Below are 72,089 nucleotides of genomic sequence, written 5' to 3'. Positions count from 1 at the left end.
TCAGAAGTTAAGTCCCATAGTGCTCAGAGCCATTTTTTTATTCCCCTTTTCATAAAATTTGATCCATGAATGAACAAAGCAATGTGACTCGACTACTGTTAACGAAAGACATGGTAGTGAAATTTGGATGTGGTGTTGTCCTCATCATCGACTCGTCATCATCGACGCGCAAGTCGCCCAGTATGGTCTTACCTGAAGTAAGACTTGTACCCAGCCATCAGAGCCACACCATCATTTAATTCCTCCTTTTTCTTCTTCTATCACATTATCAGGCAAGTCCTCCGTTACTGTACTTACACCCATCCGCTCTCTGCTCTGCATTTAACGGTGGAATACCCATTGCACTCTTAATGTTACCACCCTTGTTTTTACTTCTGGCGTTCATTTCTTTTTAGATTTCTTCACAGTGAAATGTGGTTGTAAGGGAAGGAATAGAAGAAAGGATTGTGGGATAATATGGGCTTGGTAGTAAAATTGAGAGAGGTGGGAGACTAATTGTTATGCAACAAATTTCATCTAGTAATAGCGAATTGTTGAAGAATGACGAGAGAAGAAGGTAAACTTGGTAAATTCCGGGAGATACGGGAAGAGTCCACTTACATTACATCATGATTAGGCAGAGATTCCGAAATCAGTTATTGGATTGTAAGGCGTACCCAGGAGCAGATATAGACTCAGATCACAATTTAGGAATGATGAAGAGTCGGCCGAAGTTTGAGAGACTAGTCAGGAAGAATAAGTATCCGCAGAAGTGGGATACCGAAATTCTAAGGCATGAAGAGGTTCGCTTGAAATTCTCTGAGGCTATAAATACTGATATAGTGAATAGCTCAGTAGGTAGTTTAGTAGAAGACGAGCGGACATGGCTGAAACGGGCAATTACAGAAGCTGCGAAGTAAAGCGTAAGTATTAGCAGGTAACTTCGAAGAAACCGTGGCAAACAAAAGAAATACTTCAGTTGATCGACGAAAGTATGAAGCTCAAAAATGTGCAGGAAATCCAGGAATACAGAACTACAAGTCGTTTAGGAACGGAATGAATAGGAAGTGCAAAGAAGAAAAGGCGCAATGGCTGCTTGGAAAATGTGAGAAAAGCAAGTAAAACTATACAAAATTGAAAATCGATAAATAAGCCTATGGCAACTGGAGTGCAAACACGTGAAATGAAAATTTATCTCCTTAGGCAGCTGTCTCTCTGTAAACAGTAAAAATCTGAAGCATCATATACAGGGCTATTACAAATGATTGAAGCGATTTCATAAATTCACTGTAGCTCCATTCATTGACATATGGTCACGACACACTACAGACACGTAGAAAAACTCATAAAGTTTTGTTCGGGTGAAGCCGCACTTCAGGTTTCTGCCGCCAGAGCGCTCGAGAGCGCAGTGAGACAAAATAGCGACAGGAGCCGAGAAAGCGTATGTCGTGCTTGAAATGCACTCACATCAGTCAGTCATAACAGTGCAACGACACTTCAGGACGAAGTTCAACAAAGATCCACCAACTGCTAACTCCATTCGGCGATGGTATGCGCAGTTTAAAGCTTCTGGATGCCTCTGTAAGGGGAAATCAACGGGTCGGCCTGCAGTGAGCGAAGAAACGGTTGAACGCGTGCGGGCAAGTTTCACGCGTAGCCCGCGGAAGTCGACGAATAAAGCAAGCAGAGAGCTAAATGTACCACAGCCGACGGTTTGGAAAATCTTACGGAAAAGGCTAAAGCAGAAGCCTTACCGTTTACAATTGCTACTAGCCCTGACACCCGATGACAAAGTCAAACGCTTTGAATTTTCGGCGCGGTTGCAACAGCTCATGGAAGAGGATGCGTTCAGTGCGGAACTTGTTTTCAGTGATGAAGCAACATTTTTTCTTAATGGTGAAGTGAACAGACACAATGTGCGAATCTGGGCGGTAGAGAATCCTCACGCATTCGTGCAGCAAATTCGCAATTCACCAAAAGTTAACGTGTTTTGTGCAATCTCACGGTTTAAAGTTTACGGCCCCTTTTTCTTCTGCGAAAAAAACGTTACAGGACACGTGTATCTGGACTTGCTGGAAAATTGGCTCATGCCACAACTGGAGACCGACAGCGCCGACTTCATCTTTCAACAGGATGGTGCTCCACCACATTTCTTAAACAGGAGATTGAAAAACGGATGGATCGGTCGTGGTGGAGATCATGATCAGCAATTCATGTCATGGCCTCCACGCTCTCCCGACTTAACCCCATGCGATTTCTTTGTGTGGGGTTATGTGAAAGATTCAGTGTTTAAACCTCCTCTACCAAGAAACGTGCCAGAACTGCGAGCTCGAGTCAACGATGTTTCCGAACTCATTGATGGGGACATGCTGCGCCGAGTGTGGGAGGAACTTGATTATCGGCTTGATGTCTGCCGAATCACTAAAGGGGCACATATCGAACATTTGTGAATTCCTAAAAAAACTTTTTGAGTTTTTGTATGTGTGTGCAAAGCATTGTGAAAATATCTCAAATAATAAAGTTATTGTAGAGCTGTGAAATCGCTTCAATCATTTGTAATAACCCTGTATGTAATGTGTTATTAGAATTATTATGTGCGCCCTGGAACAGCCTGTACACAAGAGTAGTATGTTCACTGTTCATTGATTAGAGAAAATAGCAACCATGTAAGCTGAATAGGTAAAGGTCACTTGGGATTATAGTAGGTCAGCTAAGGCAGGTACCTGGCTTGGACGATATGCTTCAGGTAGATGCGTTTTAGGATATGGGTCAGTGAAATTATTAACTGTGTCATTATACTTGCTGATAGTGTACTATGTACTGTTCAAAAGAATCGCTGTACGTTTAAAAGAAGCCTACGCGTGCTCCAAAAATCGAACCAATATTGTATCGGAAAATTAGCTGAAGCACTGAGTTTCAGTTCAGTGGTTGTCAACAGTATAATTTCATTGTCACAACACATGTGAGTGAGAAGCACTAATATGGTAACCTTCGTAGTATGATAAACACAGGCGTTGTTCTGAATACTCTTAAGTACACTGTGTAATAAAGTAGACTTCAATGTGATCCAATCTTATCTGTCGATGACTGATCTCTTCAGTAACTAGCAAAATTTTTCCGTAAAAGTCAAAATTAACTTTCTTAACTTTTATTGCTACTGGATGTTAATGCTGTAATAAACAAATAATCAATTTGTGGTCTTGCGGTAGCGTTGTCGCTTCCCGCGCACGGGGTCCAGGGCTCGATTCCAGGCGGGGTCAGGGGTTTCTCTGCCTCCTGATGACTGGGTGTTGTGTGTCTTTCATCATCATTGACTCACAAGTCGCCGAAGTGGCGTCAACTATAAACACTTGCAATAAGGCGGCCGAACTTCCCCGCATGGAGTCTCCCGGCCAACAATGCCATACGATCATTTCATTTCAATCAAATTTCAAGGCGTCTTGCCCAATTAATATCGTATTTCAGGTCACTAAGCTGTTTTTTTTCTTTTTTTTAAAAAAAAAGAAGAAGTGCACAAACTTTACGCTTCTCTCTAATTCTCGGACTCGCAACGGTCTATATTACAGCTCACTAGACACCATACGCAATAACAGTCCTTCATATATCCCACTTTAATGCGTTACTTTCTATCACTGTGTGCTGGTTTAGCATTATTCATCTCTGTGCATTTCAATATGCAAAATGCTATATGATCTTTTCAAACTGATACAGGAACATATGACAACGCGTTACGACATTAGTTGTTGAGCGCCTGTTAAGAGGGTGGAACTGTTCAGGCTGCTAGTGTTGTGAAGGATGGTATGGTGTTTCCTATAATATTTTATTATGAGTAACCAGTCAAAGTATTGCAATAAATTTTGGTAAATTCTGTAGCAAAAAATAAAAATTAAAAAAAACTGAGAAATATACAGGGTGATTCAAAAAGAATACCACAACTTTAGGAGTTTAAAACTCTGCAACGACAAAAGGCAGAGCTAAGCACTATCTGTCGGCGAATTAAGGGAGCTATAAAGTTTCATTTAGTTGTACATTTGTTCCCTTGAGGCGCTGTTGACTAGGCGTCAGCGTCAGTTGATGCTAAGATGGCGACCGCTCAACAGAAAGCTTTTTGTGTTATTGAGTACGGCAGAAGTGAATCGACGACAGTTGTTCAGCGTGCATTTCGAACGAAGTATGGTGTTAAACCTCCTGATAGGTGGTGTATTAAACGTTGGTATAAACAGTTTACAGAGAATGGGTGTTTGTGCAAAGGGAAAAGTTCTGGACGGCCGAGAAAGAGTAATGAAAATGTGATGGAGATGTTAGAGAATTGGCTGTTCCCTCAGCTCGAACAAGAAGCACAACAATTCATATTTCAGCAGGATGGAGCGCCACCACATTGGCACTTATCTGTCCGTAACTACCTGAACGTCAACTACCCGAGGCGATGGATCGGCCGCCAGGCAGCCCGTGACAGAACACTTCATCACTGGCCTCCAAGAAGCCCTGATCTTACCCCCTGCGATTTTTTCTTGTGGGGGTATGTTAAGGATATGGTGTTTCGGCCACCTCTCCCAGCCACCATTGATGATTTGAAACGAGAAATAACAGCAGCTATCCAAACTGTTACGCCTGATATGCTACAGACAGTGTGGAACGAGTTGGAGTATCGGGTTGATATTGCTCGAGTGTCTGGAGGGGGCCATATTGAACATCTCTGAACTTGTTTTTGAGTGAAAAAAAAACCTTTTTAAATACTCTTTGTAATGATGTATAACAGAAGGTTATATTATGTTTCTTTCATTAAATACACATTTTTAAAGTTGTGGTAGTCTTTTTGAATCACCCTGTATATTAAAGACTGAAAATGCTATAACCATAATTCGAATTTTCTCATATGCTTCATTATAATGTCGTATAGAGTTAAGTACTGCAAGAGTTTGTAAGATGAATATAAATAAAAGTAAAACAACAAAAAATTGATTGTACATATTCGAAATAAATCAGATGATGTTAATAGAATTCGATTACGAAACGAGTCACTGGAAGTAGTGGTATTATCTTTGCCGCAGATGTAAATAGAAGTACGTTAAAGGAGGACCAGTTACTTCACATAGGTATGTACAACAAATGGTTCAAATGGCTCTGAGCACTATGTGACTTAACATCTGAGGTCATCAGTCCCGTAGACTTAGAACTACTTAAACCTAACTAACCTAAGGACATCACACACATCCATGCCCGAGGCAGGATTCGAACCTGCGACCGTAGCGGTCACGCGGTTGCAGACTGTAGCGCCTAGAACCGCTCGGCCACCACGGCCGGCTGTACAACAAATGCATCATTGTAAATGTCATATTGTTACGAGACACTTATGTGTTAATCTCGAAACACGTTATTATGAAGTCTGCTATTACAGACATAATTTCTGCAATTGTGTGGCCATGTGTTTACGAGACAAGTTGGGTGGTTGTTTTGACGGAGGAGACCAGACAGCGAGGTCATCGGTCTCATCAGATTAGGGGAGGACGGGAAAGGAAGTCGTCCGTGCCCTTTCAAAGGAACCATCCCGGCATTTGCCTGGAGCGATTTAGGGAAATCACGGAAAACCTAAATCAGAATTACCGGACGTGGGATTGAACCGTCGTCCTCCCGAATGCGAGTCCAGTGTGCTAACCACTGCGCCACCTCGCTCGGTTTTACGAGACAAGTGCTAGATAAAGTTGCCAGTATGTCTGAGTACACTGCCAGGATTGTGTACATACTGATGCTTTGTTCGTAAGCTTATAAGATTTATACATGACAGTCTGATTAACTTCTTCCATCCTATGCAGGTTCTCAAACCCTTGTGTCTACCTAAGTATTTCTATGCAGTGTCATTTAACGTAATTAATTAGAACAGATTCGACAATATGATCTTTTCTTTTTTTGGAACTGAGACAAGGGTCGGGGGCAAAAAGGGCAGGGTTCGTCTTCCGAGGCCTGGCCTCAATGTTCCTTTCCTGCCCTTCTAGAGCCAAGGAAGGATAGGGGTTCGACAGGATCAATAGAACTTTATCTTTATTGGATCAAATGCATTTATTTATGAGTATACACACAAACAAACAAACACACACACACACACACACACACACACATATATATATATATATATATATATATATATATATATATATATATATATACTCCTGGAAATTGAAATAAGAACACCGTGAATTCATTGTCCCAGGAAGGGGAAACTTTATTGACACATTCCTGGGGTCAGATACATCACATGATCACACTGACAGAACCACAGGCACATAGACACAGGCAACAGAGCATGCACAATGTACCGGTTTGGATGTATCGTGCACTATTCAGTGTCCCCTCGACGATCACCAGTGGTGTACGGCCAGTGTAGGAGATCGCTCCCCACACCATGATGCTGGGTGTTGGCCCTGTGTGCCTCGGTCGTATGCAGTCCTGATTGTGGCGCTCACCTGCACGGCGCCAAACACGCATACGACCATCATTGGCACCAAGGCAGAAGCGACTCTCATCGCTGAAGACGACACGTCTCCATTCGTCCCTCCATTCACGCCTGTCGCGACACCACTGGAGGCGGGCTGCACGATGTTGGGGCGTGAGCGGAAGACGGCCTAACGCTGTGCGGGGCCGTAGCCCAGCTTCATGGAGACGGTTGCGAATGGTCCTCGCCGATACCCCAGGAGCAACAGTGTCCCTAATTTGCTGGGAAGTGGCGGTGCGGTCCCCTACGGCACTGCGTAGGATCCTACGGTCTTGGCGTGCATCCGTGCGTCGCTGCGGTCCGGTCCCAGGTCGACGGGCACGTGCACCTTCCGCCGACCACTGGCGACAACATCGATGTACTGTGGAGACCTCACGCCCCACGTGTTGAGCAATTCGGCGGTACGTCCACCCGGCCTCCCGCATGCCCACTATACGCCCTCGCTCAAAGTCCGTCAACTGCACATACGGTCCACGCCCACGCTGTCGCGGCATGCTACCAGTGTTAAAGACTGCGATGGAGCTCCGTATGCCACGGCAAACTGGCTGACACTGACGGCGGCGGTGCACAAATGCTGCGCAGCTAGCGCCATTCGACGGCCAACACCGCGGTTCCTGGTGTGTCCGCTGTGCCGTGCGTGTGATCATTGCTTGTACAGCCCTCTCGCAGTGTCCGGAGCAAGTATGGTGGGTCTGACACACCGGTGTCAATGTGTTCTTTTTTCCATTTCCAGGAGTGTATATATATTGCTTTTGTTATATTTAACTGGATCCTACAACCGCCACCAGAAGCTTCTGAGTCGTGTTCGTGGGATGAATATAAGGGGGACTCCCTCTAAATTGAAACTTCCTGGCAGATTAAAACTGTGTGCCCGACCGAGACTCGAACTCGGGACCTTTGCCTTTCGCGGGCAAGTGCTCTACCATCTGAGCCACCGAAGCACGACTCACACCCGGTACTCACAGCTTTACTTCTGCCAGTATCTCGTCTCCTATATTCCAAACTTTACAGAAGCTCTCCCGCGAAAGGCAAAGGTCCCGAGTTCGAATCTCGGTCCGGCACACAGTTTTAATCTGCCAGGAAGTTTCATATCAGCGCACACTCCGCTGCAGAGTGAAAGTCTCATTCTGGAGACATCCCCCAGGCTGTGGCTAAGCCATGTCTCCGCAGGATCCTTTCTTTCAGGAGTGCTAATTCTGCTAGGTTCGCAGGAGAGCTTCTGTAAAGTTTGGAAGGTAGGAGACGAGGTACTGGCAGAAGTAAAGCTGTGAGTACCGGGCGTGAGTCGTGCTTCGGTAGCTCAGATGGTAGAGCACTTGCCCGCGAAAGGCAAAGGTCCCGAGTTCGAGTCTCGGTCGGGCACACAGTTTTAATCTGTCAGGAAGTTTCATATCAGCGTACACTCCGCTGCAGAGTGAAAGTCTCATTCCCTCTACATTATTTTCACTGAGGATTAGCCGTGTACCGTGATTCATTTTCAAGTGTGCCTTCTAGTTCTCGGAATGGGCAGTAGGATCCTCGAGTAATGTGCCTAAATAATTCGTTAGCGTGTGCGGTACAGTGTACGCTGACGGAACGCCTGATGAGTCTTCCGCAGGCGGACCCAAAGACCAGAGCGTTTTCGGGCGCGTCTTGCAAACTGTAATACAGCACCATGGCCTTCACCTAGTTGACGGCGTTCGTTCTGGTAGTGGGAACGTAAGCGGTATCTGGGTGTAGGAGTTCGTCCGGCTGTCGTCGCAACAGGAGCGCCTGCGTACGTTGTACGAGGTGCATTCAAGTTCTAAGGCCTCCGATTTTTTTTTCTAACTAACTACTCACCCGAAATCGATGAAACTGGCGTTACTTCTCGACGTAATCGCCCTGCAGACGTACACATATTTCACAACGCTGACGCCATGATTCCATGGCAGCGGCGAAGGCTTCTTTAGGAGTCTGTTTTGACCACTGGAAAATCGCTGAGGCAATAGCAGCACGGCTGGTGAATGTGCGGCCACGGAGAGTGTCTTTCATTGTTGGAAAAAGCCAAAAGTCACTAGGAGCCAGGTCAGGTGAGTGGGGAGCATGAGGAATCACTTCAAAGCTGTTATCACGAAGAAACTGTTGCGTAACGTTAGCTCGATGTGCGGGTGCGTTGTCTTGGTGAAACAGCACACGCGCAGCCCTTCCCGGACGTTTTTGTTGCACTGCAGGAAGGAATTTGTTCTTCAAAACATTTTCGTAGGATGCACCTGTTACCGTAGTGCCCTTTGGAACGCAATGGGTAAGGATTACGCCCTCGCTGTCCCAGAACATGGACACCATAATTTTTTCAGCACTGGCGGTTACCAGAAATTTTTTTGGTGGCGGTAAATCTGTGTGCTTCCATTGAGCTGACTGGCGCTTTGTTTCTGGATTGAAAAATGGCATCTATGTCTCATCCATCGTCACAACCGACGAAAAGAAAGTCCCATTCATGCTGTCGTTGCGCGTCAACATTGCTTGGCAATATGCCACACGGGCAGCCATGTCATCGTCCGTCAGCATTCGCGGCACCCACCTGGATGACACTTTTCGCATTTTCAGGTCGTCATGCAGGATTGTGTGCACAGAACCCACAGAAATGCCAACTCTGGAGACGATCTGTTCAACAGTCATTCGGTGATCCCCCAAAACAATTCTCTCCACTTTCTCGATCACGTCGTCAGACCGGCTTGTGTGAGCCCAAGGTTGTTTCGGTTTGTTGTCACATGATGTTCTGCCTTCATTAAACTGTCGCACCCACGAACGCACTTTCGACACATCCATAACTCCATCACCACATGTCTCCTTCACCTGTCGATGAATTTCAATTGGTTTCACACCACGCAAAATCAGAAAACGAATGATTGCACGCTGTTCAAGTAAGGGAAACGTCGCCGTTTTAAATACTTAAAACAGTTCTCATTCTCGCCGCTGGCGGTAAAATTCCATCTGCTGTACGGTGCTGCCATCTCTGGGATGTATTGACAATGAACGCGGCCTCATTTTAAAACAATGCGCATGTTTCTATCTGTTTCCAGTCCGGAGAAAAAAAAAATCGGAGGCCTTAGAACTTAAATGCACCTCGTACAGGATCCCAGCATCTGCCTGTCACAGCACGTGTCAGGCGGTGCGCGTCCGAATCGACGACTGCACATTGCGGACGTAATGGGTCGTCATTGAGACGCCGTGTGGCTAACTTGCCGTTCACCACCACATACCACAAGGGACGATCGTATGTGGGCAGGTATGAGATGTGGTCGACTCACCACTTATCCTATTACGCTAGTCTAAATTCGGACACCGATTGCGGTTTCTTTAATTTTTTTATGCGTCGTGTATGGTTTTACTTTTCTGATGAGATAGTGAAAAAATGTTATAGGCATTTTACTTGTCTATAAAAACAGAAGGGTAAATAAAGAAAAATTGAAAATAGTAGTGGATAAGCAGTTAATACACTTACCATATTTGCTGTAACTATTTCATGTTTCCAAATTCGTTTTTTTTTTTTCGTGACACTTCAGCGTCGTCTACACTGTTATTAATTAGAACAGAGGTTAGATAATATGAATAAGTACAATAGGAAGCGCAAAAAATATTGTCTGTACTTCTTACCCCTTTAACGAAAAACCCAACTGAAGCAGAATCTTAGCTGTGATATTGTGGCGAAAAAGCACGATACCATTGCTCTTAATATCTTTAAGGGGCTCCGGAAAGGCTCAAAATCATGAAAACTTCAATTTTTACTTTTTTGCGTTTTCTGAATCTGCAGACTATTGCCTTTTAATAGATATATAATTTATTCAATTCCGAAGACTACAACTATTTTTAAATTTTTTTTGAAATGTGTTCCACATGGGCGTGACCCACTGTGGCGCTGTTAAACTGCTGTTAAATGGTGTTATTATTAACGTCCGTGTCCATCAGGTGCATTTTAGTGATGTGAGATAAAGTATGTGTTGTGGCTAACCTGTGATGGTTCAATATATATCGCTGGTGTGATTGTCGATTGTTTCATGTTTATTTACTCTGTCGTTATCTCGAAAATATTCGTAATTAATTCTGTTTCTTGAGTCTCTGTTTTGTTGAAGTATAATAATGAGTAAAGGTAAAGTTATTAGAAATCCTCTGAAGGCTTTTAAGATAAGGAGAAATGTTGGAAAGCCAAAGGTATGTGTTATTACTGTAAACAATAAAGACGATAACCAAGTGAGTGAACCTAACCTCTCAAGTACACCTGCCCATAGCAGTCAAAGTGGGAAAGAAAATACTTCACAGAAGAAGCTTGGTTCAATGAGTGAAAACTATGAATGTTTTATGGCGAATCGGATGTGAATGAAATATTTGATATGTCGGTTCTCAAAGGAATTTTTTCAAACTGTGTAAGATGTATTCATTGTAGTGAAGTTGGTCTGGAACTCTCCATAATAAAGCACGTAGGACTTGCTAGTGAAATACAACTGAAATGTGATAAGTGTTCATACATGACCACCTTTTGGAACAGTGTTGCAGTAACTGCAACTGAAGAGAATGGTAGCAAAATCTACGAACACAACAACGAGCGATGCTTGCTTTAGACAAGGAACGCCTTCGGGCTGCAGACAGAGCTGTAAAGAGTCTAGAAATACAAGCAAGAGTAAACAGGAGGAGGAACAAGAGGAAGCTGGAGGAGGAGTTTGCAGAGGATGAAGATAATCCATCCTATGGACCTGGAATGCACTAAAAAGTTAATCCAATCTTTGTCGCTCGATTCCCAAAACTTTTATTTTCTCATACTAATTACAGGTTTTCTAAGGATCTTCCAAACATATTTGTTTCAAACTTTCAGTAAATGTTACACAGTACCTTCTGCATAATTTAACACAGCCTTTTTCCAAAAAACTGTATATTTTTGAATATATAAATAAAAAATTGCAAAAAAATGTTGTGATTTTCATTACAATTGAAAAAAAAATCATCTTTAATAACTGAACTAAAATTTTGTAAAATTCCTGTGTTAAGTTGTAGCCCATATTCCAATAAATAATCTGTAAAAAGTTCAACTTCCTACCTCAAGTACTTTGTGAGGAAAGATGTAATTTATAAGCGTTATTTAAATACATTGCAAGTATAGGGCGTTCCGGAGCCCCTTAAGCCAACTTCAGTTCCTGATATCTAACTGTTAAGTATGTAAAACTTGTATATAATTGAAAGGTGGCTACACTGAGCCACAGCGCCAGAGATTGCGCCAAAGAGCATTATTCAGCCGCCTCCACTGGCAGTGCTTGTTGAGAAGTAGCAGTAGTCGGTCGTTGTTGAGATGTGGTGGTAGTTAGTGCTTTGGAGAGAGGATGTTGATACCTGTAATATTTGAGGCCATGTTGTGTGCAGATGTTTTGATGGGCTAGACACCAGATGCTGTTCGAATGGAGATATTGTAATGATCAGAGTACTTTTCGTCAAGATATATAAAGGTAAAATAAATTTTCTTATTTTTTTTTGTTTCAAATTTGTTAAACAATAATGCCCCTTGGTCACAGGTTCAGTCAACAAAGCATTTGGCTCGTGTTCTTGTATTAGACTGTATTTCTGGTTTCGATGTGCAATTATAGTATTTATGTTTATTTTTTTAATTTCTTCATGGTAAATGGCTTGTCGTATTGAGGAAGAACCGTGCCAGATGTGTACGTTGAATCACACTTCCACACACAGAACAGGTACACTTGTGCTTTGGTTTCGTACGTTTTATAGTTGCTAGGGACTTAATTAATTAATTGTTTTAACGGAAATTTTCTTTCAATCTTTGTTGTTGTTCTATGCAGTCAGTTTGCGTACAAATACCAGACAGGGCCAACCGTTTACGAGACTGCGTAACCGGACATACAGAGACTAAAAATTAAAAAGTATTTGCATTCATATTATATAAATAAGCCCCCATGCACGATTAACGAACAATTGAAATTTTCATAATTGCACAAAATTGTCAAACCCGTATACAAGACAACAAAAATTAAATTCTGCAAAAAATACCATTAGAAGAATGACATTTACCAAATCTACACATGCAATATAGACTACAATTACTAAACTACAAATTACTACAACAATACTACTGTCTGCTATTTTTACAATCAGAATAATTCCAAGGGACGATCCGAAGCAGCGGTCGCCATCGTGCATGGGGGCTTATTTATATAATATGAATGCAAAGTACTCTGATCATTACAACATCTCCATTCGAACAGCATCTGGTGTCTAGCCCATAAAAACATCTGCACACAACATGGCCTCAAATATTACAGGCATCAACATCCTCTCTCCAAAGAACTAACTACCACCACATCTCAACAACGACCGACTACTGCTGCTTCTCAACAAGCACTGCCAGTGGAGGCGGCTGAATAATGCTCTTTGGCGCAATCTCTGGCGCTGTGGTTCAGGGTATCCACCTTTCATAATGTTTCACGGTGCTTCTGAAGGTGACATACCTGTGGAGCGAAGTAATAAACTCAAATACGCTAAGTGCTATACGGGTTAAATGCGACGTACCAAAATCACGTGACTTAAATGATAATTAATTGAAACCCTCAGCTGCCGATAGCTGTTCTCCAGCTTGGGTGGTGGGAAACCTGTAATAGCCGCAAGCCTTTCTGCATCAGGCGGTATGCGTTCCTTGTTAATCCTGTGACCCACAAATGAAATTTCCTTATTTACAAATTCAGATTTACTGAGTTTAGTTTCATACCTCCTCTATACACAGCTTTCAATACTTCATTCAGAATCTTACAGTGATTCAACAATTCTGCACTCACTACGAGGATATCATCTACATAGGCCGTTTCAATTAATTATCATTTATTCTAGAGAAGCTGCACGGTCATCAATGGTATCTTTTCTTTCGATAACAGTTACTATCTTCATATATAGTTAAAGGCTACGCGGCCATTGACCGTCGTCTGTGCGAATGCGCACAGGTACGAGTACATTACGTATGTAGATTGTGGACAGTTGGGGATGTGAGTCTCACGGGAAGCGTGCAAGGGATAAGTCCCAGCAGTAGCGTTATTCATCTCGGTAGCTCAGATTGATAGAGCGTCAGCCATGTAAGCAGGAGATCCCGGGTTCGAGTCCCGATCGGGGCACGCATTTTCAGCTGTCCCCATCGAGGTATATCAACACCACCTGTTGAAAGCTGAGGGTTTCAATTAATAATCATTTATTCTAGAGAAGCTACACGGTCATCAATGGTATCTGTTCTTTCGAGAGCAGGTACTATCTTCATATTCGTGGCTTGAGCTGCAGGAGAGGACGGAATTATCGGTCTGCGCATCCGAATGCTCACTCCAAAGATATTTACACTCTGTGATACATTTAAGTGTCAGGAAGTAATTTATGACAGAATTTGTATTCAGTGAAGCGTTATACTGAAGTTAAACTTGGACGATAAGAATTACACACAAGAAGACAGAAGAAGCTTTTGAAATGTGGGGCTGCAGATGAGTGCTGAATATTAGATGAGTAGAGCGAATAACTAATGTATTGGCACTGAACATTTTTGTGGCACAATTTGACTTAAAGAAATGATCAGCTTACAGCATCCTGAGGCAGCAAGGAATCTTCGATTCGGTAGTGGAGTGATATTGGTAGGGGGCTAAAAAATATATAGGAAGACCTAGGCTTGAATACAGTAATCAGGTTAATATGGATATAGTTTGCAGTAGAAGAGGAAGATGCATGAGCAGGATAGACTAACATGGAAAGGTGCATCAGACTAGTCTTCAGACTGAAGACCGCAACAACAACAAAAACAGCTAGAGTCGTAAACCTAGCGTGGGGCACCTAGTCTACCACTAGTAGGTGTGTAGACTACAGTACTAGCTTTCGTGAGTTAGGTCATACTGCATTACCTGTATGTTGGATGTGTTGCATACCTATCCGGCGTTACTTCATAACGATCTTTTTCTTTACATATGCTATCCGTCTCTTCCTAGGTTCCCCTAAAAACCGAAGGTGCTGAGTGAGGATATACTGTATAAAGAGTCTATGGAACATTTTTGTTCTACATTACTACCCTCCTGTCTTTTATTTAAGAATAAACAGTATTTATAGCGAAATTGATACTGTCACTGTTCAGGTTTTATTCGCAAATGATTAGTATATAATGTGAAACAGAGGTGTGTCTAATAAAAATAAAGCAAACGATACTGATTTATAATATGGCGCTGGGAAACACAATTTATTCAACAAAACGGTAAAATCAAAAAATTGATAAACGAAATGATACCAAACATGGCTTCACCACTTTGTCGGTCTTATTAAAATATATTTCTGTTATTCACCCACCAACTTTCGCATTCATCGAAAACAACGGGAAACTCTTGCTTTTGATAATGATGAATAACTTTCTGCTGAGTAGAAAATAATAATAATTATTATATACATTTTTTTATGTTTGTGCATGTAAACTGTACTAGCATCAAAAGTAATTGCTCTGGTTACATAAAAGCGGAGAAATTATATGATCAGCCAGTTTTCATGTCTTACGAAACGCAAATTATACCCTGTGAGGATAAAAATACACAAATGAATAACACCGATGTGCAGTTCTAATTATGTGCAAAAAAAGAAAAAGAAAGAAAAGCAGAGATAAGTCGACGGCTTCCAAATCCTCTCTTACACATTCATGTATGTTTCTTTCCCTTCCAGTTCTCCCAATACTCCGGTAATCCCACCGTTTACTACATCATTTATGTAGTGTACTAAAACAAACTCTAACAACAGCTTATTGTGTGACAATATGAACGAAATATGTTTCCTGATTTCTCGATCATCCTGTGTATTAGCATTGTAACCTGATATACTTACCCTGTCATCCTTATCACGTTGCACCTCATAACGAAATGGCTTTCTTATTATCCTTAGAACAAGCAACGCAGTAAATTAAATTTTAAAAAAATGTTTTGAGAAAGGTTCAAAGATGAAACAATGAGTGAAGACCGTAAGCTAAAACTTTGTGTAATTTTATTTCTGTTACGCCACAGAACGAGTGGCGTATTTTTCATTTATAGAGCTGTACATAATAATCATAAAGGAATAGTAATTATTGATTAGTAATAATAAAGTTCATTATTGTGGTATTTACATTAAACAACAAAGGAACAACAACATTAATATCAGCTAGTAATAAGCTATCGTGTAATATTAAAGAACAGATTTGTTCAAATATTGCCCCTTCTTTCTTTTTTTTATTTCAATCTCCTTTAACAAAGTTTTGATTAACTCTTACAAAGTTTTCACTTGTTTCTCTTAGACGATTCTCTCCTACATTCACCACAATGGACTGAAAAAAGCACTATACATCTAAAACGATAGTACGAGGAAAAGTTGTAGTCAGTTTTGTTGTAGCAATAAATTACACAAGAATCATTTGGGCAGCAATTCTGCAACAGTTCTCAAGCCCTTTTATTGCAAACTGTCGATCGCAGAATAGTTCCACGTAATAACATTTTTCGTTCTTTGATTCCCACATTTTATTTCGTTGCGTTTTCATTTTCTTGCTGCAAACGACGGCCCAAATCTGCGTTCGCGTATCACACGCCGTCACAGAAACTCATGTTTTGCTTTACACATCACATACACACGAGATTTCAGGCTCCTCGCTTATAAACTTTTGAAATGACTCCGTTTACGTTTTATAGTTTATCAGCACCAGGGAATTTCTTCCGCGGTGCATGACGGGATGGTGTCCATTATTTTACCAAAGTCTTTTCCCTCCCTGGAGGACCGCATTACAAGCTGTTACCTTCATTATGAACTAGCGACAATGTGTCCGCTGCGTTGGCGGCGATGAATCTTGCCACTCTGTGGGCGACAGAAAGGACGGCAATTTGGCTGGGGAGAGGAAACAAAAGACTCTCACGCCGCGATGGACACTTGAATACCGTACGCTATGAGTGCGGACGCGGCGACAGGGGAATTTGAGGGCCTTTCACCGACGTGATTCATGGGGCCACCGCATCTGAACCCTACCTGGTCGAGCCTTCATTAAAATCTGCTCTCGATAACAATAGGCGTCCATCAGTGAATTTTCCGCTTTCGTACAAATAGTAAGTTGGTGTAAGCTTAAGAGCACAGTAGGCGGAATACACAGCTGCCGTCAACATGTTCAGATTAGGCATCAAACTATCAGCGTACCTAATTTAACTTAGAACCGGATAAGCAGTAACTTTAAATGAATTTAGAAAAATTGTAATTTTACGGGTCAGGTAATGCACGTGAAAGCTGTCGAACGAAATGACCATTAATTTTTTTTATTTACATTTATTTTTAGGGAAGGTGTTGAACAATTTTTTTTTTTTTTAAATTTAGGGAAGCCCATATATTTTCGATCTGTTCATTGTGAAACACGTATGTATTCAGTGTATTCAGTACCAGCGATGGCGAGGCATGACAGAATCTCTGACCAGAGAGTTATTTATCGTTGCTAATCTGCGCTTGACCGTGTTCAGTTGTGAGTTGGACTCAGTAGTTGCGTGTAGCGAGTCGGCAGGAACAGTAGTTGTGTGTGAGGAGTCGGCGGGCGTCGACATGGGTCTCTGGTCACGGTTCTGGACGAGGTATATTGTTAACGAAGGTAATGAAGCAGCATTGCGCTCAGCTAATGACAGATGTTAATTGTAATTAATTTGTTCAAGAATTGCCCCAATAATAATTTTCATTTAAAGTAACTGTTTTAAAGAAAAAGATTCATTTCAAGTTAAATAATATTTCCTATGCATTCCCTCCAAGAATCAAAATTAAACATGGGCCACCATTGCACGGAGCTGTGCCGAAAAATAAGAGCAGATATAGATGCAGTTTACTGAGGTAAACATTTTGGTTTTTGTGTTCAGGTTCAATTATTGCACAGGGCCGAAGGTCAGCGCAGCTGCCCTTATAAAATTTATCAGCTTCATCTTAACGTTAATTTTGTGGGGAGTTTACATTTGGGCCATTATTATTCTTTAATTTTTCAAGCAGGTTACGCTTGGCTCATTTTTAATTATTCAGTTTTGTGGGGACTTAACATTTTTGCACATTTTTATTATCATTGAGTTTTATTACTGTGGGAAGCTAACATTCGGCTCAATTTCATTATCATTGTCTTCATATTCTTGCTGGGAGGTTACAGTTTCACTAATATTGACTTCTAAAATTTTCACGGGGAGGTTACAATTGAAATAGTATCAGATGGTGCTAGAGAGCAAGCGCGTTGGTTTGACGTTGGAAAATGGTACACCGCTATGTGGCACCAGCGGGGATGAGCTGGATATGACATGGAAGAGTTGAAGAAAATCTTTGAAAGACAGGGAACAAGGGGAGCAAACAATCCAGTTGGGTGGACAAGTCGTAAAGAAAGCTCTGTTTGTTGACATTCGAAGGGGCGGACAATCTATCTGTCGTATATATATATATATATATATATATATATATATATATATATATATATATATATATATATATATAAGTCAAGATTACAAACAAATTACATATATATGTATATATATAAATATATATATATATATATATATCCTCGAAGTCAAGATTACTTTATTGTGATTACTAGTTTCAGCTACAAAAGAGAGACATCTTCAGATCATAAACACAGCCTTGATTACAGTAACTGCCATAACGGCTTAACATATCGTCATAAAAATTCTGGGTGACTGTGCTGATACAGAATGTGTAGGTGGAATGACGTGAGACATGGCTCGTATACAACCAGCTATAACTAAGGTCTTAAAACTAAGGCATGAAGCTTAGGAACTGACACATTTAATCAATATTTGTGTCGTCTGTAGCACAAATACTGGTTAAATGTGTCAGTCACTAAGCTTTAACGATGTGGTGTATTAGTTTTACGACCTTCCCTCCATCTGACTGTATACGACCGATTTGTCACATTATTCCACCTACACAGTCTGTATGAATGTTATCACACTAATATTTATGACAATGTGTTAAGCTGTTATGGCAGTTACACTAATCAAGATTATATTTATGGTCTGAACGTGGCTCATGTAAGGCTGCAACTAATAATCACAATGAAATTTGTTTGCGCTCTAGGGTTCGATGATATAAAATCCTTAATACGTAGAAAAATTGAAGAAAGTCGACAGCTTTGACTACTTAGGATGGAAGTATTCTCTGATAATTCAGATTTCACAATAGACCGTAGAATGCAGATAAGTTGGATGAACAGGAAAAGGTCGTCAGGTGTATTGTGCGATAGATGAGCAAATCTAGAGACTAAAGGAATGGTGTATAGGTCAGTAGTGAGATGTGCAATGCTGTGTTGATCCGAGACATGAGCATCAACTTACGCACAGGTTAAGGCAGTGGAATGGCTGAAATGATGAAAGTGAAGAAAACTTTGTAGCGGCACCAGAGGCAGTAGGATCAGAAGCGCGAGAGTAAGAGGCAGTGTTAAAGTGACGAAGATTTCGAAGAAAGTTCAAGAGAAGATTGACATGTTGTGGACGTGACGTGAGAAGTGACGTCACCTACATTGACAAGAGAATTGTGGAAATGTTAGTGGAACGCGACCCAGGAGGAGTAATAGCAAGAACAAGGTAGATTGAATGTGTACCAGAGGACTTGTGAGAGAAAAGTCCAAGGAAAAGGGAAGTATGGTGCCGAAGAAAATGGAGAAGTCTTTCCCAGAACGTCGACCCGACTAATTTTAGTACAAGATAATTTTCATATTATTTTGTGGGTTAAAGATGCAGATTACGGGTGTGAAACCTGCATGTCCTGGCGGGCATCAAACGTGGGCCTTCGCATTTCGTGGGATATAGTTTTCCGTTCGAAGTTGTGATGGGAGGAAGCCTTTTATGTCGGTTCCTGAGACACCTTGCGGTTGATAACAAGGCTGAAAATCCAGGTTCGCGTTTTGCCTCAGGACACAGTTTAGATTTGTCGGTAGTGTTCACAGCATTAAAATATTTTTATTCATTTAACTGTGGCATCGTGACAGATGAGTAAGTTGGGAAATGATGAGACGGTCGAAGTACGGAGTGAAGTTCGGATCAGTTGCGTTAGAATGTTCACTTTTGAGCACAGAAACCGGCCTAGATCTATACGAAGCAACGAAAGTTCCGTAAAAAAGTCATGGATCAGAGTTTCACTGAGTACTTAAGTGTTGAGGGTTGGTTCACAATTAAATGAAAAGATTGGTTTTCATTGCTTTTGTGCGAGAAATTGAAAGTGAGAGATTATCGAACAACATCACGAATAGCGTGGAGCAGTAATTTTATTGGTTCGGCATGCGGAGCGTTGACGGGAAAATTACACACGCCACGGAGGTAATTTCTCCCGCCGAGTGACGTAACGGGTAATAAGGGACGCTACAAGCGAAGCTCGACTTCAGTCTTGCAGCGAGATGATAGTTTTCCGTGAGAGGCAATAATTTATGGGAAATGGACTTGACTACATTTGGTTAATCCTGAACGTTAACTTGAAGGTGCGTTCTTAGCTCTCTGGCGTCAGTAACATCTAGGAAAAGAATGTAAGCGGTGGTTTCTGCTAGAAATATAGTGAATATCTAATTTATTTATGCTCAAGATATCAGTAAGCGTATTCTAAGTGTGTAACTGATGGTAATATGTATTCCGTAGCCTTCTTCAGAATTATAATAATTCTGAAAACGCCACGTACAACAGTATCGAGAAGTTACGCTCTATGGTAATTGCTAAAGCAGTTGTACACTGAAAATAATTTTATAGATTCTGATTCTGGTGATATTTTACAGAATTAAAAAAAAAGTTTAATGTCATGCTAAATACGGTAAGCAATATACTGATGGATGATTCTCGTTATTAAATGGTAACGCACATTCGCACGTTGTAAATAGTAATTATGTCTCCCTTGAGTAAATCATTGTAAAATGTGTTTCTAATTCTGTCTTTATTCCACGATATCTTCTATGTAATATTGGTCTTTTCCACTGTTAAACAGTTTTCTGGAAAGCATTTAAAGTAGAGAACGTTCGTGGAGGACTCGAAGCAACTGGTAGAAATGCTATACGTGAAATGGGCACTACATTGATTACAGCACATCATGATTCTGTGAATGTGTAAAGGTATGTTCCAAAAAAAAAAATTATTGATCATTTTCGTTGGACAGCTTTGGTACAGGCGAGGTTTAGGAAATGTGATCAAATCCGCATCTACAATATCCGTGTAACTGGTCACAAATTAGAAAGTATACGAGAAACTGGTTAGCATATTGCGAAACCGTGCTTTGTCAACGCAGGGAATAGGCCGTTACAGAATGCATGTGATGCACGTGACGATTTTCTGGAAGAAAACTGTGCCCGCGATCAAAACTACGACGGCATAAGAAATCCAAGCAAACCTGCAGCTATCAGTGCTCAATAGGTTAATACGGTGACGTATATTCGGTTAAATGAATAATAGTTCCTAGTATACACTAATTACTTGCTCTATGTAGACGAAATCTACGGAAGAGTTTAAGAGACTTGCGAAGTAGCTTATCAATACATTTCATGTCATGAATATTTCCTTCCCGGCACGTTCTAGAGTACTTCGCCGCGGTTCTTTACTATCCTGCACAAATGACGAGTTAGAATAAAAGGACTAGCGCTGTAAGTTCCACACTGCGTTACATTTTGAGGAAAACGCGCTTCCGTCATGCCCAGAGTTGCTTTCTGACAGAAACGACGGAAAAAAAGAGAGATCCTGATTACGGTCTACTATCTGGTTACGGAGTAGCGCCTCGGTGTTATGTTTAATTACCTACCGGAAGCGAGCAATTTTAATTATACGGAAGCATGAGGTGTGGAAAACCGGAGAGATAGCGCACTATATGAAGATAATATGTCCACTTTAATATAGCGTCGATTATTAACTCTGGCACGCCAACGAAGCAATTTGTGAGAATGGAATGCGCGGTCGTATCTGCATAAAGTCGAGGGAAAAAGTGAGCTGCTGTAAAAAAATCTGGATAAGTTTGAGGCGAAATGCAGTACGTACAACGGATGTGTTTATACCATTAAAAAGTGGAGTCGAGACCAAATAATTACTTGGAACAGACTGTCACCTTGAAATCCGCCCTCTTTCCCTTATAAATGAAAAATATTCGTAGCAAGTGTGATTCCCATATTCCTTCATTCAGGAATGTAATTTGTGACGATCAAGCGCGTAAAAAAAGGGCAAGTTAATGTGTTTGACGGAAGGCAGATACGAAGAAAAAAGTGATTTCATTCACGAACGATATATAGAACAACTTTAACGGAGAGATGATTTTCTTCAAGTGACCAAAATTTCAGATGTTTGGTATAATCTCGCTCGACCAAATTTTCGAGATATTCAAAAAAAAAAAAAAATAATATTAAGGAATGAGTGAGACAGCTTGCCATGTGAAGCGGAAGTAATATAGCTCTTTGGTTCTTCTCATACGTTTGCCATCTATGCCAGCAAATAAACAGCGTCCTACGATAAAATATAGCAAAGTAATTTGACAGCATGACCAGGAGGAAGGAAACCGATTTACTGGGGACATTCTAGCTCAGTGATTAAAACCCTGTGTATCAAAGGTTCATTTTGAAACACTAAAGTGTGTCAAAATTGTCCATACTTAAACTGAGTCATACTCCTTTTTTTTATTGAGAAAGTGGAATGGCAGTCCGGAGAGGTACAGGAAAGAGGAGATCCGTGTGTGTGTGTGTGTGTGTGCGTGTGTGTGTGTGTGTGTGTGTGTGCTTGTGTGTGTGCATCGGAATCTCGACGTTCAGTTCTAAAACGCTGGTCAATTTGAGGTCAGGTAAAGAAAATTTGCGACTGTTGAACTTTTTGACACCTTTGCATTGATTTTAAAAGCATGCTTCACACACGCTAATAATTCAACTTCGTTTACATGACATGTAAAATTCTGAAAAACGCGAGGAGCCCTCTAGTTCGTTAAGGCAATGGGAAAACAACTCCATGTCCAGTTTAGTAGTGTTCATCTAAAAAGCGTGTCGGGTTCGTAACAATTTCTGAGTGATTAACGACTGTAGTGGCATCATCAATGCGTAATTAAAGCTATTCGTCACTGGGCAGTTAAGGCAACCACCGACACACAGCCTCGTAACTTCAGTAGAGCATAACCTTCAGCTTTGCTGGAAATGCTCTGGGGCGAAGTTGGGGAAGCTGCTGGATCAGCTGCCGTTTTCCAGTTATTGAAGCTGTCCGCCGTACGGCAGCTGGAGAAATATTCGGCACACGGTGTCTTCAGTCCACAGAGCATAGGCTTCAGCTCAGTTGGTAGTATTCGGGGGCAAAGTCATTGGCGAGGTTGCTCAAGAAGTTGAAATCGGCCGAGCTGTTGCTGCTCTCCGGAGGCGGTTCGCTGTAGAAATGGTGGAAGCCGCCTCCGCCACCCCCAGTGCCGAAGCCGCCACTCTCTCCGGAGCCCTCCGAGGGGTGGACGCTGGTGGGCGGCGTCATGATCGTCGCGGAAGACGCCGACGCCGGCGTCGGGGGCGCGCCGTTGGGCGTCGTCTGGTTGCTGCCGCCGTTGTTGCTGTTGTTGTTGGGTGTACCGGGGTTGTTGTTGTTGTTGTTGGTGCCGTTGACAGTGCCGTTGGAATTGGCGTTGGTCAAGGGGAAAGGGTCAGGCGACGAGACGAAATTGGACGGGATGGTGGAAGCGTCGCCCCCCTGGTGCACGAGGTGGTGCCCTTGGTGCTGGTGGTGCTCGTAGTAGTGGTGGTGCTGCTGCTGGTGCTTGGCGTACTCGAGCTGCTGCTGCCCGTGGTTCAGCTGGTGGTGCTGGTGGTGGGGATGCTGCACAAAGGATTGGTGCTGCGCCACGATGGGGCCGGCCTGGTGCTGCTGTTGCTGTTGCTGCGGCTGGTGGTGCTGGTGCGGGTGGGCGTGGTGGTGGTGATGGTGGTGGTGCATGCCGTCGTGGTAGTACTCCGGCCCAGTCTGGTGGTGCACCAGGTGCTGGTGGTGAACGCTCTCTGGGTTGTAGGCCCCGCCCCCGTCAGCGTAGACCCCGGCGGCGTACGCGGCCGCCGTGTACTGGTCGTGGTGGGGGTAGTTGTGGTGGTGCTGCTGGTAGCCGGCGGCCACCATCTGCTGCGGCTGGTGCTGCTGGTGGTGCGCGGGTGGCTGCTGGTGCTGCTGGTGCTGGTGCTGGTGCTGGCGGTAGCCCCCGTAGCCGGCAGCGGCCTCTGGCTGGTAGCCATTGTAGCTGGTGTAGCCGCCGCCGGACTGGTGTGCGGGCAGAGCGTGGTACTGATGGTGAGGCAGGCCCTGCTGCGGCTGCATCGGCGGGGGAGCCTGCTGTTGTGGGGGCGGCTGGGGAGGTGGCTGGGGGGCCTGGTAGGCTGGGTTCACAACCACGCCCCCGCCACTGCCTACCGCCCTCACGCCCCCAGACGTGGTTCCCCGTGGCGACGGATGCATGCCGTTTGGTCGAGGGTATTGCCTGCAGAAAGACGTACAAGGTTACTGATAACTGATCAAATGTGCACTTTATTGTGGTCATATCTATGCGAGATGCTTTTAAGGGGGGTAGGACGTCAAACGGGCCGACTTGGAGCTGGAGAGGCACCACATGACATTTTAATTTCCACTGTCTATGGCCCTGAGCAAAAAAAATGGTTCAAATGGCTCTGAGCACTATGGGACTCAACTTCATTGTCGCCTAGAACTTAGAGCTACTTAAACCTAACAAACCTAAGGACATCACACACATCTACGCCCGAGGCAGGATTCGAACGTGCGACTGTAGCGGTCGCTCGGTTCCAGAATGTAGCGCCTAGAACCGCACGGCCTCCACTGTCTATACTTTTACAAATAAATTCATAAAACTTTGTCAGCATGACCAGGAAGGATTCAGGATTCGCACTCGTAGCAGCTGAAGTTCAAAAATGTAACAAAATAATTCTTTTTACTTGTGAAATTTCATAATTTTTTCACTTACTATTGGCTGCATTTGTTGCTATAGGTACACTTTGCTTCATAAGTAAGAGAGACTGTTCGATGAGCGGACAAAGATTCTGGTCACTCTCTTGTCCTAGGGTTGGAAAACTGCTACTAAAGGCAGAAGAATTCATAACGATAAACGGCATAAGGATGCAGAAGGCAATGAAAACCACTGCATCAGAGATACATAATCAGTATCCTCAGGACATACGGCCCGCGGCTGAAAAAGTATAATGATGGTCTCTTTATTGGCAAAAGATTCCGGAATACTCCCCCATTCTGATGTCCGGGAGGAGATTGCCAAGGGGGACGTGACCATAAGGAAAATACTGAATAACCCACGAAACGATAACGTTCTAGTATGGGGGGGGGGGGGGGGCATGGAATGTCAGAAGTATGAATGTCGTAGGGAAGCCAGAATATCTGTTAAGCGAACTGCTAAGTCTCAATCTAGATAGAATGGCAGTCAGTGATGTGAAATGGAAAGAGGCCAAGGATTTCTGGTCAGACGAGTATAGAATAGTATAAACAATTGCAGAAAATGGTTTAACGGGCGTCGGATTCATTACGAATAGCAAGGAAGGGCAGAGAGTGTGTTACTGTGAACAGTTCAGTGATAGGGTTGTTATCAGCAAGCCTAACCGACGACGACTGTTCAGATATACGTGCCCACTTCGCGGTCAGAAGATGAAGGGATAGAGAAAGTATATGAGTAGATTGAATGGGTAATTCAGTATGTAAAGGGAGATAAAAATCTAATAGCCATAACTGGAATGCGGGTGTAGGGACAGGAGAAGAAGAAAGGGTTACGGGAGTATGTAAGCTTGGTAGTACGAATGAGAGAGGAGAACGGCTGAGTTCTGAAGTAAATTTCAGCTACCGAATATTCTGTTCAAGAATCATAAGAGGAGGAGCTATACTTGGAAAAGACCGGGAGATACAGGAAGATTTCAGATAGATCACATGATGGTCAGACAGAAATTCCGAAATCAGATACAGAATTGTATGGCGTACACGGGAGAAGATATAGACTCTGATGACAATTTAGTATTGATTAAGCGTAGGTTCAAGTTTAAGAGACTAGTAAGAGTGAATCAATGCCAAGGACGTGGGAGGCGTAAGTACTAGGGAATGAAGAGAAACGCTTCTGTAAAGTTATAAATACTGCAATAAGGAACAGCTCAGATGGCAGTGCATTTGGGGAGGAACAAACATGTGTAAAAAGGGTAATCACGGAATTTGCGAAGAAAAACATTGGTATAAAGAAGGGAGCTGCTAAGAAACCATGGGTCACAGAAGAAACAGCAAGTACAAAAAAGTTCAGGGAAATTAGGGAATACAGAAATACAAGTAGCTGAAGAAAGAAAGAACTAGGAAAAACAGGGAAGCTGACGAAATGGCTTCATGAAAAATTGTAGAAGTCGAAAAAGAAATGATTGTCCGAAGGACTCACTCAGGATACAGAAAAGTCAAAACAACCTTCAGCGAAATTAAAAAAGCAAGGGTAGTACCATAAAGAGTGCAATGGAAATTACTGCAAGAGCTGACAAGTGAGAGAATTATTGCACAATCAGCTCAACACATACATCCAAGTTGCTGACAAGAATAATATACAGAAGAATGGAAAAGGAAATTGAGGATGCGCTAGATGACGATCAGTTTGTCTTTAGAAAAGTAAGGCACCAGAGAGCCTGTTCTGACGTTACGGTTAATAATAGAAGGAAGACTAAAGAAAAATCAAGACACGTTCTGAGGATTTGTTGACCTGGAAAAAGCGTTCGGCAATGTAAAATGGTGCAAGATGTTGGAAATTCTGAGGAAAATAGGGACAAGCTACAGGCAGAGACGGATAATACACAATATGTACAAGAGCCAAGAGTGAAAGACCAAGAGCCAAATGCTCGAATTAAAAACCGTGTAAGACAGGGATGCAATCTTTCGCTCCTACCGTTCAGTGTCTACGTCGAAGAAGTAAAGAAGGAAATAAAAGGAAGGTTTGAGAGTTTGATTAAAATTCAAGGTGAAATGATATCAGTGATAAGATTCGCTGATGACATCGCTATCCTCTGTGAAAGTGAAGAAGAATTACAGGACCTGCTGAACGTGCTGAGTACGGAATATGGACCGAGAGCAAATCGAAGAAAGATGAAAGTAATGAGAAGTAGAGAAAATGAGAACAGCGAGGAACTGAACATCAGAATTGATGGTCACGAATTAGATGAAGTTAAGCAATTTTACTTGCTAGGCAGCAAAATACCAATGACGGACAAAGCAAGGAGGACATCAAAAGCAGATTAGCACTGGCAGGACAGGTATTCCTGGCCAGGAGAAGTCTACAAGTATCAAACATGGGCGTTATTCTGAGGAAGAAATTTCTTAAACTGTATGTTGCGAGCATAGCTGTGGTCCGATAAGGTAAGGAATGAAGAGGTTCTCTGTAGAGTCGGCAATGAAAGGAGTACATGGAAAACACTGACAAGCAGAAGGTACAGGATAGTAGGACATCTGTTAAGACATCAGGGAATAACTTGCATAGTACTAGAGGGAGTTGCAGACGGTAGAGACTGCAGAAGAAGACAGAAATTGGAATACATGCAGCAAATAAATCCTGATGTAGGTTGCAAGTGCTACTCTGAGATGAAGAGTTTGGAGCAGGAGAGTAATTCGTGGCGTACCGTGTCAAACCAGCCAGAATATAGAGAGCGGTAAATGTATGAATCTGAGGTAAGAGGCCGGCCGGTGTGGCTGAGCGGTTCTAGGCGCTACAGACTGGAACCGCGCGACCGCTACGGTCGCAGGTTCGAATCCTGCCTCGGCCATGGATGTGTGTGATGTTCTTATGTTAGTTAGGTTTAAGTAGTTCTAAGTTCTAGGGGACTGATGACCTCAGATGTTAAGTCCCATAGTGCTCAGAGCCATTTGAACCATTTTTTGAGGTAAGAGACCCTGGTCCGGAAAACGACAGAGTCGAAAGTATATTTACAAATTTGAAGAACATCACGAGTGATTATTAGTATTATTATTTCTACGTGCCCCGATAGCCGAGTGGTAAGCGCGGCGGACTGTCACGCCAAGGCGCTGCAGTCTGGAGCCGCGAGACCGCTACGGTCGCAGGTTCGAATCCTGCCTCGGGCATGGATGTTTGTGATGTCCTTAGGTTAGTTAGGTTTAACTAGTTCTAAGTTCTAGGGGACTAATGACCTCAGCAGTTGAGTCCCATAGTGCTCAGAGCCGTTTGAACCATTTTTTTGTCACGCCAAGGCGCCCGGGTTCGGTTCCCGGCTGGGTCGGAGATTTTCTCTGCTCAGGGACTGGGTGTTGCGTTGACCGCATTATCATTTCATCATCACCAGTGGAAGGCGACGGGAAACCACCACAGGAACCACTTCCCTAGACGCTCATGCGATGGACCTCTCTGACGAGGCTTCCCCCATGACAAGACCTGCCGTAAGGCAGAACGCAAAGTAAAGTTTATTATTTCTACAGTTTCTATGAGCATTTAAAAATTATTACGTCAATTATCAAAAATACTAGTTACACATACATTTGTTTACATTTCTGTAGATCAATGTTAAATAACATTTGTGTATAGCGAAATACAACACTGAGCTCTTAGTTTTTTTTAGCGCTTTTTCGGAAGCTCTTGTTCAAAATGGATTGACGTTGAATGCCAGTGTCTTACACACATTTTTATGGCATGGTATTGTTATCCAATATTTCGTCGAATACGATGTGTTGTTCAAAACAACATTATGAATGACGAAAATATTCGAGCGAAAAAACTTTGCAACTTCTCATGTTACAGCTTATGCATAAAAATTTTCAATCCTAGATCTTTGAAAACATGGTGTGGCAATGAAAAACATTGAAAAAACTACAAAGAGAAGAAAAAGTTAAGAATATTAGAAGTTTTTTTAAAGTTATTGCACCACGATAATTTACCTCTCTTTCGTATGATGTCAAGGAATGAGAATTACGCTAACGACACCATTGTTTACCTCTGAATAATTTTGAACATTGCTTTTATCCTATCACAAAAGAATAGATTAAAACTCCAGAAATATTCCAGGTTTTGGAAAAAGCGCTGTCATAAGTGCGTTATATCCAATCCGGACTAGTTTAAAGGGTATAACACTGATGTGATGGCCGATAGGAGTCTGCAAGTATCAACATAGGCCTTAATCTGAGAAGGAAATTTCCAGAATTTGCTTTTGGAGCGCCGCATTGTATGGTTGTGACTGTTGGAAAACCGGTACAGAAGAGAATCGAAGCATTTGAGATGTGGTGCTACAGAATAATGTTGAAAATTAGGTGTGGTGATAAGGTAAGGAATAAGGAGGTTCTGCGCAGAATCGGAGAGGAAAAGAATATGTGGAAAACATTGACAAGGAGAACGGACAGGATGGTAGGACACCTGTTAAGACACCAGTGAATAGCTTAGGTGGTACTAGAGGAAGACAGAGATTGGAATACCTCCAGCAAACAATTGAGGACGTAGGTTGCAAGTGCTACGCTGACATGAAGAGGTTGGCATAGGAGAGGAATCGTGTCAAAAAAGACTTAGAACAAACTTTTGACTAGAATATATTCCTATAAAATCTGAAATTTTTGTAGGGATGACATGCAGGAATCGAAACGTACAGAAATCAAGCTTCAATTATAAGAATCGAAGGGCGTGGAAGAGAAGTAGTAGTTGAATCATTCAGAAGACTTATTACTCAAAATAAAAAATAAAAATAAAAAATGGCCAAGTCACGGGTGAAAGAAACTTATGTAGACGAATAAATGAAATTCTTACCAAGAAATTAAAATTCCGATTATTATTTACATTGAGGTGACAAAAGTCATGGGATATGTCCGAATGTCGTGACAAATTTCCTTTTGCCCGGCGTAATGCATCAACCGACGGGACATGGACTCAACAACTCGTTGGAAGTCTCCTGCGGAAAAATTGAGATATGCTGCCTCCATAATCGCGAAAGTGTCACTGGTGCAGGACTTTGTGAACGAAATGACCTATCGGTTACGTCCCATAAATGTTCGAGGGTATTAATGTTGGGCGACCTCAGTGGTCAGACCATTCGCTTTAATTGTGCAGAACATTCTCCAAGACAGACGCGAACAATTGTGGCCGGGTGACATTATACATTGTCACCCATCAAAATTGCATGGTTGCTCGGGAATATGAATGCCATGAGTGACTGCAAGTGAACTCCAAGTAGCCGAACGTAAATATTTCCAGACAATGATCGCTTTAGTTGGACCAGAGGATCCTGAACCTTTCAAGTAAAGACAGCCCACACCACTTTGGGGCCACCACCAGCTTGCGCAGTGCCTTGATAACTTGGATCCATGGCTTCTGTCTGGGGTCTGTGCCACCCTCAAACCCCTGCCATCAGCTCTTACCAACCGAAATCGTGACTCATCTGTCCACGACACGAATACTAGTCTAAGGTGCAGCCGATATGGTCACGAGTACAGACGAGGCGCTGCAAGCGATGTCGTGCTGATAGCAAAGCCAGTCGCGGCTATTTTACGCAGTGTTGCTTGTCTGTTAGTACTGACTACTCTAGCAAACGCCGCTGTTCTCGGTCGTTAAGTGAAGGCCGTCAGCCACTCTATTGTCCGCGCTGAGAGGTAATGCCTGGAATTTTGGTATTCTCGGCACACTCTTGACACAGTGGATAGCGGAATATTGAATTCCCTAAAGATTAAGGAAATGAAATATCCTATGTGGCTAACTGTTACCGTTCAGTCTGTTAATTCATGGTGTGCGGCTATAACTTCGTCAGAGAGCTTTTCACATACATCATCTGACTGAAAACTTTTCACATGAATTACCTGACTACAAGTGACAGCTCCAGTAATGCACAACCCTTTTGTACTACTGGCCATTAAAATTGCTATACCAAGAAGAAATGCAGATGATAAACTGGTATTCATTAAACAAATATATTACACTACAACTGACACGTGATTACATTTTCACGCAATTTGGGTGCATAGGTCTTGACAAATCAGTACCCAGAACAACCACCTCCGGCCGTAATAGCGGCCTTGATACGCCTGGGCATTGAGTCAAACAGAGCTTGGATGGCGTGTACAGGTACAGTTGCCGATGCAGCTTCAACACGATACCACAGTTCATCAAGAGCAGTGACTGGCGTATTGTGACGAGCCAGTTACTCGGCCACCTTTGACCAGACGTTGTCAATTGGTGAGAGATCTGGAGAATGTGCTGACCAGGGCAGCAGTCGAACATCTTCTGTATCCAGAAAGGCCCCTACATGACCTGCAACATGCGGTCGTGCATTATCCTGCTGAAATGTAGGGTTTTGCAGGGATCGAATGAAGGGTAGAGCCACGGGTCGTAACACATCTGAAATGTAACGTCCACTGTTCAAAGTGCCGTCAATGCGAACAAGAGGTGACCGAGACGTGTAACCAATGGCACCCCATACCATCATGCGGTGTGATACGCCAGTATGGCGATGACGAATACAAGCTTCCAATGTGCGTTCACCGCCATGTCGCCAAACACGGATGCGACCATCATGATGCTGTAAACAGAACCTGGATTCATCCGAAAAAATGTTTTGCCATTGGTGCACCCTGGTTCGTCGTAGAGTACACCATCGCAGGCGCTTTTGTCTGTGATGCAGCGTCGAGGATAACCGCAGCCACGGTCTCCGAGCTGATAGTCCGTGCTGCTGCAAACGTCGTCGAACTGTTCGTGCAAATAGTTGTTGTCTTGGAAACGTCCCCATCTGTTGACTCAGGGATAGAGACGTGGCTGCACGATCTGTTACAGCCATGCGGATAAGATGCCTATCATCTCGACTGCTAGTGATACGTGGCCGTTGGGATCCAGTATGGCGTTCCGTATTACCCTCTTGAACCCACCGATTCCATATTCTGTTAACAGTCATTGGATCTCGACCAACGCGAGCAGCAATGTCTCGATACGATTAAGTGCAATCGCGATAGGCTACAATCCGACCTTTATCAAAGTCGGAAGCGTGGTGGTACGCATTTCTCCTCCTTACTCGAGGCATCAGAACAATGTTTCACCAGGAAACGCTGGTCAACTGCTGTTTGCGTATGAGAAATCGGTTGGATACTTTCCTCATGTCAATACGTTGTGGGTGTCGCCACCGGCGCCAACCTTGTGTGAATGCTCTGAAAAGCTAATTATTTGCGTATCACAGCATCTTCTTCCTGTCGGTTACATTCCACGCCTGTAGCATGTCATCTGCGTGTTGTAGCAATTTAAATGGCCATTAGTGTCTGTCACCTCAGTTTACTTTACCTAGGCATTTTTTCGTACCTGAGGAAAGGGTTGTTGTCCTGGTAGAGCCTCTGGGGACTGAAGCACGGCTGCTGCACGGCGACGGGGGCGGCGCCGCGTCTGCCCCCAGCGGCGGAGGCGGGGGCGGCGACGGCAGCAGCGGCGGCGGCCACGGCGCCCCTCAGCACGCCGGGGGGCGGCACCCCGGTCTGCGGCCGGCCGTAGGCTCCACCCCCGGGCACCCCTCCCCCGGCTCCGCCCCCGCCGCCCCCGGGGCTGGGCGTGGAGGCGGGCGTGAGCGCCGCGGAGTCCAGCACGGAGACGGTCTCCCGCTTGGTGGACACCAGCAGCGACGTGGGCGGCGGGGGCGTCTTGCCCGCGGCGGCTGCCGACTCCTGCTTCACCGCCGCCTGCACAGTGCGGACGCGAACGTCAAAACGTCGAACCATTTCTTAATAAAAATAATAATAAAGAAAATGTTATACTGCGACGCAGCACGTCTGCTTTTGAAACCCTACATCACATCAAGTAAGACCAACACTCCATCTGCACGTCTATTCATCACAATGTACAGCACGAAGGCTACAGAAAATCGTACAGTGATAAGCAGTTATCAATGACGGTGCTAGATTTACGAGTGTATTGATGAATAGATTATCAGAAACTGTGAATTTGTCTTTCCGAGCAATGTAAGCTAATGTAATCCTCTCAGGCTCACAATATTGCCTGCTCTTTATATTTCACACTCCTCAGGACTTTGCCGAGAAACGATATGTCTATGAGAAACCTCTGAAAGGAAAGACGAGAACATTCTGGGAAGGAGGAGGGAAGTAACTGGTGGAAAAAGCCACAAGAGATCAACACATTGCACTAAACCCCAGAATACAAGCCGAAAAAAATAGTTATTAATGTTGCTAAACTACAGTATCTTTTTAAAACAACACACCGCCATTTGACTGTTTTATTGTTAATTTAAGTACAACCCAGGATTTGGACTTTATGCCATATTCAAATATATTATTTCATATATTTAAAATATATTTCAGGACACTTAACATGCCGTCAGGCTCAAAGATGGACATAAATTAAGAAAAATATTGCCTTTGTACGAAATCACCATGGTAATATTACACCTGACATTTCGTGCGGAGGCAATATTTTATTTGAATATGGTATAAAAACCCTAAACCTGCGTTGTACTCATATAAACAATAAAATAATCAAAGGTCGGTGTGTTCCCCCCTTTTTTTGTAAAAAAAAAGGAAATATATCAGTATGACATAGTGTGAGTCACACCAACTGCGTACTCATCAATGAAGGATCAAGTGGTATATGAGAGGCCAAACAGGAGACATTGCACCAAACAACTACGGAATGGGTTCCGTTAGCTATAGAAGAGGTCAAAGATGCCGTTAACAACACCAAAACAGAAAAGCTGCACGTGCTGACAGGTTGCATAGCGAATATTTAAACAGACGCAGCCCATATACTAACGCCAATGCGGAGAAAACTCTACAACAAGCGCATAGAAACAGCCTCCATTCTAGAAGAGTGGAGACAGTGAACACCAAAAGTGCTATATTAGGGAGGAAGGGGGGGTGTCCCAAAGACCCTAGCAAACTGAGAGGCATAGCACCAGAAAACTTACGTTTCAAAATATTCACTAAAATATCAACGGAAAGAATAAATCAAAGAATTCGATGAACACCTCTCCGAAAACCAGATGGGATTCAGGAAAGGAAAATTAGCTCTGAGCGCAACATAACTCGTACTAAAGTGCTTACGAAAAGCTCTAAAGTGTGTACGGAAATCCCTTAAAAAAAGAGAGAAGTTTTATGTAGTAGTTGTAGACTTCGCTAAAGCCTTTCGCTTTAAAAACGGGAAGGTAGTGAAAGCAAACTAGAGGAAGACCGAAGTGAAGACAATGTTTGGACACGAATCATATGCGCAGTACTGCAACAGAACGAAATAAAGGTCTCAGAAAACCTACCCATCAGAGACAATACCCCAGTCAAATGGATTACTTCAGAGGCACCCTCTGTGTGCTCTGTTTTTTATCCCTGGTAGAGGAAGAAATCGTAAGAATACCGCAATGGTTAGCCTGTAATCTCAAACGCTTGTTCAGACGATATTGAAATAGGCTGAAATGACGTTGCAAAACTGTAAGAATAAACTATGTGGAAGATTGGTATGTCGAACACGGCTCCGAAAAACAGGAACGACAGTGCTCAGAAATGGAGGAAGAACACCTGCATCAGCTGAGATCTTCACACGGGAGAGAAAACTCAAAATCGTACCAGACTTCAAGTACTCTGTCGTCACGATACAAACAACTGCAAAATGTTTCATAAAACATGTAACAGAGAAATCAATAAAGCAGTACTGACTACCCATAAAATAGAACACACTAGATTCCTAGCCTAGAGACAGCAACGGCACTATTCAGAGCCACACTCTCGCCAATACTGACGTACTGCACAGAAATCACCGGATCTCACTCGCAGTGAAGAATCTAACGACACTAGAAATAGTAAAGACGACTTTATAAACAAAGGTATCAGAGTGTGCAAAAGAACACGATCCAGACTCGTATACGTGCTGTCGAGGGAACCTACGGATAAACCCGATCTTATCCAACACCATCATTTTGGGAAGTCTGCTGAAAACATTTAAGGAAAAAAGAGAAGACACACCTACAGAATTTTAGAGCATAGGCACGTAGATTGACTGAACATGGACAAAGGAAAACTTCGAGATGAGACTCGTCATCACCAAAATCGCCGTCCATTGTTTCCACCACCTTACCTGCAAGACGTCGTATCATGAACCAAACGCAATGTTGTAAGGTGTCAGCCAAATCCAACACCTTCCATGAAAACCCTGACATGATAAGCAAATCCAGTAGTATGTCACATAGCTCCGAATAAACCGTGACATTAAATTAACCAAAGTAATACGAGTAACGAGTGAGCAAATGGAATACCACAGACTAACACAAGAATGCCTAAATGCATGTCATACCTTCCCACCGTGAGACAGACGCAGTTCCAAGGGGAGAAACGAGAACAGAAGCCGAGAGCAGAACCGTGTCAAGCGAGAAGGCCCTACGATAAGGGACGGACGCCCACGTCGCCAGCTAACCGCTACGACCACACACCCGCAAGTTTTTAGCGTGAGACTTTTTCGCGTCTCTGTTACTTTAGGACCACCCCCCAGCCCATGTTAAAAGCTAGAGCCCTCAAGAAGAACAGCATAGATCTTACGATAACACAAAAAGGGCCACACCACCCGCAAGTTTTAGCGTGACACTATTTCGCGTCTCTGTTACATCAGGACCACCCCCCAGCCCATATTAAAAGATAGAGCCCTCCAGAAGAACAGTATAGATCTTACGATAACGCTAAAAGGACCACGCCAGCTGCAAGTTTTGGCGTGAGACTTTTCGCGTCTGTTACATTGCAAACTTTAAAAACATTGCCCCACCACGAAAAGTATAACGTTTCTCATTGGATGGACAGAATTTTTGTAGGCAGAGCTTAAGGTTAACATTGAGACCCTGATTGGTCAGATGAAAACACAGCCAGATAGTTTTTTTTAGACTAAGTTCGGTAAATTGTAGTAAGGAGAAGTTAGGAGAGAGTTGCTTCCGAGACAGCAAGGTGTGCGGAGCTGTGCTGCCCGCCGCCCCCTGACGAACACCGAGAAGGTAATGAACGCACGCGATGCCGCATAACAGCGCATAAAGCTTCACTCAGAACTGCAGAAGTCTCATCTGTTACACCCCCATTTTGCGTAATACTAGTGTCGATCGTCAATTAAAGCTCATGGTGTTCACATTTGCCACTTGAAGTAAAAATCTGAAATGCGATGATGTTTCTGTTATATAGTTATTGAGAAGCCACATCAGCCACTGTAATTTACGACAAGTTCGATGAGTAATTAAAGATAATTGAGGGTCACTGTAGACCATTTTGTGAAACTTAATTTAAACCTAGATTATAGATGTGATATGGCATAGGTCATCCTTCGATCCATTGTAGAACTTGGAAACCCATTCAGGGAAAATTCGTTCACATTTTTGTTGAACACAGTCGGTTGTTACCACCCTGTATTAAAACATTTCCTTTTATCAATAGTGCAGTTTATAAACGATGTTTTGTGAGTAGAATAAAATTTTCAATGGTAAACTTAACTGCTTTTTCGACATTATTTTACCAGCTAACTAAAAATAGGAAAGCCCTTCCACTAAATTTAGTTAGTATTAAGATTCCTTTACAGGGAGTGCAGTGGAGCTGACGCTGAAATCATTAAGTATTTGGTTATATCATCGCTAGTCTCACTGAACTCTTCTGAACTCTACATGTCATGTGTGGTCTGACGTCTCCTTACCAGCAACAGGTCCCAGGTTCAAACTAGTCAATTCCCTAAAAAACACGCTCAGAGCGTCGTTGCGCGAAAGTTGTAGGGAGACACGATATAGAACAAACAGACACCACGCAGAATGTTTAAAATGTGTAACCTGTATCACCGAAAACGCAGACCTTACCATATAGGGCTCTGCCCCAAAAGGACAAGGTCGATAAGTGACTATGCAAAAACCACAATACGTAAAATTTCTAATTTCGAGTATTATTACAATAATAATTTGAACTCGTGTGGCCATTTGTATGGAATCAACGTATTATTATCATCACCTGCATCCATTCTGCGTTCCGACAGACTTGGAAATTCCAGCAGGACCATGCGACACCACACACGTTCGTAATTCCTACAGAGTGGCTCCAGGAACTCTCTTCTGAGTTTAAACACTTCCGCTGGCCACTGAACTCCTCAGACATGAACATTATTGAGCAAATCTGGGATGACTTGCAAAGTGCTTTTGTGAAGAGATCTCCACCCCCTGTTACGGAATTATGGACAGCCGGTCAGGATGCATGATGTCAGTTCCCTCCAGCACTACTTTAGACATTAGTCGAGCCCATGCAACGTCGCGTTGTGGCAATTCTTCATGCTCGCGGGGGCCCTACACGGTATTAGGAGGGTGTACCAATTTCTTTGGCTCTTCAGTGTATAATCATTTGTTTGTCCGTACATGTACATCAAGTGCACGTATATCCACCCTGAGCCGTGGCGTTCGTTACTGGGGCACCAGTCTCTTGGATGTCCATTATCGATCCTTCGAGGTTTCTCACCTTTGCTTGCCTTGTTGTTTTCCGCATTCGCGGGGCGAGTGGCAGTTGACGTTTGCTGGGGCTACCTGCTGAGACGCCGCGAGGTACGAGGTGGGAAGCAACCACGTATATGTGGAGTTGGTTGTACGCGGTCTGCCGGTTCAGCATGGAGGATATGTGTTGGCTGCCTGCCTGTCTGCTCTCCTGATTTTGCTCGCCGTGCCTTGCGACCGCCTAGCTTGGGTTGCTGCCTGGTGTATCCTACACGAGCCATACCGGACGTCCAGCAGAAGTTTAGCAGCCTTGTGTTTCTTTTAAAGAAAAGGAACAAATGTATAAGACTTTTTGTAACCAATTTTGGTGGCCTCTTAAGTGTGGCCTTAGCGTTTACACTGCCTTTGGGGAGATCTAATTCTTTTAAATTTAAATAGTTGGGGTTTCCTGCCCTTTATAATCTTTTGCGGGGTTTTATTTGAATTTTCTCTTTGGGGTTCCTTCCTTGTGCTTGGTTAAATGTTTACTTGTATAGCGGGAAGTGACTCCTGGTTAAAACTCGGAGAAGGTGTTTGATGTTACTGCCGCTTCCGGCATTCGTCTTTTCAATTAAGTGTTGTCATCCCTTCGAACAACCTGGTGTCACTCCTCCTTAATTAATGGTGGTTTATGTGTACTTAATTTTGAATTGGCCACTTGAATTAATATTTTGGAGCGCAGTATAGCACTAAGGCAACCTCATTTATACCACCATGTGCCCCGGTCTAGTACCTTAATTTTCAGTGGCACGAGTTAGCTCCACTACCGGTTTTACTGATGTGCTCCTTTCAAAATCTTATCTTGTTTAAGTTTGCCCCACGTGTGTCTGGGAACACAGAGATGAGCTTTAGTGTGACTTCAGTGCTGGTCAGTTAATGGAATCTTAATTTTGGCTTGGCTTCCACTGAAGAGTTTCAGTGGAGCGTAGTGTGTTTAATTCGTTATTCATTTAATTACTGTAAGTTTGTTTATTTAATGGGGAACAAGACATTTAAAGACTGTTGGTATTAACTCCCATAGTTGCTGGGTGTTGCTAATTCGTTTCAAATGTCCTACTACTTATTCAGTGGCAAGGCTGTTGAGTAGTTGGTTACTGTGAGTACAAATTCACGGTATTTATTTGTTGCCGAAACTGTTGAAGTGTCTGTGTAGTGATTCAATCACTAGGTACGTGTTTGAGCTGAATTTATATTGACCTTATATTGCCTCCTTAAAATTTGTTGCCAGCGGAAACCCTTAGGAGAACTAAGTTTTGTCACTGCTTATGTTAAACTTTACTGCGAGCAATATAGCATGTGGTAAAACTTTGTCTTAAAATGTGTGTTTCTCTGATGTAATGAACGAGTGACAAAAGAAAAAAAGCAAAGGGGCCTGGTCCTTCCTATTGTGTCCGGTTTGTAACACGTATCACGTCCCATTCAGACAATTCCTTCGTGCGCGTCTTCTACTTTTGTCTTAGAGTGTAAATCCTAGGGAATTGTAATCTATGAGACGTGTCTGGCATTTATGTGATGAATGAACCACTGCACTCCAGATTCCACGGGGTAGGCTGAAGTGGAGAGAAGTGGGGCGAAGTGTGTTGTGACTTGGCAAGACAGCCAAGCCACTATGAGAGGAAGCCGAAAGGCACGCGTTTAAGCTCACGCAGGCTGGCGTGAGGTTTGGAACAGTTAAAGGAATAGAGACTAGCAAAAAAGGTACGTAGCTTCTGGAATACTTAACTTTAATCCATAATTGGTGAACATCGGTCTGACGGTACATGCATCACAAGATAAATAGCAAATGATAATGGCGCCTTGCTAGGTCGTAGCAAATGACGTAGCTGAAGGCTATGCTAACTATCGTCTCGGCAAATGAGAACGTAATTTGTCAGTGAACCATTGCTAGCAAAGTCGGCTGTACAACTGGGGCGAGTGCTAGGAAGTCTCTCTAGACCTGCCGTGTGGCGGCGGTCGGTCTGCAATCACTGATAGTGATGACACGCGGGTCCGACGTATACTAACGAACCGCGGCCGATTTAAAGGCTACCACCTAGCAAGTGTGGTGTCTGGCGGTGACACCACAAAGTGTCTTGTCTCCACCTGCTATGTGGACGCCCAATCTTGCAATACTGTTGCTGGGTGAGAAGAATGACCAGACTGGTACGTACGTGCTGCTGGTGCGGCCCGCCGGGTGGCGACCCGGTGGAGCGCGAGTCGTCCTCGGTGGCCATCTTGTCGAAGGCGCTGCTGATGGAGCTGGACACGCTGCTCGCCCCCGAGCTGGCCGTGCCCGTGCCGCCCCCGGAGGCGGCGGTCACGGGGGGCGGCGGTGCCGCGCCGGGGCCGGAGGCGGACGTCGGGGGCGGCGGCTGCGCGCCGGGTGCCGCGATGTCACAGTTCTGGCAGCTGCCGGCACCGCCTGCAGAAGCGGAGGACGAGTCCTCAGACCACACCAAACGACTGCCGCAGTGCACGCCACAAACCTCATGTCTGGTGACCCTGCCGCTGAAATGCAATATGGTGTTTCTGCTGGAGGAGTGGAGAACTGCGTGCTGGAAACCCAACATCTGGTGATTCTGCCACTGAAGTGTGGATGGAGGACAACATGCTACAAACTCAGCACCTAGTGATCTTACCCGAATGGAAAAACTGGTAGAAGCCGACCTCGGTGAAGATCAGTTTGGATTCCGTAGAAATATTGGAACACGTGAAGCAATACTGACCTTACGAGCAGGTATTAAAATCCATGGAGAACAAATAAAAACTTTGAGGTTCGCCGATGACATTGTAATTCTGTCAGAGACAGCAAAGCACTTGGAAGAGCAGTTGAACGGAATGGACAGTGTCTTGAAAGAAGGATATAAGATGAACATCAACAAAAGTAAAACGATGATAATGGAATGTAATCTAATTAAGTCGGGTGATGCTGAGGGAATCAGATTAGGAAATGAGACAAAGTAGTAAAGGAGTTTTCCTATTTGGGGAGCAAAATAACTGATGATGGTCGAAGTAGAGAGGATATAAAACGTAGACTGGCAATGGCAAGGAAAGCGTTTCTCAACAAGAGAAATTTGTTAACATCGAGAATAGATTGAAGTGTCAGGAAGTCGTTTCTGAAAGTATTTGTATAGAGTGTAGCCATGTATGAGAGTGAAACATGGACGATAAATAGTATGGACACGAAGAGAATAGAAGCTTTCGAAATGTGGTGCTACAGAAAAATGCTTAAGATTAGATGGGTAGATCACATAACTAATGAGGAGGTATTGAATAGAATTGGGGAGAAGAGGAGTTTGTGGCGCAGCTTGACAAGAAGATGGAATCGGTTGGTAGGACATGATCTGAGACATCAAGGGATCACAAATTTAGCATTGGAGGGCAGCGTGGAGGGTAAATGTCGTAGAGGGAGACCAAGAGATGAATACATTCAGAAGGATGTAGGTTCCAGTAGGTACTGGGAGATGAAGAAGCTTGCACAGGATAGAGTAGCATGGAGAGCTGCATCAACCCAGTATCATGACTGAAGACCACAACAACAACAGTGATCTTACCACTGAAGGCCAAGTGGAGAGCCGTACCCATCAGAAATAATATCTGAAATGATAATTAAATCAAGACCCTAAGCTGTCGACAGACATTGATATACATCAACGGGGACAGCTGAAAATGTGTGCCCCGACGGGGACTCCAACCTCGGATCACCTGCTTACCTGGCAGACGCTCTATCCATCTGAGCCACCGAGGGCACAGAGGATACTGCGACTGCAGGGACTTATCCCTTGCACGCTCCTGTGAGATCCACATTCCCATCTTAATGTCCACACACTACACTCTATTCTTTCTGTGGGTCTCACGGGACCATCTTAATATAAAACTTCCTGGAAGACTAAAACTGTGTGCCGGGCCGAGACTCGAACTCGGGACCTTTGCGTATCGCAAGTGCTTTACCAACTGAGCTACCCAAGCTCTCCTGCGAACCTTGCAGAACTAGCGCTCCTGGAAGAAAGGATATTGCGGAGATATGGCTTAGCCACAGCCTGGGGGATGTTTCCAGAATGAGAATTTTACTCTGCAGCGGAGTGTGCGTTGATATGAAAGTCACACTCCATACTCCACACTCCCCAGGCTGGAGGAGACAGCCACTTTGCAATACACTAAAACCTCCAGCCAAAATGTTTAGGTCAGAGTCCAAACACATCACAAAACTTTAAAACCCTAGACACACACGTCTCATCATTAGCTAAAACACAAGGCAGATCCCCATCAACTTGTGCTTCTGCCCGTGCATCGCAGTATAAAATGCAGTCTGTTAAAATGTGCCGGACAGAGATGTGCACACCACAAGCATCACAAAACGGGGGATCAAATGGTTCAAATGGCTCTGAGCACTATGGGACTTAACAGCTGTGGTCATCAGTCCCCTAGAACTTAGAACTACTTAAACCTAACTAACCTAAGGACATCACACACATCCATGCCCGAGGCAGGATTCGAACCTGCGACCGTAGCAGTCGCACGGAACGGGGGATCCTCCCGCCGTAATAGAAAGCTATGTGTGAGAGGACAGTGCCCGATCCGAAGACGCATGAGGGTCACTTCCTCCCGCCTGAGCAACCGGCAGGAGGAACGCCTCGGCCGAGTTGTTGACTTCACCAACCGCAGTTTGTTGGCCGTCACCGCCAGCCATTCTTCCTCCCACCACTCCACGCACTTCTTCTGGGGTGCAGAAATGACAGACTGCAAGGGAACAGGACACTGGACCACATCCTGCTCTCTGCAGGCCTCCTTGGCAGCCCGATCGGCCTGTTCATTACCCCATATTCCTATATGACCAGGCACCCAGCAGAAAGACACCTCTTTACCCCGCCGTTGGAGCAGGTAGAGTTGGTCATATGTCAGCTGGACCACCTCCTCAGTTGGGTACAGATTCTGCAGTGATTGTAATGCACAAAGAGAATCGGATCAGAGGAGAAATACAGAGTGATCAAAAGTCAGTATAAATTTGAAAACTGAATAAATCACGGAATAATGTACATAGAGATGTACAAATTGACACACATGCTTGGAATGTCATGGGGGTTTATTAGAACCAAAAAAATACAAATGTCCGACAGATGGCGCTTCATCTGATCAGAATAGCAATAATTAGCGTAACAAAATAAGACAAAGCAAAGATGATGTTCTTTACAGGAAACGCTCAATATGTCGTCCACCATGATTCATCAACAACAGCTGTAGTTGAGGAATAATGTTGTGAACACCACTGTAGAGCATGTCCAGAGTTATGGTGAGGCATTGGCGTCGGATGTTGTCTTTCAGCATCCCTAGAGATGTCGGTCGATCACGATACCCTTGCGACTTCAGGTAACCCCAAAGCCAATAATCGCACACACTGAGGTCTGGGGACCTGGGAGGCCAAGCATGACGAAAGTGACGGCTGAGCACACGGTCATCACCAAACGACGCGCGCAAGAGATCTTTCACGCGTCTAGCAATATGGGGTGGAGCGCCATCCTGCATAAGCATTGTACGTTCCAGCAGGTGTTTATCAGCCAGGGTGGGGATGATGTGATTCTGTAACATATCGGCGTACCTCTCACCCGTCACGGTAGCAGTTACAAAACCAGAATCACGAATTTCCTCGAAGAAAAAAGGCCCGATAACGGTAGATGTGGTACATCCAACCCATACCGTGACTTTCTCGTCGTGCAATGGAGTTTCCACGACAGTTCTAGGATTTTCGGTAGCCCAAATCCTGCAGTTGTGGGCGTTGACAGACCCACGGAGCGTGAAATGAGCTTCGTCGGTCCACAACACGTTGCTCAATCAATCGTCATCTTCCGCCATCTTTTGAAACGCCCACACATCAAATGCCCTCCGCTTCACCAAATCGCCAGTTAACAGTTCATGATGCCGATGGATTTTGTACGGATAGCATCCGAGGGTACGCCTAAGTGCAAACCAAACAGTAGTGTATGGAATGCCGCTGCGACATGCGACTGCACGAGCGCTGACTTCCCCGTGCATAGACGATCTCGCTACAGTCTCCATTTCTTCCTGAACTTCCGGCACGGTGGCCGAGCGGTTCTAGGCGCTTCAGTCCGGCACCGCGCTGCTGCTACGGTCGCAAGTTCGAATCCTGCCTCGGGCATGGCTGTGTGTGATGCCCTTAGGTTAGTTAGGTTTAATTAGTTCTAAGTCTAGGGGACTGATGACCTCAGATGTTAAGTCCTATAGTGCTTAGAGCCATTTAAACCATCTTCCTGAACTGTCTCAGCAGCATTACGCCTTGTGCTCGGTGGGCCACTACGGGGTCTATCGTCTAAACAACTCGTGACTTCGAACTTCGAAATCATTCTCGCCACAGCTGCATTTGTCAACGGACCTCTAACCGTTCGAATCCACTTCCTATGGCGATAGGATCGTAATGCTGAACTAGCACATACCCGATTCTGATAATACAGCTTCACTAAAAGCGCCTTTTCAGGTAACGTCAACATGCTGCGACTGCTGGCACATCTGATTCTCTCTCTCACTACAGCTCCTTTTATACAATTGTCAAGGGCAGTCGCTGACGTTTTGCTGTTCCACGCCATCTGTCGGACATTTTGTGAACTTTGTTTTTTGTTTTTTTTATTCTAATAAAACCCCATGCCATTCCAAGCATGTGTGTCAATTTTTACCTCTCTATCTACTGGTTTATTAAGTTGTCAAATTTGTACTGATTTTTTGATCACCCGGTAGACTGCCCTGAACACGATTCATCTGCTCCAGTACCTTCAGGATCGCGTGGACCTCCGCAGCGACAACGGTATATATCAGGCGAATCTGGGAGTGTCACCCTTGACCGTATCCTCTCCTAGACCCCCCACCTCCGGATGATCCAAGCCAAGGCACGCTCCCGACTCTGTCTCCTCAAGCTCCTTTCCGGCTGTACTTGGGATCTGGAACCCTCCACCATACTTCATACCTATAAATCCCTCACTCGCCCTATCCTTTGCTACGCCCACCCTGCCTGGATCTCCGCTGCCCCTACCTTTTACAAATCCCTTCAGATCCTAGAACGCCGTGCTCTTCACCTCGCCTATCGCATCCGTCTCCCCTCCCCCACGTGGATCCCATACGACCTTATTCTCTTCCCCCACCTCTTTCTTTTCCTCGAATGGATACGGATCCTCTACACCTCCCGTAAACTCGATCCTCCTCACCCACTGGTCTCTCCCATCCTCTCCCGCCCCCGTCCGCTGCCGCTCCTTAATTTCGTCCCACCTGCTCTCCATCTCTCTCCATGCCCTCTCCCAAGGTGGCTTCCGCCAGCTCCCCCTCCCTGATGATGCCCTCCTCCCCTCCATCTACCCCTCCTACCAACTTTGATCCTCCCTCCCTGTGTTTGTTCCTATGGGCACCCTCTCTCCTCTCCCCTTCCCTCTTCCCTTTCTCCCCACTCCTCCCCCAGACTTCCCCTACCCCCATACCTCCATTCCTCCTCCCATCTCCTCTGCCATTGGCATCTTTGCGTCTCCCCTCTCCCTCCCCCTCCCCCTTCTTCCCCTCTTGGCAGGTCCCCATACTCGCACACGCTACGTGGACATTCGCGCGCTGGAGATCATCTCCACCAGTTTCTCGTGTGTGTGCCATCGTGTTTGTGTTTAGTGTTCGCCGTCACGCTTTTCCATTCACCTGTTCCATCGAAGTCGTCAGGTGTTGTGCGTCGATCCGACAGTTTTTAGTGTGGTTTTCATCGAGTGTGAATGGCTTCGTATTTTTTGTATTCTGCCTCTACTGTTTTTGCCCACCATTTTGTTCAGTCTATGTGTCTTCTTAAGGGGAGCTGGAGGTGGTTAAATCCAAAAAATTACGATTTTTTTTTTGCTACCGAAAATTAATTGGAACATTCCTCTTTAATTTAAACCTTGAATTATTGTTCTACTCGCCCTAGAAGTGGAGTTATCACCATTTTCCCCCACGCCTGCAGAGGAAATGGGCGGCCACTGAATGCATCTAACACCCTCTCGTGACTTCCTGGCGAACTGCTTGGGATTTTCTCGGCCTGTTACGCATACAGCGCCTTATGTTACGCATACAGCGAGTGTGCAAGGGTTGGCTACATTGTTTTCTGTGACAAATATTACCCGTATTTCCTTACAGCTTACTCCTATTTTCCTCAGAATTTCGAACATCTTGCTCCATTTAATATTGTCGTACACTTTTGTTCTGGTTACGATACCACGTTTTAGTAACCGTGTATATAAGAAGAGGAAGAACGTAGGGAAAAGAAAATTAATACGAATACCAAGTTGCAATACTACAATGAATAAGAGCGCGGAACATCGTCTCTTTGCTGTTTACCGTTTCGAATTAGTTCAGTGTTGCGCCTGTTGTTGGTAGTATTATACTTCTTGTGTAAAGCGGGTAATATGCAGTATGTACAAGAATCAGGAGGGAACAATAAAACCAATTTTTCATGAATTAGCACAGCCAGAATTGTTACACAAATGTCTACATGGAAAGACGCAGAATCCTAATGAGAGCGTAAACAATTTTATTTGGAAAGTGATTCCTAAAAGGGTGTTTGTAAGCATAAAAACACTGCACTTTGGCATTTATGATGCAATAGCAACCTACAACCAAGGGAACAGTGTGAAGTGTGAAGTTCTGAAGGCATTAGGATTTACAGCTGGGGTGAACACTGTACGAGCACTAAGAAATATTGACAGAGGAAGGATAACAGGAGCAGAAAGAAGAGAAAGGCATATGAAGTACGATGGAACAACAGGCCAGAAAAGCAGAAGAGGAAGCTTTTGGGGGATGAAGAAGAAGACCCTGATAATCCATCCTGTAGTGCAGGAATGTATTGAGAAACTTTGATAGCTATTTCCCGTAAATTAGAATTTTTCGAATATAAGGAACATTTTCTCAAAATCCACTCAAGCTAGATAGATGAAATTGTTATACAGCACTCCTAGTGGTCAAACTTACGTTGTAACACAGCCATTTGGCAATATGTTCAGTAGTTTCATTTCAGTTTAATTATAAAGCAACTATTTGTAAAAAAATTTGGGTCATTAATAAAGAAAATAATTGGAAGGAAACTAGAAAAGATACTCAAAAATCCGTCATAACTGCAATACTAAACCACTCCATATGTCAAAAAAAATCAAATTTTTCTATTTGGTAGTTTATTCATAAATGTTCCTCAAACTTAGTGATTTTAACATGGGCAGCATAGGCACCTCCGGCTCCCCTTAATAGTTTTCGTTGTCAATCCTGAGGCTGAAGAGCAGAGTAGGATGCTGCTGGAAGCCCGCCTGATGTACAGGTGTTTAAAATAACAATAAAGGAAAAAAAAAAGAATCCGGATAACATGATCAGGGAACACTACAGAACAGCCAAGGAAATTCTCTTGTTTGGAGCCACCAGTGTAAATGACGGTAAAAACCTGATGCACATCTAAAATGTTAAAAAAAACCTGACTAACCTAAGGACATGACACACATCCATGCCCGAGGCAGGATTCGAACCTGCGACCGTAGCGGTCGCGCGGTTCCAGACTGAAGCGCCTAGAGCCGCTCGGCCACACCGGCCGGCACACACACACACACACACACACACACACACACACACACACATGCCCGAGGGATGATTCGAACATTCGGCGGGAGCGGCCACGCAATCCGTGACATGGCGCCTCAAACCGCTCAGCCACTCCGCGCGGCCCCTTCTGTACAAAACAGACCACAAAGGCTGAATGATATTGAGACCTGATAACTGCGGTGGCCACGGTACATGCGAAGATTCGTCAGCTTGCTCACAAAACCAGTCCTGGACGATGCGAGATTTGTGAACAGGGGGCCTGTCATATTGTAATTTGGTGTACATTTGTGACTATTAATACTGAGGACCCCCATATGGAAGTATCAGAGCCAGGTCGACTTCAGCTTTGCGCTGCTCCCACTGACCTTTGCCCCCGGCGTCGTCGAGCAGCGCTGCGGCCAGCGCCTTCTCGGCCTTCTTGTCGCCCCTGCCGCCGCCCCCGCCGCCCCCGCCCCCGCCCCCGGAGGCGGAGTCTTTGCTGTCGGCGTCGCTGTCGCCTCCGGCGCCGCCGCCCGCCTTGCTGAGCGTCTGCCGCTTGTGTTTCATGCGGCGGTTCTGGAACCACACCTTCACCTGCCGCTCCGTGAGGTCCAGCGAGGCGGCTATCTCGATGCGCCGCGGCCGGCACAGGTACTTGTTGAAGTGGAACTCCTTCTCCAGCTCCAGCAGCTGCGTGTTGGTGTAGGCGGTGCGCAGTCGCCGCGGCAGCCCGTTCTCTGTAACCACAAACCGGCACCACCCCGGTCAGGAATCCGTGCTTCCAATCTCGGCTACAGCGAGACAAAGAACACTACACGTTGTAATGGTACTTGAATTACGTAACCATTACGGCAGCTCACCAGCAATATTCTACAGTGTTTCTGTGAAGTAGTTGACATATTTCTGAGACAACATTCAGATTTGATTTCATTAATGTAGAGACACTTTGATACATCGATATGTTTGTATAGCAATGATATTATTCTCATGTGTATTCTTTCTTTTGTCACTATGATCTTTGTCGTACTTGTAACATTGATTTTTGGGCGCGTAAGCGATTATTAGTTAGTTAGAGAGTCGGACCTTGAGAAGGTCAAGTCTTGGTCGTCATGTTGGAAAGACGCGTATTGTAGTCAGCTTATAAAATGTGAACTTTAACAGTGAGGCTTTCGAAATGTGGTGCTACAGAAGAATGCTGAAGATTAGATGGGTAGATCACATAACTAATGAGGAGGTATTGAATAGAATTGGGGAGAAGAGGAGTTTGTGGCACAACTTGACCAGAAGAAGGGACCGGTTGATAGGACATGTTCTGAGGCATTAAGGGATCACAAATTTAGCATTGGAGGGCAGCGTGGAGGGTAAAAATCGTAGAGGGAGACCAAGATGGTTCAAATGGCTCTGAGCACTATGGGACTTCACAGCTGTGGTCATCAGTCCCCTAGAACATAGAACTACTTAAACGTAACTAACCTAAGGACATCACACACATCCATGCTCGAGGCAGGATTCGAACCTGCGACCGTAGCAGTCGCACAGGGAGACCAAGAGATGAATACACTAAACAGATTCAGAAGGATGTAGGTTGCAGTAGGTACTGGGAGATGAAGAAACTTGCACAGGATAGGGTAGCATGGAGAGCTGCATCAAACCAGTCTCGGGACTGAAGACCACAACAACAACAACAACAGTGAGGAAGATGTTTTCAATTATGTTTTGTACTGTGAAGTGATGTTTTGTGTGGTGTGTTAGGCGATATTGCAACAAAAGCAATAAAAAAGAAGTGTAACTTAAATTCGGAGTGCTGATTATTTCTTACATCACCATTGTGCTAACTTTCAAAGGTTTAATCTCCAAGAATGGTTTGTGAAACACATCTATAAAACTTTTGAATATAGCGGAATAAAACCTAGGCCTCTTTGCATCCGAGCTTGGAATCATCACAACCTAGATTTTCGACGATTGAGCCATGATTTTAAGAGACCAGCGTGGAAACACGAAAAGATGAGTGCCTAGTTTATTCATTATTACATGAAATGAGTTTATTAACTGTGCTCTAATGACAACTGCCACATAATAACTTTGTTGTTGCCCGAAAATGCAGTATTTAGCAGCGTGAGCAACACCACAATCATTATTAAATTTTGACCTTTGTTGTGGTAGGGTTGTTAGAACGTGGACCCAACATCGATCCAAAAGACATTTGAAAATGTTGGTGATTCCTCCTTGAGAGGAATCCATACGTTCTGTCTGTAGTCCCTCATCTTGGGTCAATCGAAACAAGATATGCCAGGTACGAATCTTACACATTACCGATAAACATTTCGGCAAGGATTATCAGCCGGCCGCGGTGGCCTTGCGGTTCTAGGGGCTCCAGTCCGGAGCCGCTGCTGTTGCTACGGTCGCAGGTTCGAATCCTGCCTCGGGCATGGGTGTATGTGATGTCCTTAGGTTAGTTAGGTTTAAGTAGTTCTAAGTTCTAGGGGACTGAAGGCCACAGCAGTTGAGTTCCATAGTGCTCAGAGCCATTTGAAGGATTATCAGTAACTGCTCATAATCAACACCACTCGTGTCAAGTCAACACACTGTCGATTTGGGACGTGTAAAGCAAAGAAACACCAGACGTGTCTCCTATCTCAATCGAACGTATATGAGCCGTGGCTGGCTCTAGCCATGCTTGTCTTGTGTTAAAACCTTGGTTGCAATCCTGGTGTTTTATTTCTCCCATCTGGGCTACAGCGAGACAAAGAAAACTACATGTGGACCCAACATCGATCCAAAAGACATTTTATTTGAAAATGTTGGTGATCCTTCCTTCAGAGGAACCCATACTTTCTATCTGTAGTCCCCCATACGGGGTCAATCGAAACAGGAAAGCCAGATATGAACCTTACAAATAACCAATAAACATGTTGGCAAGTATTACCACTAACTGCTCATAATCAGCACCAATCGTGTCAAGTGAACACACTGTATTTGGACACAAGAAACATCAGATGTGTATCCTGCCTCAATCGAACGTATATGTGGGCGGAAACACTTACTGATTCCATGCTGGTACCGTAGGTTTCCTGCAGGTCACTATCAATGGACCACCCTATATATATATAACCCGGCACTACTTGAGTATTTATTTTATCACTTCTCTATGAGAAACCAAAACAAAAAAGTAACTGTTTGTACTGAAATATCGAAAAAAAATTGGTTTCTGTGCGTTCGCGGAAACTCGTTTGAAATTCTGGAACACTGTACAAAGAAATATGCATAATTTCCAAATGAATAGGTACAGTAACCACATCAAGACACGTCATACCAAACAGTTTCTGTACGTCGTGCGCAGCTCCTTCGCGTGTCTATGGCGCGGTTTTGTAAAGATCTGTGTGGTAATGACTCTTCATGGTTCTACAGGCGCAACTGTTTTCGCCTACAGCCGTTTGTGCTTCGCAGTTTAAAGCTGTCAAAAGCGCTGCCAGGTACCCACTATTTCCGCAAGTTGATTCGACTGTAGCAGTGTGTCAGTAATAAAGAGTCAGTAATAGAGAATAACTATGCTAAAAATTCGTACACGATGCAGCAGTTTCCCAAGCATCTCATTGTTTATGACGTCATATAAGCTGAAATATGATCCGTAGGTTGTTCTTACGTCCACAGCGATTGTTGAATGGCAGTATGGTATATATGTATTCAAATTTGGTTGTAATGGGTTCAGTGATTTAGGAGGAGAGATGGAATACACACACACACACGCACAAACACTCACTCATACACACAAACAAACTTACACATTTTTATAATATGTATGGATGTCGTCCAAGCACGCGCTTTTGTATATGTGTGTGTGTGTGTGTGTGTGTGTGTGTGTGTGTGTGTGTGTGTGTGTGTGTCTGTGTGCGTCTGTCTCAGACATGGCTTCCTTTCAAAACTTCCAATTGCACATGTTTCGTATGAGAATTGCTGCTACTCCTGTATAATGATTAAGAAGGTCAGATACCATACAGCGCAGTCTATAATAAAGAAAATAAAATACACCTAGACCCGGAATATATGGCAACGGCCTTGTCGCAGTGGATACACCGGTTCCCGTCAGATCACCGCCGTTAAGCGCTGTCGGGCGTGGCTGGCACTTGGATGGGTGACCATCCGGGCCGTCATGCGCTGTTGCCATTTTCCGGGGTGCACTCAGCCTCGTGATACCAACTGAGGTGCTACTTGACCGAATAGTAGTGGCTCCGGTCACAGAAAACCATCGTAACAACCGGGAGTGCGCTGTGCTGACCACACGCCCCTCCTATCCGCATCCCCAGCTTAGGATGACACGGCGGTCGGATGGTCCCGATGGGCTACTTGTGGCCTGGAGACGGAGTGCTTGGTTACTGAAGCATCCGCCATACGACCTTAAACAATCTGCTCACTTTCGAAGTCACTTTGCACGCTCATAATGCACTCCCATCTGCACAGATCTCTTTTCTGATCACGGCTGACAGTTGCAACGCACTGAGGTCGTTTCACAGACGCCGTCCGTGGTCAGATCCGAAGGCGCAACCCGCTGGCTCGCCTAGCAACCGCATTTATGTTCAAGCACACAATTCTCGCGTTGTTTTTAGCCCTCCCTCCCTCTCGTTGCGTGCCAGCTATTGCGTACAAAGGCCAACAGACATATAATCAGGCAGATGATTTCACCAACAGACCAGAGTGTCATACTGAAGTTAAAATCTTCTGGGTTATTAGGCCGCGTCATGTTTCTTCTAAAATGATCGACGCTTCGACTCCTCTGCTGGGATCTTCCTCAGGATCTTCTGGTGTCCACTAATGCTAGCAGTAGTGGATCTTCTGGTGTGCCCTACTGCTGGAAGTAGTGCACACCAGAAGATCCTGAGGAAGATCCCAGCAGAGGGGTCGAAGCGTCGATCATTTTAGAAGAAACATGACGTGGCCTAATAATCCAGAAGATTTTAACTTCAGTGACAATGCCACGAAAGCCTTGAGACTTACATAGTGTCATACTCTTCGGAATGCACTGCGATGATCCCCAATGAGCATTCGTGTGGTTGGTTTGATAGAGCATTGCAGTTGCTGCGGGGTAGGTTGCTCTCCCACTATCCTTTAAACAATCAGTCCACCTAGCTGGATAGGCTTCAGGTTGTCTGCCCCTTCACTCTGCAATGGTAGATACGTGATTAGCCGACAAAAGCAGCGTTTACGACAAATCGACTAAATATCTACCACGCAAAAGCCACACAACACGTCCGTGGGCAGTAGCTGAAAGATAGTTAAACTATGGAGCGTTCGGGATCCTTGCACGGGTCGTTTGAAAAAAATGTTAAAATTTCCTGTAAGTTGGTTTACTGTCTTCAAAACACGGGAAATGCGTATCAAGTCCGTATTTAATAACGCGATGTTATACAGTATTACTGACTGTCTCTGTAACAAGTTCACCCCCAAAAGCAGCCAGAAGATATTTAGTCCGACCTGATGTTCTGAGTGTCCTAAACAGTCACTGTCTCGCGATCATTTGCGAGTTGACAGAATCTGTCGTTCAGTAGGCATCTTGTAAAGAAGTTCTCGCCGTAATGTCTCGTTAGCTGCACGAAACCCGCCACGCAGAGTTTATATACGACTTGAAATGTTCACACCCTAATATCTCCTAAAATACACCACCCAAAACGCTCAAACTCTCATAAAATACTAAACACTGTAGTCGTTGTTGTATGTCCATTCTTTTAGCAGGAGGTCTCTGGGACGACGGCCGTTTACTATCGTGACAAGTAAATAAAAACACCTACAGCCACTGCCAACTGATTCGAGAACCAGTTGGCAGTTGATGGTTGGAGTGCTGACACATTATCCGCGTATCTAGTAATGCAGGTAGAGATGTGGTATGCACGGGGATCATATCAACCTATATCGCATCAAAACAGCCTGAAGATGACGCACTGAAGCGTTGAAACTGGTAGTGACAAAATAAAATAAAATCATAAGGACGGCTGTAAGTGTTTTTATTTACTTGTCGCGGTTTTTCGTCAGCGACACGAGAACCAAGCAAACTCGCTAATTTCTTCATTTTGGTACAAATTCGATCACCACAGTTTAACACAGGTGTTTACCAGAAGACGGCTACCGAGTGACTGCATCCATTCATAGGTCTGAGGCACAAGTCCCTGCTCAAACGCGCAGAAAATGGTGAATTCCTATTGGCTAGCATGTTAAGCAACCAATCAGATCACCTCGAGCACCTCTACATTGCGGTATTTCTGATGTCAGTCAATCAGATTACCATAAGCAAATTAGACTAGAAAACTCGTAATCCGGAAATTAAATAAAATTTAATGAAAACAAAATACTACTCCTCTCCACAAAACAAATCACTAATAAATTTAATACTCAACGCCCCTTCTGGCTACCTTTTGCGAAATCAAGCTCACTCGAACATACGTCACAATTCCCTTACTGCACAACAACTTTCTGACATATACATTTACATGGTTTTAATAAAATACCATATTCTCACTTTACGTATGTCCACCATTCACTCTCTCAGTCACTCCACAACACTCACACAACCAAAACAATATTAAATAATTATTATGCAAAGTACTACTAATGACGTCGGAAACTTTTGGTAACGAAACTAAAGAAAATCCCAGAAAATTGGACTATATGAAGCTATCATCTTGTCGTAGTTTCAGTTGATGCTATAGATGAATACCTTACAGTCGCTAACTCGGTTTCACAATGCCAGCACGGTATTTATGTGTTTCAGGTAAAAATTGATAACTCCGAAGGTATCGATGCTATTGATTTCAAATTTTAACAGTGCGGTTGTGTTACCCATTTAACAGTACTTCTTCAGATTCATAGAGAGTGTATATAACAGGGTTGGAACATTAATAGTGGCAACTATTTATTTACAGCTCGTACAAAATAGATACGTGTTTCAAAGTTTTACTGACCTTCAGAGTAGTCACCAGCATTGTGTGTAACCAGTTGCCAGCGATGTGGAAGTCGTGTTCACAGTTCGAGCTGCGCGGTCTATTGCCCGACGAATTTGTAGCAGTTCTGAAGTGAATGCCGTGAAGTGTTTCCTTCAGTTTAGAAATCGAGTTGAACTCATGAGGGCTTAAGTCAGGGGAGTGCAGTAAGTGGTATAGCGCTTTGCAGTCCCATCAGTCAAACAAACCAGTAAGAGCTTGCACTATACATGCTTGAGCATCGTCCTGCAAAATGATGGTCAGGTCCTGCAGAAGGTGTCATCACTTCTGTCTCTATGCTGTTCATTTTTGGAACACAACCTACGATTAGCTTAGAGACAGAAGTGATGACACTTTCTGCAGTACCTGACCATCATTTTTCAGGACAATACTCAAGCAGTTACTTAATTGTTTGACTGATGGGGCTGCTAAGGGCTATACCACCTCTTGCACTCCCCTGACTTAAGCCCTCGTGAGTACAACTCGATTCCTAAACTGAAGGAAACACTTGACGGCACTCGCTTTAGTACTGCTACAAATTCTTCAGGCAATAGACCGAGCCGCTCGAACTGTCAACAAAGCTGGCACTGCTAAGAGTATCCTACGGCTTCCACATCGCTGGCAACGGGTTATACACAACGCTGGTGACTACTTTGAAGATCAGTAAAACTTTGAAAGACGTGTCTATTTTGTACGAGCTGGCCGGCCGGTGTGGCCAAGCGGTTCTAGGCGCTTCAGTCTGGAACCGCGCGGCCGCTACGGTCGCAGGTTCGAATCCTGCTTCGGGCATGGATGTGTGTAATGTCCTTAGGTTAGTTAGGTTTAAGTAGTTCTAAGTTCTAGGGGACTGATGACCTCAGATGTTAAGTCCCATAGTGCTCAGAGCCATTCGAACCATTTTGTACGAGCTGTAAGTAAATAGTAGCCACTTTTAAAGTTCCAACCTTCGTAATACGTGATGCACAGAGCGTTAGACAAGTATACGGCTCGTCCGGCACAGTAGCCAGCGTCATTTGTGACGGCGTGAGAACCTAAAATCTGCTAACCTGCCGGCTCCACAGCAAGTAACGCTTTCAGTGCAAGATGGCAACTCGTAATAATTCGCTACGTTGCACAGTGGAAGGAAAGCGTGGGGAATGTGGTCACCGCCCCCGCCGCGCCGCAGCCCCTGCGAGGAGACGTGAGGTGAGGTTAGCGGCTGACCTGTTGAGCTGCGGTCCGCTGACTGGCTGACCCCGGGGTCAGGCGCTCCATCACTCCGACGTGGGACCGGGCGCCGCATCCACTCTTCCGGTTCCGCGAACAGCGGCGTGAGAATCAACCTCCCGCCATCGCGCAGCTACGTAAATACTCGGCTAGCCATTGTACAGCCTTATCAACACGCTGCCTGTAACCGCAGATGGCTGCACCCGTTCCTATTCCACTAGCGTATGAAACGCAGATCTCTACGTAAATCACCGCAAAAAATTTAAGCAAATCGGTACGCATGCCACACCATGGGTACCTACAATGAAGAGCCAAAGAAAGTGGTACACCTGTCTAATATCGTGTAGGGCCTCGCGAGCACGCAGAAGTGCCGCAACACGACGTGGCATGGACTAGACAACTGTCTGAAGTAGCGTCCATTGCCCGCATCTCGTGGTCGTGCGGTAGCTTTCTCGCTTCCCACGCCCGGGTTCCCGGGTTCGATTCCCGGCGGGGTCAGGGATTTTCTCTGCCTCGTGATGGCTGGGTGTTGTGTGCTGTCCTTAGGTTAGTTAGGTTTAAGTAGTTCTAAGTTCTAGGGGACTTATGACCACAGCAGTTGAGTCCCATAGTGCTAAGAGCCTTTTTAGCGTCCATTAATCCGCAAGAGTGCGAGGGGACGGAGATCTCTTCAGATCAGCACATGAAAAGGTATCCCAGATATTGAGAGGTAACAATAGAAAATTGTACTGAAATGCAGGAGGATCTGCAACGAATTGACGCATGTTGCAGGGAATGGCAACTGAATCTCAATGTAGACAAGTGTAATGTGCTGCGAATACATAGAAAGGAAGACCCTTTATCATTTAGCTACAATATAGCAGGTCAGCGACTGGAAGCAGTTAATTCCATAAATTATCTGGGAGTAGACATTAGGAGTGTTTTAAAATGGGATGACCAAATAAAACTAATCGTCGGTAAAGCAGGTGCCAGACTGAGATTCATTGGAAGAATCATAAGGAAATACAGTCCGAAAACAAAGGAAGTAGGTTACAGTACACTTTTTCGCCCACTGCTTGAATACTGCTCACCAGTGAGGGATCCGTACCAGATAGGGTCGATAGAAGATCCAACGGAGAGCAGCGCGCTTCTTTACAGGATTATAATTAGTAATCGCGAAAGCGTTACGGAGATGATAGATAAACTCCAGTGGAAGACTCTGCAATAGAGACGCTCAGTAGCTCGGTACGGGCTTTTGTTGAAGTTTCGAGAACATACCTTCACCGAGGAGTCAAGAAGTATATTGCTCCCTCCTACGTATATCTCACGAACAGACCGTCAGCATAAAATCAGAGAGGCCACACAAAGGTATACCGACAATCTTTCTTTCCACGAACTATACGAGATTGCAATAGAAGGGAGAAAATATAGAGGTACTCAAGGTACCCTCCGCCACACACTGTCAGGTGCCTTGCGGAGTATGGATGTGGATGTAGATGTAGATATGCTCAATAATCTTCATGTCTGGGGAGCTTGGTGGCCAGCGGATGTGTTTAAACTCAGAAAAGTATTCCGGGAGCGACTCTGTAGCAATTCTGGTCGTGTGGGGTGTCGCATTGTCCTGCTGGAACTGCCTGAGTCCGTCGGAATGCGCAATGGACATGAATGGATGCGGGTGATCAGACAGGATGCTTACGTGCGTGTCACCTGTCAGAGTGGTATCTAGACCTATCAGGTGTCCCACATCACTACAAATGTACATGCCGCATACCATCACAGAGCCTCCACGAGCTTGAACAATCCCCTGCTGACACGCAGGGTCTATGGATTCATGAGCTTCCCTCCATACCCGTCCACGTGCATCCGCCCGATACAATTTGAAACGAGTCTTGTCCGACCAGGCAACAGGTTTCCAGTCATCAACAGTCCAATGTCGGCGTTGAAGGGCCCAGGTGAGGTGTAAAGTTTTGTCTCGTGCAGTAACAGATCTAACAACTACCTACGGATTATGGCTCGGAGGAACCTTGACAACAATGCCACCATGTTGAATAATGATTTTCGTGCAGCCTCAGGGCTTCGTGTTACGACTCAAACTGTGTGCAATAGGCTGCATGATGCGGAACTTCACTCCCGACGTCCATGGCGACGTCCATCTTTGCAACCACGACACCATGCAGCGCGATACACATGGGCCCAACAACATGCCGAATGGACCGCTCAGGATTGGCATCATGTTCTGATCACCGATGAGTGTCGCATATGCCTTCAAGCAGACAATCGTCGATAGTGTTTCGACGCAACCCGGTTAGGCTGAACGCCTAAGACACGCTTTCCAATGGGTGCATCAAGGTGGAGGTTCACTGATGTTTTGGGGTGGCATTATGCGGGGCCGACGTACGCCACTGGTGGTCATGGAAGGCGCCGTAACGGCTGTACGATACGTGAATGCCATCCTCCGACCGATAGTACAACCATATTGACCGCATATAGGTGAGGCATTCGTCTCCATGGATGACAATTCGCGCCCCCATCGTGCACATCTTGTGAACGACTTCCTTCAGGATAACGACATCGCTCGACTAGAGTTGGCAGCATTTTCTCCAGACATGAACCATATCTAGCATGCCTGGGATATATTGAAAACGGCTGTTTATGGACGACGTGACTCACCAACACTCTGTGGGGTCTACGACGAATCGGCGTTGAGGAGTGGAACAATCTAGACCAACAGTGCCTTGATGAACCTGTGGATAGTATGCTACGACGAATAGTCGCATGCATCAATCCAAGGGGACTTAAGAATGGTTATTAGAGGTACCGGTGTGTGCAACAACCTGGACCAGGACCTCTGAAGGTCTCGCTGTATGGTGGTACAACATGCAATGTGTGGTTGTCATGAGCAATAAAAAGTGAAGAAATGATATTTATTCTCTATTCCAATGTTGTTCCGGAACTCTCGAAACCGAAATGATGCAAAATATACATATATCCGGCCGGGGTGACCGAGCGGTTCTAGGCGCTACAGTCTGGAACCGTGTGACCGCTACGGTCGCAGATTCGAATCCTGCCTCGGGCATGGATGTGTGTGAAGTCCTTGGGTTAGTTAGGTTTAAGTAGTTCAGTAGTTCTCTATCTCTCTCTCATATATATATATATATATATATATATATATATATATATATATATATATATATATATACTCCTGGAAATGGAAAAAAGAACGCATTGACACCGGTGTGTCAGACCCACCATACTTGCTCCGGACACTGCGAGAGGGCTGTACAAGCAATGATCACACGCACGGCACAGCGGACACACCAGGAACCGCGGTGTTGGCCGTCGAATGGCGCTAGCTGCGCAGCATTTGTGCACCGCCGCCGTCAGTGTCAGCCAGTTTGCCGTGGCATACGGAGCTCCATCGCAGTCTTTAACACTGGTAGCATGCCGCGACAGCGTGGACGTGAACCGTATGTGCAGTTGACGGTCTTTGAGCGAGGGCGTATAGTGGGCATGCGGGAGGCCGGGTGGACGTACCGCCCAATTCCTCAACACGTGGGGCGTGAGGTCTCCACAGTACATCGATGTTGCCGCCAGTGGTCGGCGGAAGGTGCACGTGCCCGTCGACCTGGGACCGGACCGCAGCGACGCACGGATGCACGCCAAGACCGTAGGATCCTACGCAGTGCCGTAGGGGACCGCACCGCCACTTCCCAGCAAATTAGGGACACTGTTGCTCCTGGGGTATCGGCGAGGACCATTCGCAACCGTCTCCATAAAGCTGGGCTACGGTCCCGCACACCGTTAGGCCGTCTTTCGCTCACGCCCCAACATCGTGCAGCCCGCCTCCAGTGGTGTCGCGACAGGCGTGAATGGAGGGACGAATGGAGACGTGTCGTCTTCAGCGATGAGAGTCGCTTCTGCCTTGGTGCCAATGATGGTCGTATGCGTGTTTGGCGCCGTGCAGGTGAGCGCCACAATCAGGACTGCATACGACCGAGGCACACAGGGCCAACATCCGGCATCATGGTGTGGGGAGCGATCTCCTACACTGGCCGTACACCACTGGTGATCGTCGAGGGAACACTGAATAGTGCACGGTACATCCAAACCGTCATCGAACCCATCGTTCTACCATTCCTAGACCGGCAAGGGAACTTGCTGTTCCAACAGGACAATGCACGTCCGCATGTATCCCGTGCCACCCAACGTGCTCTAGAAGGTGTAAGTCAACTACCCTGGCCAGCAAGATCTCCGGATCTGTCCCCCATTGAGCATGTTTGGGACTGGATGAAGCGTCGTCTCACGCGGTCTGCACGTTCAGCACGAACGCTGGTCCAACTGAGGCGCCAGGTGGAAATGGCATGGTAAGCCGTTCCACAGGACTACATCCAGCATCTCTACGATCGTCTCCATGGGAGGATAGCAGCCTGCATTGCTGCGAAAGGTGGATATACACTGTACTAGTGCCGACATTGTGCATGCTCTGTTGCCTGTGTCTATGTGCCTGTGGTTCTGTCAGTGTGATCATGTGATGTATCTGACCCCAGGAATGTGTCAATAAAGTTTCCCCTTCCTGGGACAATGAATTCACGGTGTTCTTATTTCAATTTCCAGGAGCGTATATCCGGCCGGGGTGACCGAGCGGTTCTAGGCGCTACATCTGGAACCGTGTGACCGCTAGGGTCGCAGGTTCGAATCCTGCCTCGGGCATGGATGTGTGTGAAGTCCTTGGGTTAGTTAGGTTTAAGTAGTTCAGTAGTTCTCTATCTCTCTCTCATATATATATATATATACCCAATGTTTCTGTGGTACCTAAGACGACTGCCTCTGGAGTGTTTCGCCTGTGCATTGCCCATGCCACGCATACCCTCTCAACGCACCGAGCGACTAGTCGTTCCTTCGACAGCCAACGTCGTCAGATCGGAAGCTTTCGCCAGGTGCGCACCTCTCCGTGGGCTATCGTCACGCGTTGTTTACAAGACCTCATTCCCCCCCCCCCACTCTCTCTCTCTCTCTTGCTCTCTCGTTTCTCCCAACTCCGCCGCCGCCGCCGCCTCCGCACAAGAACTTTTCAATTAAGTCCGCTCGCCGGAGCACGGCGCGTTCTTGCTTCCCGTGGACGGGGAAGGGCAGCCTAAGCGTGGAGCTGCGGAACACAGCGCAGCATCAGAGGCCAGCCGCGTATAACTGGCGACTGGCTAAAAAAAATAACATAAAAGTGGAAGAGAGAGAGAGAGGCGGTGAGCAGCCAGGCATGGAAACGAGGATTGAGGGAGAGGGGGAGGGAAGGGAAAAAATAAGAGCGAGAGCAGAGAGAGGCAGCAACTTGGCGTAAACAGCTGCTCCGGAACGCCTCAGCCCGGAGCGAACACGGAGCGGTAAACACGGATTATCTGCTAGCGGGCGATATTGCCCCCTTCTTAAATTCCGCCGCTCTGCTAACGGAGTTAAGCGCAGGCTAACAGCTCTGCATCCCCAGTCTGTAGCGCAGCTGGATCTTGTGAAACCTGGTATTCATCCGCCGGCAATGTTACAAACAGCTGTTTTCAGCGACATATACGGAATTCTTCTGAATAAGCGCCATGTGCAATGTTTCTTAAGGTGCAGGAGGTCGTTTCATCGAGTATCAGTCCCTTCATTTTATGTCAGGGTGCGGTATCGATTAGTCCAATTTATCATTTTCGGGCGTGAAATTCGAGTAAATTATTTAGATTTACTTTCACAGTAATATTTGTGTAAACAGGTTTTACAGCCCAGATGCCGATGATATAGCTATCCTGGCTGAAAGTGAAGAAGATCTTGTAGTGCTACTGAATAGAATGAATAAAGTTATGGGGGAAGAATACAATATGAAAATAAATAAAGCAAAAACAAAAGTAATGGCATGCGACAAAAAAGATCAAGTGAAAGTCCAAGTTCATGTAGGCAATGAACTGCTTGAACAAGTTGATAAATTTACTTATCTGGGCAGTAATATTACCAGGGATGGAAGGAGCAAGGCAGAAGTAGAATAGCTCAAGCAAAGGCTGCTTTTAACAAGAAGAAAAACGTCTTAACATCTGAGCATCAGCCTCGAAATCAGGAAAAGATTTTTGAAATCATATGTGTGGAGTGTGGCATGCTATGGGTGTGAAACATGGACTCTCGGGGCAGAGGAAGACCAGAAGCTAAATTCTTTTGAAATGTAGTGCTATATACGCATGCTCAAAATAAAATGTATCGACAAGGTCACAAACGAAGTGGTTCTGGAAAGAGCAGGTGAGAAGAGAAGCTTCTGGAGTTTCATTGTTAAAAGAAGAGTGCAATTTACAGGCCATCTATTAAGACATAAAGGACTCCTGAACACAATCATAGAGGGATATGTCGAGGGAAAAAGACCGAGAGGAAGGCCACGACTGAGGTACATGGATCAAATCGTGAAAGATGTGGGACGTAACACCTATAAAGAAATGAAGAGAAAAGCTGAAAGACGCACAGAATGGAGACAAGCTGCCATTGTAGCTGTTGCAAACCAATCCTTGGATTGACCACTACAAAAGAAGGAGCTTTTACGAGCAACTGAACTGCTTTTTTACTTTTTCGAATCACAACAAAACGTTAAAATATTTCAAATAAGTTTTTCATGTTATAAAACTAAATCCTATAAATTCAAGTTATTCTAACAAGCAGAAGAAAAGTATTTGTGAATTCGCCAAATTGTCTCTGTCATTGTACGTTATTTTATATCTTTAAATGGGACCGTGTCGAGAGTTTCCGTGAAAGCTGTATCACATCAACAAGTACGAGGAAATGTGTGATATTTGTGTTCGATGTTCTGTGCTGAGAAGTAAGAAATTTAAACTGAACTAATACAACCATCAAACTTAAAATTTGTTCATAAAATCACCAGTCGTGCATGTGGCATAAAAAAAAATAAAAACAGAATTCGGGCAAATCATTTAGATTTACCTTACAGTAATATTTGAGTAAATAGGTTTTATGGGCAGCTGAACTTCGTCTTTACTTTTTCTAACCACAATACAAAATTAAAATATTTTAAATAAGTTTTTCATTTTATATACTTAATTCCTATAAATTCCAGTTATGCTAACAAGCACACAAAAATACTTAAATCGAAAATTATTAATATTTGTGAATTCACCAAGTTGTTTGTGTCATTGTCTGTTTTCCTATATGTTTAAATTGGACTGTGTCGACGGTTTTCGCGGAAGTTCTATCACGGCAAAAAGTACGAGGAGATGCCTGATATTTGTGTTCGATGTTCTGTGCTGGAAAGTAAGAAATAGAAACTGAACTAACACATCGATCAAAAATAGAACTTCGAATTACTTCATAAAATCACCAATTGCACATGCGGCATACAAAAGGAAAGAAATATCCGGGCCTCTTACGTAGTGATTACTATCAACTTTCATCGAGAGCTGTGATCCTAAGAAGGTAAGGAAAAATTTTGTTTCGATTCCTGGTCTTGCATAATTTTTTGAAACATTGCAATAAACTCGTTACTTTGAAGTAAATTCTGGTTATTGTCGAAGATGAAATAAACTTCGTCGTCGAGAACAATGATGTGTTACGTCCTGTAACGGGACGTCCTTCTCTAGTATTACTTTTCCTCAACACTAGTTGTCGAAACCGGTATACTTTTTCGAATTTTTGACAGGTCAGTATTATCTCAGTTGCTTCTCTGAAAGCCTTAATGTAATTTTATACATAGTATGTTATATTTGAAGCTTCTACTACACTATAGTACAGAAGATAACTCAAGGAAAAATGCAATGCTATGAAAATAAATTACGCTTATATTCAAAGACAATCATTATTCTGAAGTCCCATGGAGCCGACCGCTGTGTTCGAGCGGTTCTGGGCTCCTCAGTCCTGACCCGAGCTGCTGCTTCGGTCGCAGGTTCGAATCCTGCCTCGGGCATGGATGTGTGTGATGTCCTTAAGTTAGTTAGGTCTAAGTAGTTATAAGTCTAGGGGGCTGATGACGTCAGATGTTAAGTCCCATACTGCTTAGAGCCATTTGAACCATTTTAACATACTGCAGCACGTTCGCACACCCATTGTCCATCCACCTGGTGGAGGAATGAAGAGCCCAACCACGAGGACTCCTTACCAACCTTGTACCCAGCCTGGGAGCACGCTGCAGAATATGCACGGCAATCCATGTGACCACTCAGACTGTTAAGATCCATGTTCCGAACGTTTTATAATGTTCAGGGGACCATCATATATCATGGCGACGTCAGTATAACTATTGCCTTTACGTATATACTGTAGCGCCAAAGAAACTGGCATAGGCATGCGTATTCAAATACGGAGATATGTAGACGGACAGAATACGTCGCCTGTATAACACAACTGTCTTACGCAGTTGTTAGATCGGTTACTGCCGCTACAATGGCAGGTTATCAACATTTAAGTGAGTTTGAACGTGGAAATATAGTCGGCGCACGAGCTAAAGCCGTCGGCACAAGGACCGTGCATCCGAACGTTGAGCGTTGAGCGTGCCGAGTTTCTGACGTCATAGCGTGGAATAGCACGTTCGGGAGTCTTACCGAACGTGCAGAGCAATATCTGGCATGCCAGATATTCTGAGCGTGCGTCTGAGCGTTGACCAATGAGATGGCACAACGCTACCTACGTCACACGCACGCCGTCTCCCTTCAGTACACTGTTGTGAGGCGGCATATTGGCATTCATTTTAAGACTATATGTATATATGCCGTTCTGAGCACCAGCAAATTGAGAATCACTGGAAAACCCGTTGCTAGTTGTGTGATTCGTTTCAATAAAATTATGAGAAACATCATATTCGAGGGAAAAGAATTATTGTAACCTGCGTATTATGTAAGTAGGCTATTTGAAGGCAGCGACACACTGGAGATCCACCAAAAACGCATTGTTCTTGGTACAATTTGTTATAATTAAATTTCTATTAGTAACGTAATTATCTACGATTAACGGTTTTAGGAAGCGGTAATACAATATGATTATGTAGACGAAGGTAGTCTGGGGTTTAGCGTAATGAGTAGCGTCTCTGTTCAAGAAAAACTTTTTTTTTTTATTGGGGCGGTGGTTCGCGTCTTAACACTTCCAAATTTTTTTCCTAACATTCGCGTTTATTAGGTTCTGATACTTTATTATTAGTTTAATGTAAGTATATGCTATAATATTTGATGTTATGTAAATATAAGTTCATCTTTTTTTGAGGGGGGACTTTGTTCGATTGGTTTAATCAACAGGACAGCTTGCGCTACTTGTATAAAGTTATTTTGCTCCTTTTTCTTTTACGCTTCGTAATTCACATGTTGCAAAGATTCTGCTACTGCGTAGAAACAGTGATCAAGTAAGCCTGACCTTGGGGTTTTACTAAAATGTGGGAATGATGAAATAATGTTTATCGTATGCAGAGAAGTATTCCAAATTTGTACCGCGCTGTTTGTAATGGAACTTTTATAAGCCTGTGTCCTTATTGATTGGACATGGTACTTTCTTTTTCGTGGACGATGGAGGAAATGTGCGTTTTAATAGAGCTAACGTGGGAATTTTACGCACGCCCGTTGAGTAAACAGTGTGATTTACGAAGTACTAGAAACATCCCTCAACTGCCGCTGGAGTGCGTTGCGATCGCGTATACCACGTTGGGGCCCACGTACCGTATGCACAAGTCGCATCGTTCCTGAGCGTTCAGCAGCACGTTGAACTTGGCACGCTCAGCGTTAACGTTCGACAGCACGGTCCGTGTGCCGACGGCTTAAGGGACACAGCATCTCCGAGGTAGTGATAAAGTGGGGATTTTCCCGTAAGAATATTTCCCGAGTGTACTGTGAATATCAGGAATCCGGTAAAACGTCGAATCTCAGACATCGCTGCGCCCAGAAAAAGATCGTGCAAGAACGAGACCAACGACGACTGAAGAGAATCGTTCAACGTAACAGCAGTGCAACACTTCCGCAAATTGCTGCAGATTTCGATGCTGGGCTATCAACAAGTGTCAGCCTGCGAATCATTCAAAGAAACATGATCGATATGGGCTTTCGGAGCCGAAGGCCCACTCATGTACTACTGATGACAGCACGACACAAAGTTTTACGCCTCTCCTGGGCCCGTCAACACCGACGTTAGACTGTTGATGACTGGAAACATGTTGCTTGGGCGGACGAGTCTCGTTTCAAATTGCATCGAGCGGGTGGGCGTGTAAGGGTATGGAGACAACCTCATGAGTCCATGGACCCTGCGTGTCAACTGGGGACTGTTGAAGCTAGTGGAGGCGCTGCATTGTGTGCGGCGTGTCCAGTTGGAGTGATATGGGACCCCTGACAAGTCCAGATACGACTCAGACAGGTGCGTAAGCATCCTGTCTGATCACCTGCATCCATTCATGCCCATTGTGCGTTCCGACGGACTTGGGCAACTCCAGCAGGACAATGCGACACCCTACAAGCCCAGAATCGCTAGAGAGTGGCTCCAGGAACACTCTTCTGAATTTAAACACTTCCGCTTGCGACCAGACTCCCCAGACACGAACATTATTGAGCAGAAGTAAAGCTCTGATTACGGGGCGAGAGTCGTGCTTGGGTGGCTCAGATGGTAGAGCACTTGCCCGCGAAAGGCAAAGGTCCCGAGTTCGAGTCTCAGTCCGGCACACAGTTTTAATCTGCCAGGAAGTTTCATATCAGCGCACACTCCACTGTCGAGTTAAAATCTTATTCTGTAATTAACGATCAACTTGAACGGATGTCTTGTGACGTCCGACCAGACCAAACGCAACGAACTATATCGAACAAAAAGATAAAAAAAAGACAGCTGAGTGGTCAGCGTGACGGATTGTCGTCCCACGGGCGCGGGTTCGATTCCCGTCTGCGTCGGGGATTTTTCTCCTCTCAGGGGCTGGGTGTTGTGTTATCATCATTTCATCCCCATCCGGCGCGCAGGTCGCCCAATGTGGCGTCGAATGTGATGAGAGACCTGAACCAAGGCGGCCGGACCTGCCCCGGAAGGGGCCTCCCGGCCAATGACGCCAAACGCTTATTTCATCTCCCTGAGAAACATCTTCTTTTTGCAGCTCCTAGGTGTGGAATCTAATGCCTTTATCTGACAAAAAAAATGTGGTCTCTTAGCACCTGACGACTACTCTGAGCCTTGAGGACAGTTTGTTGTATGGGTCGGCCCTTCTACACTGCAAGCTACCATGAGAACAGCACGAGGCCTGTTCCCAACTAATAAGCAAGCTAATTAGGGCCGCTATCTGCTGTTTTGACGGGCAGACATCACGCCGTTTTGTGTGATTAACTGTGGCATTTGCAGCTGAACAACGACCTTATCCGTCACAGAGGTTCTAGGCTCTGTCTGATGGAATCAGTCCCACACATTATCAGTTCCATACAAACACGTCCGCCGTAGCCGAGGTTGCCAATGCACGCCTGTGGCACTCGACTCGGAGGTAAGCCAGTTCGAATCCTGCTGGAGGAAAATTATCACAACCAGTATTTGGCTGACAAGGGGAGAAGAGATGGTGGTGTAACTTTCCTGATCATCAGTTTTCGAATCAGTTACCTGGATTACATTTTAAACGTGTTCACAGTGTCTCGTGAATAGTTTTAAGCAACAATGTTGATGATGATGATCCATCCGTCGGATGTGGGAGGGGGAGATGAAGGGGTAAGCTCGATGGTCCCTTCGGTGTTACATGAAAGGAGTAAATTATCTGAAGCGCCCTTTCCCTTCCCTTCATCCAAAATGACACAAACCCAACATCACACTGTGCAAGCTCTCATCTCATTCACACGACACTGATGCACACTTGACACTTCATAACATGTTTGAGGAAGGCAACGGCGAAGCACTTCCACAGGGACGTTACCTAGGATGGCGATACAGGATTCCTGCATATTCTCCCCTATGCCCATTCCCAGAGTATCAGACTGTAACTTCTTTCGGTGTCTTAAAAAAGAGTACACATCAAACGGCAAGCAGCAATACGCAGAATTAAATATGTTTTTTGCACACTACTGGCCATTAAAATTGCTACACCACGGAGATGACGTGCTACAGACGCGAAATTTAACCGACAGGAAGAAGATGCTGTGATGAGCAAATCATTAGTTTTCCAGAGCATTCAGACAAGGTTGGCGCCGGTGGCGACACCTACAACGTGCTGACATCAGGAAACTTTCCAACCGATTTCTCATACTCAAACAGCAGTTGACCGGCGTTGCCTGGTGAAATGTTGTTGTGATGCCTCGTGTAAGGAGGAGAAATGCGTACCATTACGTTTCCGACATTGATAATGGTCGCATTGTAGCCTATCACGATTGCGGTTTGTCGTATCGCGACATTTCTGCTATCGTTCGTCGAGATCCAAGGACTGTTAGCAGAATATGGAATCGGTGGGTTCAGGAGGGCAATACGGAACGCCGTGCTGGATCCCAACGGCCTCGTATCACTAGCAGTCGAGATGACAGGCATCTTATCCGCATGGCTGTAACAGATCGTGCAGCCACGTCTCGATCCCTGAGTCAACAGATGGGAACGTTTGCAAGACAACAACCATCTGCACGAACAGTTCGGCGACGTTTGCAGCTGCATGGACTATCAGTTCGGAGACCGTGGCTGCGGTTACCCTTGACGCAGCATCACAGGCAGGAGCGCCTGCGATGGTGAACTCAACGACGAATCTGGGTGCACGAATGGCAAAACGTCATTTTTTCGGATGAATCCAGGTTCTGTTTACAGCATCACCATGGTCGGATGTTATGCGCCATCGCGGTGAACGCACATTGGAAGCGTGTATTCGTCATCGCCACACTGGCGTATCACCCGGCGTGGTGGTATGGAGTGCCATTGGTTACACGTCTCGGTCACCTCTTGTTCGCATTGACGGCACTTTGAAGAGTGGACGTTACATTTCAGATGTGTCACGACCCGTGGCTTTACCCTTCATTCGATCCCTGCGAAACCCTGCATTTCAGCAGGATAATGCACGACCGATTGTTGCAGGTCGTGTACGGGCCTTTCTGGATACAGAAAATGTTCGACCGCTGCCCTGGCCAGCACATTCTCCAGATCTCTCACCAACTGAAAACGTCTGGTCAATGGTGGCCGAGCAACTGGCTCGTCACAATACGCCAGTCTTTACTCTTGATGAGCTGTGGTATCGCGTTGAAGCTGCATGGGCAGCTGTACCTGTAAACGCCATCCAAGCTCTTTTTGACTCACTGCCCAGGCGTATCAAGGCCGTTATTACGGCCAGAAGTTGTTGTTCTGGGTACTGAATTCTTAGGATCTATGCACCCAAACTGCGTGAAAATGTAATCACACGTCAGTTCTAGTATAATACATTTGTCCAATGAATAGCCGTTTATCATCTACATTTCTTCTTGGGGTAACAATTTTGATGGCCAGTAGTGTAATATGAGGCGCAGTCAAATGAAACCTGAACACCAACCATAACGGAACGATGGAATAGTTCCATTCAAAAGTAATAACAACACGCATTAAGACGTTTATCCCACAGGGAGACGAGAGGGTCAATGCCTCTTTTGTAGACAGTGGTCATCCACTGACAGATCCACAACCGCACCCACTCTGGCACTTCCTCCTCCGACTGAAACCAACGTGCACGCATGTAGTTCTGCCTGTCGCCAAAAATGTGAAAATCACACGGTGAAAAATTCGGGCTGTACGGAGGACGTTGCGGTGTTTACCAACCAAACCGATGAAGCGTAGCCTTCGTCTAATTGGCAGTGTGGGGGCTAGAGTTACCGTGCAACAGGATGATCACGACAGAAAGCATTCCTGGGCGGTGTGACTTTATGGCGTGTTGCAGTCTCCGCAAGGTGTCTTCATAGCACTGGAGATTGATAACTCGATGAGCAGAGGGCCACTGTAGTCGAAGAAGAAGGTCATCATGTCCTTACGTGGTGCCACCATTTCGAGCCAAAGGACAACGTGAAAGCCAACAGTGGAAACTTTCCGCATTTCTCCCACCAGAGAAGTCCAAAGCTGTTCACACAAGCTCGCCCCCATATGCGAAGGACGTCTTCATAGGATGGGTGGGAGTAGCAGGTGTTAATTGTATGAAAGTCTGATTTTTTTACCAAATAGCTCGTTAATGAATACGTCCTCTGCTGATAGTGACGTAACACTGGGCTACTCAAAAACTTTCAGCCACGGAATAATCTCCTCAGTCCTTATACGCCGGCCGGAGTGGCCAAGCGGTTCTAGGCGCTACAGTCTGGAACCGCGCGACCGCTACGGTCGCAGGTTCGAATCGTGCCTCTGGCATGGATGTGTTTGATGTCCTTAGTTAGTTACGTTTAAGTAGTTCTAAGTTCTAGGGGACTGATGACCTCAGATGTTAAGTCTCATAGTGCTCAGAGCCATTTGAACCATTTGAGTCCTTATACAGTGTGAAATGGAGATTGAGAAGAGTGTCCTGAACAACATTACATCAGAATTTACGTGATTTTCATACCACCATACCAATAATTATAGCTATTATAAGTCGTGTGTTTTTAGATTGGGTAGTACCTCCAAGTAAGTGTGGTAAGAGCACGTCATTCATGTTTATTTTTTCCTGGCCAGCATGTCAGGTCTTGAAGTGCGGATAGTCGCAAAATGGTTAGTCTATACCGACATGCGTAGTCTGCTTAGTAGTGCAGTCATGACCGTACAGAAAACATCAGGTTATTACGCTGTAACGTGTCTGCGGGAAGATTATTCGACACAGAGAGGAAACATCCAACACGCTGATGTGTGTACACGTTAAGGTAACACATATAGAAATAGCTGCACTTAAACCCCTTACTTCTTTTATAACATCGTATGTATATGATTTTTTTTTCTAGTTCAGACAACAAACAATGGTCGCTTTGCCTGATTGTAGGCTATACTTTACACCATGTGCTTTCAGAGTCTTCGTCTCTTCATGTTACCAGCAGGCTGCAAAACCTGCTTAAAAGAGCTGTTTGTCTTCGAAATGCCGGCCGGGGTGGCCGAGCGGTTCTAGGCGCTGCAGTCTGGAACCGCGTGACCGCTACGGTCGCAGGTTCGAATCCTGCCTCGGGCATGGGTGTGTGTGATGTCCTTGGGTTAGTTGGATTTAAGTAGTTCTAAGTTCTAGGGGATTGATGACCTAAGAAGTTAAGTCCCATAGTGCTCAGAGCCATTTGAACCATTTTTTGTCTTCGAAAAATAAAATTAATTTCTGTTTGTTTTTAGTGATGTTGGATTACAATGTACACTCCTGGAAATTGAAATAAGAACACCGTGAATTCATTGTCCCAGGAAGGGGAAACTTTATTGACACATTCCTGGGGTCAGATATATCACATGATCACACTGACAGAACCACAGGCACATAGACACAGGCAACAGAGCATGCACAATGTCGGCACTAGTACAGTGTATATCCACCTTTCGCAGCAATGCAGGCTGCTATTCTCCCATGGAGACGATCGTAGAGATGCTGGATGTAGTCCTGTGGAACGGCTTGCCATGCCATTTCCACCTGGCGCCTCAGTTGGACCAGCGTTCGTGCTGGACGTGCAGACCGCGTGAGACGACGCTTCATCCAGTCCCAAACATGCTCAATGGGGGACAGATCCGGAGATCTTGCTGGCCAGGGTAGTTGACTTACACCTTCTAGAGCACGTTGGGTGGCACGGGATACATGCGGACGTGCATTGTCCTGTTGGAACAGCAAGTTCCCTTGCCGGTCTAGGAATGGTAGAACGATGGGTTCGATGACGGTTTGGATGTACCGTGCACTATTCAGTGTCCCCTCGACGATCACCAGTGGTGTACGGCCAGTGTAGGAGATCGCTCCCCACACCATGATGCCGGGTGTTGGCCCTGTGTGCCTCGGTCGTATGCAGTCCTGATTGTGGCGCTCACCTGCACGGCGCCAAACACGCATACGACCATCATTGGCACCAAGGCAGAAGCGACTCTCATCGCTGAAGACGACACGTCTCTATTCGTCCCCCCATTCACGCCTGTCGCGACACCACTGGAGGCGGGCTGCACGATGTTGGGGCGTGAGCGGAAGACGGCCTAACGGTGTGCGGGACCGTAGCCCAGCTTCATGGAGACGGTTGCGAATGGTCCTCGCCGATACCCCAGGAGCAACAGTGTCCCTAATTTGCTGGGAAGTGGCGGTGCGGTCCCCTACGGCACTGCGTAGGATCCTACGGTCTTGGCGTGCATCCGTGCGTCGCTGCGGTCCGGTCCCAGGTCGACGGGCACGTGCACCTTCCGCCGACCACTGGCGACAACATCGATGTACTGTGGAGACCTCACGCCCCACGTGTTGAGCAATTCGGCGGTACGTCCACCCGGCCTTCCGCATGCCCCCTATACGCCCTCGCTCAAAGTCCGTCAACTGCACATACGGTTCACGTCCACGCTGTCGCGGCATGCTACCAGTGTTAAAGACTGCGATGGAGCTCCGTATGCCACGGCAAACTGGCTGACACTGACGGCGGCGGTGCACAAATACTGCGCAGCTAGCGCCATTCGACGGCCAACACCGCGGTTCCTGGTGTGTCCGCTGTGCCGTGCGTGTGATCAGTGCTTGTACAGCCCTCTCGCAGTGTCCGGAGCAAGTATGGTGGGTCTGAGACACCGGTGTCAATGTGTTCTTTTTTCCATTTCCAGGAGTGTATTTAGAATGTGCTGTAATATACTGATTTATCCAGCACTATTAATAAACGGTTCTTTATTTTATCACAACAATAGACTGATACATTATTTCCATTAGCACTGGGACAAAATTCGACTACGACCTCTACCTTCATATTCCTTTGGCACTCTTTTCCTCATTTATAGGTGTTACATATTAAGTCTTCCTAGTATTGCACGTATTTCAGTTATTAGTATTCGCTTTGGACTTGCTCTATCCTTTTGACGAATCATACTAATTTTCTTAGATGGATAGAGTTTTATCTATGACCAGCAGTGTTTTCCCGACCGTCCTATCTCTGAAGTACGCGCATTTTACTTCAGGCTCATTTTGTAGGAATCACGAATTTTAACTTCACCTTCACACTATATGTATTCGCTCATGTAATACGCCAAAAAAAATCCATCACAGGTTGAGAAGAATGCTAATGTCTATACCTACAACACTAGAACAATAAAATACTCCTTTTTACTTGCCGGCCGGGGTGGTCGAGCGGTTCTAGGCGCTACAGTCTGGAACCGCGCGACCGCTAAGGTCGCAGGTTCGAATCCTGCCTCGGGCATGGATGTGTGTCATGTCCTTAGGTTAGTTAGGTTTAAGTAGTTATAAGTTCTAGGGGACTGATGACCTCAGATGTTAAGTCCCATAGTGCTCAGAGCCATTTTTGAACCTTATTAATTGTTATGAAAGCTGTCAGACGCTCATAAAGGAGTTCAGTATCCATCAACAAAAACTTTTGATTATTTGCTCAGAATAATAGTATTTATGACAGGCAAGATA

The 72,089-nt window shown here is 45.0% G+C and overlaps 1 protein-coding gene and 1 pseudogene across 1 annotated transcript; one reads left to right on the top strand and one right to left on the bottom strand.

Annotated features, from left to right (window-relative positions):
• Positions 1-22,740: 22,740 nt before the first annotated feature.
• Positions 22,741-54,719, bottom strand: LOC124552307 (homeotic protein proboscipedia-like). The gene is made up of 6 exons (XM_047126581.1): positions 54,584-54,719; positions 46,980-47,206; positions 39,065-39,223; positions 31,900-32,121; positions 31,751-31,845; positions 22,741-23,923 (listed from the first exon to the last, which is right to left on the bottom strand). Exons 1-6 carry the CDS (start codon positions 54,717-54,719, stop codon positions 22,741-22,743), a joined length of 2,022 nt encoding a protein of 673 aa, XP_046982537.1.
• LOC124552780 lies at positions 50,516-50,633 on the top strand (annotated as a pseudogene).
• Positions 54,720-72,089: the final 17,370 nt, after the last annotated feature.

The sequence above is a fragment of the Schistocerca americana genome, chromosome 10, assembly GCF_021461395.2.
Source record: "Schistocerca americana isolate TAMUIC-IGC-003095 chromosome 10, iqSchAmer2.1, whole genome shotgun sequence".
Classification (NCBI taxonomy): Eukaryota; Metazoa; Arthropoda; class Insecta; order Orthoptera; family Acrididae; genus Schistocerca; species Schistocerca americana.
This window is presented reverse-complemented; position numbering and strand designations above follow the sequence as displayed.

Bases quoted from the DNA above. Each gene is read 5' to 3' on its own strand.
- LOC124552307 (XM_047126581.1), bottom strand. From the start codon at position 54,719: ATGCGGCGCCCGGTCCCACGTCGGAGTGATGGAGCGCCTGACCCCGGG. The intron at 47,207-54,583 runs GTGACCACATTC...TTGTGGTTACAG, and splicing joins GCTGCGGCGCGGCGGGGGCG to AGAACGGGCTGCCGCGGCGA. The intron at 39,224-46,979 runs GACGCCGACAGC...GGCGCGGCACCG, and splicing joins GCGGCGCCGGAGGCGACAGC to CCGCCCCCCGTGACCGCCGC.